At 40.2% G+C, this 63,477-nt stretch overlaps 2 protein-coding genes and 1 pseudogene across 2 annotated transcripts; 1 reads left to right on the forward strand and 2 right to left on the reverse strand.

The window, feature by feature from the left end:
* The first annotated feature begins 10,787 nt into the window (after positions 1-10,787).
* LOC133973896 (adhesion G protein-coupled receptor F5-like) lies at positions 10,788-36,896 on the forward strand (annotated as a pseudogene).
* Positions 36,897-44,051: 7,155 nt separating this feature from the next.
* Positions 44,052-44,759, reverse strand: LOC133973898 (trace amine-associated receptor 3-like). The gene is given in 1 exon segment (XM_062411976.1): positions 44,052-44,759. A coding segment is annotated over 1 exon segment (708 nt).
* A 9,769-nt stretch (positions 44,760-54,528) lies between these two features.
* Positions 54,529-55,521, reverse strand: LOC133973804 (trace amine-associated receptor 4-like). The gene has a single exon (XM_062411858.1). The coding sequence runs from the start codon at positions 55,519-55,521 to the stop codon at positions 54,529-54,531; it is 993 nt and encodes a 330-aa protein (XP_062267842.1).
* Between the last annotated feature and the right edge of the window lie 7,956 nt (positions 55,522-63,477).

Here is a 63,477-nt window from a genome sequence, read left to right on the forward strand (position 1 = left end):
GTGCAGCTGTGGGAAGAGATTCTTTTCAGAACAATCAGAAAGAACCTGGGTAACGATAGAAGCTGTTGTTCCCTTTCCACGTGGAGCCTTGCCCTCATTGTTTTTCAGAAGCCACTGGAAGCATCTTTCCGTAGCTTTACAAACAGCAGTTACACCTGGTGAAGGTTTCTGTAAGCCCCCTCTGTTCTTCAAAGTCACAAATCGATGCACTGAATCCTCAGAGGTGAGTGCTTCTGAGCAAGGCATACATGTGACCCTCTGTTTCATCTTTTTCACAATGAAGCCTGTGAAATTGGCGATGGCTGCCTCCTTGTACTCAGACAGATTGTCAACGTCTGGAAGATGAGAGAACACATCATTCTCAAGTACAAGCACTTTCACAGGCTCCACATCCACCCTGCGTGCAATATTAACAGCTGCAGTTGTTGATTCAAGGATGGTGGTATTGTCAAGAAGGAGACAGTTACCTGTGCCCCTTTTCACCTGATGCCTCACAAGGAGGCGCTTAAATGCCCCCCGGAACTGTCTTACATTGGGGTTGTTGTTGTAACCTCCACGTGCTCTGATAGAAGAGAAGAACAGCTCCAAGTGGTCCTGACTGAGTTTGTAAGTCAGAAGGTAACGGCATGGGGCAGCTGGCTGCTCTACCAGGTCTTCGTAGATGCCCATGAAACTTCTGCAACAAGCAATGAACCCATAGATGGGTGTCTTCTTCTGAGTCGAATACAAGTAGACAAGTCTGTTGCATTTGTCTTTAACTTTAAGCCCTCGGAGAAGTGACTCGGTTTCATCAAGAATGGCTTTGGCACGGAGTTTAGTTGCTGGTTTGATGGGTGCTTTCTGTCCTTTTCCAAGTGGGTTACGGCTGTTAAGGACATCAAAGGCTGCATCAATTGTACGCAGAAACTGAGCGGTGGCAGCACATCCACTGAACTGTGAATATTTAAGCTCCTGCTCACAATAGTCAAGGGCATCAGCCAAACTGCGACTGAAGAGCTGGGCTGCAAGATGGACTTTCATTTTTTGATTGTGCCACTGAATGTGCGCAATTTTTAATTTGTTGCCGAGACGCAAGCCTTCCTTGTCCTGAAGTTTGTTGAGCTCCTCAATGTACTGCCACTTTAACTGCTGGCCATCTTCTCTAACCAGAACCTCAACTGTTGACAAAACATTTCGAAGAAGTTTGAGCATGTGACATGGATCTAAGAGCACAAAGATTTTTTGTGTGTGATCCTGAGGATGGATAAAGTAAGATCTCATGTCACTGATGTCTAGGTTGGCACCAAGCTCTCTGATCATTGTGAAGTTTTGAGAGGGACCATCACATGTCAAGGACACAAACCTAACTCCTATTTCATGGAGCCTAAAAAGGCTCTCTCGGATGAGGTTTGCTCGCTCTGCTCCTGTCATGCTGTTGATAAGGAAGTAAGCAATGGGAATCTTCCAGGACTCATTGATTGCAACAACCATAAGTATCAATGCTTGTGTAGCCACAACATTTTCCATCTCACCAGCACCGATGTCAACATAGCCATAAATGTTGTCACCACCGAACTCTGTTTGCTTATGAATATACATTTCATCCATCATTAATGCACAAACTGTGTCTTTTCCATCCTTATTTTTCTCAGCAACATGTTATTTTAAAGCTATGAATGAAGCAGCATGAATGAAGCATCCCTACTACTTCTGCCTTTCAATGCTGGTGTCCAGTAGCTGTTTGCAGCGTTGAGCCAGTTCACACTTAAAATGAACTAGTTCAAGATCAGAGGGTTAGTTAAGGTTATTTTTTATTGGGATGATTTTGCTGTCAGTAGTCCTGACTGTGAGCGTCACGTCTCGTGTTCTACTGAGCACAATGAGCGAGCCGAGAGGAGGAGGAGGAAACAGAAACTCCAGCTCGGTACAAACCACCTGCAGCTTCTTCTCTGATAATGAAGCAGCTGATCTCTCAGCAGATGTGACCAGAGAAACTCTGTGTTTCCACTGTTTCCACTGTTCCACAGAGTCACTAACTGGCTGTTTCACGGTGAAGAGCTCAGGTCTCAGTCAGTGCCCGTGTCTCTGAGCGAGTGTGTGACGGAGCGCAGGGGCTGTGTGTGTGTGTGTGTGGCTCAGTTGACCAATCCTGCTCGAGACTGAGGTTAGGCCCGCCTTTCTCATTAGCATAAGGACACTGAAATCGAAAAATAAAAGTTGGAATAAATGTGGAAATAAATAAATAAATATGGAAATAAATGCAGTATTAAATAAATCAATGTCTTAAACTTATTTCCATATTTATTTATTTATTTCCACTTTTATTGCAACTTTTATTTATTTCCACATTTATTTATTTCCACATTTCAGTGTCCTTATGCTAATGAGAAAGGCGGGCCTAACCTCAGTCTCGAGCAGGATTGGTCAACTGAGCTACACACACACACACACACAGCCCCTGCGCTCCGTCACACACTCGCTCAGAGACACGGGCAGTGACTGAGACCTGAGCACTTCACCGTGAAACAGCCAGTTAGTGACTCTGTGGAACAGTGGAAACAGTGGAAACACAGAGTTTCTCTGGTCACATCTGCTGAGAGATCAGCGGCTTCATGATCAGAGCAGAAGCTGCAGGTGGTTTGTACCGAGCTGGAGTTTCTGTTTCCTCCTCCTCCTCTCGGCTCGCTCATTGTGCTCATTACAACACGAGACGTGACGCTCACAGTCAGGACTACTGACAGCTAAATCATCCCAATAAAAAATAACCTTAACTAACCCTCTGAACTTGAACTAGTTCATTTTAAGTGTGAACTGGCTCAACGCTGCAAACAGCTACTGGACACCAGCATTGAGAGGCAGAAGTAGTAGGGCTGGATCATTACACTCCTGTGACCAATCCTGCATGAGACTGCGGTTAGGCCCGCCTTTCTCATTAGCATAAGGACACTGCAAATGCAAAGGAAATGTATCAGGGAAAAAATAAATGTTAAAATATATTTAAGACATTTCTTTTGACATTTCTTTTGGTATTAACATATTTATTTATTTATTTCTGTATTTATTTATTTATTTCCATTTTTATTTATTCATTTATTTATTTATTTCTGTATTTATTTATACATTTATTTATTTTTACTTATGTCATGTATGGTCCTCCATATTTGCAGTCTCTGAAAGATATCTCTGGGAACATCATCAAGGCCATTAAGAAGAGAGGCACACTCACTTGAAATTAGGAGTTTGTTTTGAAGATCAACTATAATATGTTTCAAGGAAGAAACTCTTGCCTTCAGTCTCCTAGTCATCTGCATGTTCATCCTCAGCTTCTTGCGAGCTGCAAACAGCTTTACCTCTGCAGCAGAAGCTTTCCATTTAAGGGTTCTTGGAGACTGAAAAATTGTGTAGCTGTGATCACTCGTAAAGCAGCCAGGAAGCTGTGTTGAGAGTGCTCTAAAGCTGAGTCTGTACATTTTCCAGTAGGATTTTCTGCCTGAATGCTGGTACCCACAACAACAGAGTCACATACATTTACTGTCAGAGAACTGTTGTCGTCCATTGCATCTTGAGGAAAAACAGCCTGTTCAGGTGTGTCTGGCATCATAACAACATTGCCCTGATCGTCATTAAGAATTTTGCCACTACTGCCTTTGTCTACATCTGCAAACTCCTTAGTGATTTTTCCAACAGGAATGTCACTTACCTCCATTTTACTTACCTCTCCCTCTTTTCCCTTGGAGTGTGAGAAAATGGTAGGCACAGCAGTGTTCTTCAGGCATGCCCATCCCTAAAGAATTTTGAGTGTTATTGATACAAAAGGCTTGTGTGTTCAAGTTCTGTAGATAACAAAATCTGTATGGCAATGTGGTTTAAAATTAATTGTTAATAGAGTAGAAATGTACAGTACACAGTTCATGCTAACATTTCAGTTGCTATGTAACAATCAAGTTGCTTGTTTTCTCAGAAGTTATTAAACATTTCTGTGTACCCTTGTGTCAATGCTCCAGTGTTGTCTCTCAAAATGTTGACTGCAGAGACGCGAGTTCTTCTTCGGAGTCCAGTTCTGTCTCTTCATGTTGTGCACCCACAGGTCTAGCCTATCAGGATCACCTACAGGAAAACTACACAAACAAAAAATATGTTTTAAAAAAAACACATCTGTCAGGTTACCATCATCATACTTACGTATATGCAAACAATAAAATGTCAATAACTTCAGTCTTTTTAGATATCCCAGTTCACATAATCCATCTGTTGCATTGCCTCTTTTTGTGTTATTATGGGCCCATTTGTTACTTATATTTGAAGTTATTTAATATTCATATAGTTTATATTTTATGCCATATTCACGTTAACACACAAGTGAGATAAGTTTAATAGAGTTTGAAAGTGGACAATTATTGAACACAAACTTAGTATTCACTGAAACCACACAATGACACACATATGTGTCAAATATATATATAATTATTATTATCATCATCTACCCAGATGTATATAGCATTAATATTAACAAATAGAGTTAGCCTCGATAAAAAAAAAATCATGCTAAAGAGATAATATAGCATCATTTAAGCTTTTATTCCTGTGACCACGCTTACAAATGTGCACAGTAGTTTTATATGACGCACCAACATAAACTGCTTTAACTAATAATCTCCATTTCTTCATTGAAACACTTCTCCACTATGTCTAGAATGCGCACCGGTTTACTGTGACTAGCATTCACGCTCCATAATGTAGTATCAGGACCGCATCGGGCTGTGCTTCTCAACGGCGAACCTACAGTCTATGCGGGGAGCACAAGCTTAACCAACATTAGCTTAATCTCGACATAAGCTAACAAGCCATACATCGTGTGCAACACTACCTGCTAAGTATTGCTACAGTTCTAATATATGAATTAAATAAAAATCGATTTTCACTCACCGGAAGAACTTGACAACAGAGCTGTGAGACGGTCTGTTAGTACAATGGACTGCACAGCAAGCCATGGTTTGTGTCGAGTGCATCGACGGGGATCCGCCGACATGAACCGATGAGTGGACCGAGCAGCTAGCAGGTGGCTTGAGGGGAGCTAAAGAGCGGGTAGTGACAAGCTGTGCCCGCAACGTAGCCTGTGCCCAGGTGTCAATCAATAGACCACGCCCCTAATTATGCGTAATTTTAAACCTCAATATCGCTTAAACGGTGGAGTTCGAAAAAAATTCACCCCCCTCAGAGTTGTCACGAAGGAAGAACCCTGCGATTGAGACTAAAACCAACGTTTGAACCATGCTGTAAACAGGTTTAATTCTGCTCTAAAGTTGGGCATTTTAACATGGGAGTCAATGAGACTTTCTGTTTCTTGGAGCCAGCCTCAAGTGGCCACCCAGTGAACTGCAGCTTTTTACACTTCCGTATCGGCCTCATCGCTCAGCCCAGGATGTTGCCCCTTGGTTGGCCCGCACAGGGGTCAATTCAGTTCAGTACAAAACGCATAATCTCGTATCGAGTACAAACAGCAACTCACCCCTCTCCATTCATCTCAGTCCATAGCTCCTCCCGATCTTTGCTCATTAATGACTTTCTCCGCGGCTTCGACAGTGTTGCAGCTCACGTTTTTTCCTCTCCATTTAAAGTGCAACGTTGCGGGGAAAGCCAGTGTGTATCTAATGTCGAGCTTGGGTAATTTGCGCTTCACCAGTGTGAACGCTCTCCTCTTCTGCGCCAGCTCTCTAGATATGTCCGGAAACATAGACAGGCGACATTTTTCCCAGACGAATCCTTGCTTTACTTTGGCTGCGTTGATCACGGCATCCCTCGCGGATTGCCTCAAGAAGCGGATCAGCACCGGCCTTGGAGTCTGATCTGTATTCAGCATCGGTGCCAGTTGCTTGTGCACCCTCTCTATCTCCATCTCCCCGTCAGTTTCAACACCGAGTCCCTCCGCCAGAATCTTTCGAACACAATCAAGCAGCGTCCCATTTGTACCAAGGGTCTCCCTTAGTCCCACCAACCTCACATTATTTCGTCTGCTGTGGTTTTCAAGGGCTTGTACTGGGTTCCATAGTTGTTCCGTCTGTTTATCCTTGCTCCCCTTGTCCTTCAGCAGCTGCTCCGACGTCTCCTCCAGGTGTGTGATCCGCACCTCGGCCACGCCCAGCCTCTCCTGCATGGCCGTCACCGTGTTATTCAGCTCCGCCGTTGTTTCTTTAATAGCGGAAACGTTGGTTGCAACGTTTCACAGTGTGTCGTTCATCTTCGAAATTTCTGCAATTAGCGTTTCCAACTTATCTGATGTGTTCATGGTTGTAAGGGGAGCGTCAGCGTCCTCGAGGTTGACTTCATGTGCCGGCCTTTTCCGGGTAGACGAGCGCGGAGGGTTTCTTAAAAATGTCGGTGTCGCCATGTCTTCTAATCCTTTCCCTGACCGAAAGTATTCTGTCTGAGCAATTAAAGTTCTCAGGGTGAGCGTTAGATTACTTAAATATATGCGTTTTACATTAATAACTCCAAAAATAGCATGGAGTTATTAATGCTGCACCCACATGACTCTCAACCCAAGTTTTTTGTGTGTCCACTGAAATCAGCCGGTATGCAGAGATCGCTTATCAACACACATATGTTGTACTTCATCCTCAAGTGTGAGACCTTTAAATGCAGCAGCTTATTGAGGTATAATACTAAGAAATAATGACTAATGTCAGTGCCAAGTTTCAGCAAGCTAGATATACGAGTACCCAGTGGCTCCATGACATGTTGTCAGATATGAGCCTGGTCATTAGGGTCTAGAAAGGAAGAAATGCTTCTCTTTTCTTGTGTGCACACTTGATTTGATTCATCATGGCTTCAGGCATGTTGTTCTTAATCTTCCTTACTTATATGAAATGGAACATACTTTCTCTTGATGGTCTGCTTGCTTGTTTGGGTATTTACCTTGTTACTGTTCTTAGTTTTACTTTTCATGTATCTGTAGATTACTTAAGTAGAATTATTTTTGAGGTACTTCTCACTTTTCTCCACTACATATGTCAGCCAATATTGTTTAAACATTCAGAAGTAATCAATAACAAGAGGGTTAGACCCCATCAGCATCAGGAGTGAAGTAAAACCTAAAATGATCTAGGAGGGTCAGCCGTTCATTAATATGAAAATGTGTTTTCAGTAGCATCATCTGCAGCATTATTTATTAGGGATGAGCGAGTACAGCATTATCTGTATCTGTATCTGTTAACCATATGAATTATCTGTATCCGTATCCGTACTCGGAGTGGGCGGGGCCTAACCCAGAAGTGGGTGTGATTTAACCCGGGAGTGTGTGTGTGTGTGTGTGTGTGTTTGAGTGAGTAAGAGAGAGACATAGAGAGAGAGGGGGAGTGTGTGTGTGTGTGTAGCTTAATTTGTAATATTTTTGATACCACTACTACCTAGAATGTGTCAGACACTCAGTGCGTGAAGTAAAATAAAACTGGTTAGAGCCAACTGACGGTTTAAAAAAAAAAAAAAAAACTCCAACGACTGGCAGAGAGAGGGAGAGAGAGAGAGAGAGAGAGAGAGTGAGAGAGCGTAGCCAGACGCCAGAGAGTAGTCAGACACTTAATGCGTGAAGTAAAAAAAAAAAAAACTGTTTTAAAAAAAAAAAATCTCCGACAGGCAGAGACGCTACGCGAGTCGCTTTCTACCAGCACCACGTCTGAACGAACCCACGTTTAACAGAACTCTACTGGTTAATAAGTAAGTACAAACTGAAATAAAAACAAACTTCAAGCTGAAGAAACCCTAAACGTTAACCGAAAAGACCCGCGAACCTGAGTGACTGAGAGACAGAGAGCTGTTCTGTGAGTGAGTGAGCAGAGCGGTGTGTGAAGGGGAGGAGCGCTGTGACGCTGTGTGAGGATTTTCATTCAGTCCAAGCACAGATAATGACTCGTATTACTCGTATAATACTCGTGCTCGGCAAAAGTGCTTTATCCGTACCGGATACTCGTTTCAGCCGAGTATCCGGCTCATCTCTATTATTTATTAATATGTGCGTAGCATTGTTGTATTAAAGTAAATATACAGTTGGCTCAGTTAATGGTGTAGATTGTGTGCATCTGAGGTTTGCTCCACAAACAGATGTTTTAAGTTATACCTGCAGTTTCAACAACTCGGGTTAGCCTCCGAGTGCATTGTTTTCTATTTATAGCCGTAATTCTACTGGGGCGACACACACAAGGTACAATTCCGAGAGCATTTTTCCTCCACTCCGGACCCGAAATGGGATCTCTCCCCCCACCTCCCAGTCTGATGCTTCCCGGCCGGGGTTCCACATGCATTACTGCTGTAAATAAGTTCACAAGCAGCCATTCCAGAAAGTGCTGCAACTTTAAACACAAACTAACATAAAGCTAGCGTTAGCTCGCTGCTGCTAACCGTAGCGGGACACACACAGGGGACATACAGGCTGGAGATTTGTCACAGATCGATAATGAGCAAGGATGAAAATGAGACATACCCTGCAGACGTGGGGAAGCCTTAGCCAGTGAGACGTGTCTGGCTGTCAGGTGTGTGAAGTCAGCAGGAGCATCGCCAGCCTCGCAGTGAGCCACCCGGGTACAGCCGGGATCCAACCCGCCACCGAGCAGCCGGCTGCCGCCAAAGCCAGCCGGCAAGCCGGGCACTGATTGCTATGAGGCTAACGCCACCTAGCTTACATGTCACCGTCAATTACCGTAACAAAACAACAGCTTTTCTAGTTGAAGACACTCACTGCGCCACGAGACACACACCGTCAACGCTCCCCTGTCCGTGGGGTGATTAGTCGGGCGGCTGCTGCTAACCGTAAACAAACACCGACAGGTCCACCGGAACAAGCCGCTGACATGGAGCCAGCAGCCCGACGACATCACCTAGCGAGCCCGAGTTGAGGAGGGGGCTTTGGCTTGTGATTTACCCCGACAGCAGGATCTGCTTCTCGGCCAGATCTCCGCTGCTTCCCGGGTGGGCTGCCACGTGCAATACTGCTGTAAAAACGTGCACAAGCAGCAATTCCAGACGGTGCTGCAATTTTAAACACAAACTAACAGCAAGCATAGGCTTAGCTCCCTGCTGCTAAACGTAAACAAACACCGACACGTCCCCCAGAAGTGAGCCGCTGACATGGAGCCAGCAGGCCGCGGACATCACCCAGCTAGCCCGAGCTGAGGAGGGGGCTGTGGCTCTAACTTACCCCGACCGCTGGCTCTGTTTCCTCCGCCTCTAACCCCGCTCCCTGGCTGGTTAGCGTCCCCCTCGGCTAGCTCCCCAGCTAACACCAGCCGCCTTGAGGGGAGGAGGATGCTGTGGCTCTTAATTTACCCTGGACTCCTCCTCCACCAGATCTCCGCCTCCAGGGTGAGGGGGGGCTATGCCATGTGCTACCGACTGTGACGTCGTTTTTTTCCAGAGTTTTTGGGACGGTAGACATGCCAGATACCCAAATTAGAAGCAGTGTAGAAGCACTACAAAAGTTGAATTTTCATAATATGTCTCCTTTATGAAAAATGGCACAATGATGTTCAGTTACAGGTACTATTAAAACTTAATAGGTTGTCTGAATATTGCAGATAATTCAAAGTTTAAGTTATATCCATCCAAGCATCTGCAGATGATCAGTAGACTGAATGAAAAAGCGAGACAAAAATGCATGAAAGAGGCAACAAATTCTTACAGCAGGTGATGAGAAACCTGCAGGGCAGGTCCTCCAGCTCCTGTTCCTTGTGATTACAATTGTGCACAGCAGTTATGGAATCATTTGCTGGGATTGAGCAAACACAGCAGGAGACCAGGTCGGTGTCAGATGTCAGCTGTATTTGGCCCCAGCTCACCCTGTGCCCATAGAAGGCAAAGCTGAATTGAAAATGGATATATGTATGGATGGATGGACTTCATACTCAGCGATGTTGGTGTTTTCACTTGTATGTACATGAAAGACAGAATTAAATAATAAATGTAAAACTAAAAAAGCATCAGGGTTTCTGTTTGCATCTAAATGCAACATGGTGAGGTTTTCTTCTATAGTTTAGAAAATTAACTGTTAGAATGTTAGCAAACCACGTACACGAGTTACACCAGATCCTGATAGTTGCGCTGATGCTTATTAGTTATGACAGTTAATATCCACGTCACTTTTTCCTTTCACCCTGACTGTGACCTTACAGACATCCATCCGATAGGGAACAAAGGCTGTAGGTTCCCCATCCCCCTCTCAGTGCCTTGCAAGTGCTAATGATTTTGTCTTGAATGCTTGAATGCCATTTCACAGTAAGTTCAACTGTATGTAACCTGCTTGCTAATGTTTTGAAAGAATAATGAAGTACATTGCTTTTTTTCCACTCATGCTGATGACCAATGAATGGAGTCACTTTTTGTGATTTCCTATCAATATCTAAATACCCTAATTAGACAAATAATAAAAAAGTGTGCTTATTTAGGTCTACAGCTCTACATACAGAGTGTATCTGCTACCCCCACAGAGGATTTATCTGGATTTAAATTTAGTTTCCACTGAGTTGAACACTGGATCACTGTCCTGTAACCTGTAAAGAAAAAACCTAAGTACATTTATCTTTGATCATGCATTTACAGGTCTAGCAGTTTTCCTGCATATTTATTATTCTTGGTTCACACACACATATACAGGTAAACACAGGACAAAGAAAAGAAATGCTTACATAATCCAACAAGGAAACTCAAAGAATGATTAAACCTGTTGAGCCACTGCAGCCCAGTCGGTCCCTTACTATATTTCAGGAAGTTTTTTTAGGCACTCTGTAGTTGCTCTCGTACAACATACGGGTTGTGCAGCTCCTACGGTCTCCGTGTTTTTCAACACATTAGGGAGAACGGGTGAAGTGGAAAGAGTGAGGAAACGTAATATATGGTAAGAGATTTATACCTTTGCTTGTTTTGTTTGGTGTTTCTCTGGAATTGTTTCCCTGAGGGCGCAAGTTATATAGAGGTTGACCTATTTTCTGAACAGATAGAAGTATTTTTTTTCTGCAGTGTTTTTTTTGGGCACAGCAAAGCTGGGTTAATGTTTGTTGTTGAGTGTGTGAGATAACAGAAGCAACACTCAAAAGAATCTCAAGCTAATAGAAAATCTGTTTGCTGTACTGATCTTGGTTAACTTTGGCTGCACTGTTTTTGCTGATCAAAGTCAAATATTCAGTGACATTCACATAAATAAACAATTTATTTGTCAATAAGAATCATCTTGTACAATATTTCTAGTAGTTGGGTTATAGTGCACTCACTATATTATTGTTTATCTGGCAGTGCAATGTTACATTTTTCTATTATTAAAAAAATCACAATCCTTTGAAGTAAATTTCTGCCAGAGAATGATTAAGTAAACCAATTGGTTCATTGACATTAAAATCTGTCAATACTGAAACCGTTTCAACAGATATTTGGATAAACCTATTATCCACAATGACAGTTAAAAAAGAAATAAGCTAGGTTTAAAATTCAGTAACACACCTTAAGTGATTCAAGAACAGACCATAGAAGAAGGTAGGGGGAAGGGAGAGATCACAGATTAGGACTAAATGAGGAAGATATTATCGTATATTTGATGCAGCCGAGAGGTCAATGATGTTGTAGAAGTTGTTGATGATGAAGGAAGGATTCCGAGGACCCAGTAGTTTCAGTGTAACAAGGTTTATTACAAGAAATTACAGGTCGGGACGGGCATCTAGATACCCGGAGACACACAGCCAATAGTGAAAGTCTGACGTGCTGGGGTCTTACACACATTTATATAGGGAGTTTGGTTCAACCCATGACTTCAGGTAAAACACATCCCACATGGGATTTCTGACTAAATAAGGGCCTGTTTCTGTGAAGGAACATGAAGACACACAGGTCAGGAACATTTCTTCTTAACCCATCCATTAGCTGGTCAGAGATAATTCCCTAATTCAAAAGTAATCCCAAAAAGTCAGAGTGCAAATAACATGAACACCTGGAGGACTCTCCGAGAATGTCTGAGAGTCCAGAAGTATATAAGCCTGTCTTTGTGTTTAAGACATGTCCCAACATGGTCTACTCTAAAGAATATACACAACAATATAAACAAGGAAGACATAAATAATAAAGAAAGAAAGAAAGAATATATACATGTATATATGAATGCCAGGCGAACAGTGTTTGAGATTAAAAACATAGTAGATCATGTTTACATTAGAAATTGTATTTATGTACATAAATTTAAAGATATATTTGATGTCAAAATAATATTCACACTCCTTGAAAATTCATAACAATTACATTGCCTGCCTGTTTTTGAGTATGTGTAGTGTTTATAAATAATGGACTGCATTAGAGATGTTAGGGTTCGCTTTTTTCTGAATTGGGAAAAGGGAATCGGCTCAAAAGCAACCAAAGAGACAGTTGTGCAACAATCATACAGAACAATTGACAGTCTGTTAGTAACTGAGTGATTTACAGGGGGATTACAGACGCAACTTGTCTAGTTATAGCTCATCAGGGAACAAATTCAGATTTTCAGTTCTTTAAGATGACTAGTTAAATCTAACATGTACCATAAAACTATAGCAGGCTAGCAGCCAGTGAACTCTATATATCCCTCATTATACTGTACATGACTGCTGTAGGGGTGGACTGGGACAACATATCGGCCCCGGCAGAATAACAGAAATAATAATGAAAGTGTTGCTTATAAGTCCAGTAGAATGTATATGCCCATAAGTAGGGAAGCAACACCCATATAGCAAATAATATATATTACAGTAATATCACCATGGCAGCCATTTTTCATCTAGTTAAAACCCACTTATTTTAGTGAAATTAATCCAATATTACATACAAGTTATCATCTACAAATGATCACTTATCTTTGTATGAAAGGTTTCATTTTTAATACGTCCAAGCATTGTGACACACATACACCTTTGATATTTGTAACAAACCAAACAGCTTGAAAATGGGTTGATAATTAATGAGTTTTAATTGTGGACAGACCTCCTGCCTTGCCAAAAGGTACGTTGGCCCAGCAGGAAAGTGCGAGATTAGGTAGCATCACTAGAAACCTCTCATAAATAGCTAAATCAATTGGAAGGTTATTGTGACAAAATTGGCTAAAGATAATCAAATCATTTTAGTTTTTGATTAATCAAACAGTGTGTGAAAGGAGACATTAAATAACACATTTACACAATGTCCGTGACAAGATAAAGTCCTTACTTCCTCTGTTTCTATAAAAACAATAAACCACGTCCCTTTGTAAAATGATGAAAGTGAGGCCAGAGGTGTTAAGGTTGAGTGAGTGACGTCCAGGACGTCTTGAAGACGTTATGTCTGGACCTCAACAGACAGATTCTCCTGTTCTCCAGACAAATCCGGCTTTTAGAAAAAGATTTATTGTGCTCGTGTGACAGTCGTTTCTTTGTTAAGTTGTGCACCTGTGAACCGACTGGTGTTCCCTCACACTAAGAACTTATAATATGTCACCGGTGTCTGTGGTCAGCGGAGCCACACATTATGTCTTTGTACCTCGCTGAAGTACCTCATTGTGGGTTGTATTTGAACACAAAATAGAGAAAGGGTTTGTGCCACTAGAAGCACACACGACACAAGTAGATGTATTCTCTTTAGAAGACCTGTGCTAAGTATCTTGGTGCATTTGTCCGTTTGTGAACATATGTGTCTTTTACATGATCAATCTTAGGCTGATGAGCCATTGCACTGATACTGATAATGCACACTGCCAGCACTATGGGAGCTATTGTGTTTAATGATTCTAAAGTTACACTGTGACATGTGCTTATTAGTGCTAAATTAAAAAGTTTATGCACAACCTACTGGATGAATAACCTTAAAACTCGGTGGTGGGAGGATGTTATACGGGTAAAAAACAAGCCTACAATATTTTGGTGTGGAGCCAAATCAGGGGTTGGATACAGAGTTTTTTCTTATGTTACTTTCTTTAACATCAAGAGATGTTTTTCAAAAAGTCCCTTGATTTCTCAGGGAATAATTCATGGACCTATGGATCACGTTGCTCAGAGGTATGGGGTCTAGCTTGTGTCAGCTGTCCGTCTCTTACTGGTCCCTTTGTTATGAGGAAGCATTAGCCGTCTCCCAGCAGCAGCTAGTGTGGTTAACCTCAGCACTCTGTATGTTAAACTCCACTACACAGTGTGAATTAAATGTGATGTTACGGATGCAACAAATCAACACAGTTGGAATAATTGCCATTCATTTAAGTGACACAACAAATTAATTTCAGTGATTACAAGCACAAAAGTTGCACAATTCAACTTACAGTAGAAACACTGTAAGTTGGGCTGGCACCGAACCATATCTTAGTTAATGAACTTACATGTCCATCTATGTATTGTATTTCCATGTGTTTCAAAGTCCATGGTTTCAATCTGGCCCCGACCATGCCCACATGTTAAATGACAAGGCTTAAGGAGAGACAAGTGGCAATGTAATAAGATCATTATTCAGTAGAAGTGTCTCAAGGCATTTATATTTGACCTACCCTTTCTTTGTTCAGTGGTTAATTTATAGGGCAGTTATGACCATATGAATGTTCCCTGTCTACTCTCTGTAACAACAGGCTGTAAAACAATGAAGCAAGTAATGTGGATGGAAACCCTGTGTAACCTCTTGATTTGTCTCTGCCTTTCTCGAAGGAATGGCAATATCTAAGAACGGCTTGACCATCTGTGCCCTTCTCGTGACACTTGCTGTTTTTGAAACATGGGACTTCATTGAATTTCCATGTCTGGTTACACCGGTAGGTCGGGGGTGTTTAGCAACTCAGAACACAAAGCTGTAATTTGAACCTGATGTCTTATTTTTTTTTCTTCAGGAACTTAACAAAGAAGAGCAACTCCTACCTCACACTGGACAGAGAAGAGCTGGTGAGTCCAATGATTTGATGTTATGTTTCCTCAGATTTAGATCAAATTTCTATCGAACCCTACCTGTCACACATTACTACATGACACATGCCACCCAACCCATCACACATAATTATCCAAGTATGCTAACCAGAAAGTCACTCACTGGGTAGTAGCTTCCTCGTTCTGGGAATTGTCGCCACACCTTTTCTCCTGCACCTGTCAATGTGTTAACTCTGAAAATGTCCCTTATATTTCATAAGTCGGGGTCTGATTACAGGCTTTATACTAATCTTAGCTAAACGTCTTAGCAGTATCATTCTTCTCATTCAAATCTGTCCTCTTTCTTTTCAAACTTCAATCCTTGCAGTTCTAACAGGCCAGTGGAAATACAGCATTGATGTCGTAGTGAATGTCTCTGATGCACAAACCTTTGAGCTGATTCGCTCATCCTTGAATGCTACTGATCTTCCCATACGAATCGATAACCAAACGGAGATCTTGGACATCAGTATCACAACCGGTGAGTGGAAGTAACTTCATAACAAACATGAAGTCAAAGTTAATGGTATGTGATTCGAAAATCTTCTTCTCTTCTGACAGTGTGTTCGTCAACTGACTCTGGTTTCCAGTGCAGATGTGAGGAACAGTTTGCGTGGCCCTACAGCACCTGTGTCACATACGGTGCCTGTGAACCTACATGAAGAAGCATTTGTAAATGCATCAATGCTATTCTGCCCGGCAACCAGTCCTGTCAGCCGATATCAGGTAATCAAACCTGATTTCTTTGTTAAATTCAGTCACAATGATGTCAGCATCATATTGACATGATAGTACTAATTACATAGAAATGCAGTTATTCCAGATTCCGGGACTTTGTAGAGCAGAACACAGACACAGCACAACAGCAAACACAACACACAAAAGTGTTATCTGTGTTACATGGCATATAAATATATGTGACCAGTGGAATTTCTGGGACCTTTTTTTTAGGCTGCCATACTCTATGAACATGACTATAGATTTAACAATATTCACATTTATATTTCCTTTTGAATATACAACTGTGGTTGTGTATGGTACCGCCTCCAAGCCAACACCCAGGCACAAAATGTGTGAAATGCAATGTGAATGATTTGACCAAAAAGCTGGTAGCTCCACTTTAAGATAATAATAACAGTAATGTTTTTACAAAGGAAACCTTCTGTGATGTATTTCTTCCACAGCGCTGCTAACTCAGGTCGAGTACGACGTGGAGGTGGAGCTGAACGTGACAGATGTTGCGACAGTGGACTACCTCAGGAGCCTATTGATCAACAACAGCTTCTCCTTCGTCCTGGGTCCCATTGTGAATGTCACAAACATCGACATCAACACAGGTAAGAACGGAGCTCCCGCTGGTCTGAACTCCAATGGGAGCTCAATCAAGGCGCGAACGGCAGGGTGTTCCATGATTTTAAATTCCTTTTTTAGTCAGATGTGTCTTGTTATAAGATTGTTATGTATCTTTATTCTAAAGTGTGGGCAATTTGATTCATTAGCACCACACCTGACATTCTATTAGTTGGGGAATTTTGAAAGACTTAAAAAAAAGAGCATGCATTTCACATGTGCACAGAAAAAGCTTGAATGTGAGGAGAAGAGCTGAAGCTGGAAGTCTAAGTACAAGCTGTGTATATCAGAGTAAAAATGCAGGGTTTTGAGTAAAAGTATTACAAAATCTGAAAGTAAATTCAATAAAGCTGCTCTCAGATATGCACTGAACTCTGGAGGTTCAAATGTGAACGCAAATGTCATAGTGAGAGATTATCTGTGGACTTTCTCTGTCTGGCCTTATAATATAAAGTCTGTAGAAAGTCGTGAAAATCCGATGTGAGAGCACAGCAAGGAAGCCTCCGCTGGATTTACAGAGAGCGAGTGGGGGGTGGGGGTTGATGACGCGACAGAAGCAAAGGGAAAAAATGGAAAACGGAAACAAATATCTCCCTGTGTATCATACACGTAGAAGACACCGACGAAGTTGTTGTGAGAGTGTGTTGTGATAAGAGCCGACACGTGTGTCTGTGTATTGTCAAGAAAATCATGTGATCTCCGCAGCGGAATTAATACGTCACTTCCTGCCCCCATCTCAATAATGCAGAGAATTTGATAATGTTGTGCACATTGTGCAGGTGTGAAAAGAAAACTGCACGTTAAGTTCCCGCCCCGGTTCTTCAGACTTTATCCACAGATTTTGTCTGAGGTCATGTCTTAACAATGCTTAAGTTTTGCTTAGGAAAATCTACGTTTGAATTTTCCAGATAAAAGGTGATATTACAGTTTTTTTGAAGAATGTCTCTATCCAGTCATCTCCATTGCCTTAATGACATTATGTTTATTGTGTAATGCTTCACCTATTAACTTTAGATATCTGGAGGAAAGAGTTCAAATCTGCCGTCAGCTCTGCTGACCTCTGCCACCAGGAAACTGGTCAACATCGTCTTTAAAAGATCAGTGAAGGATTTAATGAGCCGATTTAACTTCCACCCCGCCTCACTCCTAAGTGGTCTGCGGGTTACATAAATAGTGAAAGGTTCTCTTTAGAGCCAGTCTTTTGTTTGTCTAATCTGACCTACTGTAGAGACATGGCGGACTCCGTGGAAGAGGATACGCTCTTGATGTAGATATAAAGTCATTCTAAAGTCATAGAAACAATTTTTTAAAATGATTTTATGTGATTTAACACTAGTAAAAACTAAATTCTGAATATTCCACTGTTGCCTTTAAATCAGGGGTTGGGAACCTCTAGCCTGGCCGTATACGGACCATGAACCAACTTAATACAACTGGTGGGCCAAAAAATACAATAAAACGATTCATGACACTTAACTTCTTCTGGGGAAAAACAGACAAGCTCAGAGTTGCCCGTGCAGGCTGTGTGCCTGTCCGGTCACACTCTGGGTGAAGGAAAAACTTGTAGTTGTATCATCATTGACAAGCATTGTGGCGACTATAGAACTGAATTTTGGCTTTTCCATGAGAAATTGGAAATTGGTAAAATTCTCACTGCTTTAGGGTGAAGCAGTGATGAAAAAAGCTGACCTTGCCGGTTATTACAGCTGGAAACGTTCAGCTAAAAAGGAATCAGTTGAAGGAAATTTTCTTTGATAATAACACTGGCAAGGTTGGTGGTGACTTAGAGATGATGGCTGTGAAGCTGACACCTAATTCACCACAAACACTGCCCAAATATGCATGTTTGCATGTGTCTCTGCAAGCCAAGCATGAGAAGATGAGGATTTGTTTGAGCTGGTTGTTTTGGCTAAAAACAGCCATGTAGTATAATAATCTCTACCATCTGACATCAGACACCCAGCCAAAGAGAAGCAGGTCCATCTGAGTAAGTTTGTGTGATGTAGTACCCACCCCCCCCCCCCTTGCCCCTTGCTGATGCAGCTCTTGGTCCAGTCTGGTTTATTGTACCTGTGCATTTAAACAGGCTCCACCAACTGCTTCCTTTTTTGGTCAAACCAGGAGGAAGAGAGGACAGCATATATGGTAACTGAGAAAGAGAAAAATGTGTGGACAATGTGTGTCCGTCCTCTGCAGGGAAACTTCTGTTGGTGAAATTTAATCCTTGTTTTCAATTTGTATGTTGAGTGGAATGAGACAGGATGTGGATTCATCCATGGCAACATGTTGTGCAGAATATTACAGTCACTTCCTTATAAGCTGGGAATTTCCCTTCCTCTCACGGTATGCTGTACTTTAACTTTTACTTTAACAAAATAAGGAACTGTCAATAGATCACGTAGGGCCTAATCTCTGAACACCATATCTAGTCTACATTTACTTGAATAAAAATACACTAAGGAAGTTGCATGACAACTATTTTGTGAGTTACGTTTGAATCAATGGAATGATTTCAGAGTTAACTGCAGCAAAGAGCTGATCTCAAACTACCCAAAGCCCTGAATAGCAATTGAGTTTCAGTGTTTCAGTTTGACCTTACAGATGCCTTCAAACTGTTTTAATGCTGTTTTTCAAATTTTCTTTGCCCATCAGGTTCAGTGTGTGGTTAAATTTGAGTCTTAAATCATTAAATCTCCTTCCAACTCAGCACAGAATCATATGAAAAAATTCTAAAATAATACTTCTACAACTATGTGTAGGTGTCACTTTACTTTGGTTGCAGATTAAGATGTAGCGACAGTCTACCCACTTTACATACAGTCAGATAGCTTTGTCTCCTCTAAAGCTCAGACTCCTCAAGAATATCCACAGATGGATCTGAGGGCTGTGAGAAGATCAACTTTAGACAAAAGAATATAAAACTAAGTTCTGAATCACAAATCAGATTTTATTTCTCGGAACCTTTTACTTATCTTTGTGTTTTGTAAAGTATTGAACTATTAAACCTCCATCCAAACCATCCAAGAAGTTAAGAGGGTAAATTATCTTTGAGGGAACTTTTTAAGTAAACAAGTCTTAGATCTGAGTCTGACAGAAGCTAAATGGTGTGGAACTACCGGTTTAATCTAAGAAAAAGTTAGTATATCTGTCAAATGGGCAGTGAAGTAAAAAGTGCAGTATTTTACTATGAAAAATGGAAAAGTACAAGAATGAAGTGGCACTCTCTGTTCAGACCTGATATAACTTCTGTCTTGGGTGTTACAATCATAAGTGAACCCCAAAATAAAGGTGCAATCTGTAACCACATAGACATTCACACCTTTATTTGTTCAGGCTCTGTGGTCCTGCACAAACCATTTCCAAAATGGTCCAGACATTGCAGCCAGATCGTTGCTCTGTAACAGCTAAAAACCTTATTCAATAAGCTTTAAAGCCTCAATGTCAATACTTGAACCTCAGTGAATGTCCTTATCGCCACTGTGTGTCAACAGAAAAGCCCTGTTGGGTTTCACAGGTGAGTGAAGATAAACACACAAGCATTAGTTCAACAATGAATGCTTTTGTTTTTGTGTGTTTAGTTTGTTACCTAAATGGAAGCAGCTTCCAGTGCAGATGTGAGGACCAGAACGTCTGGTCTTCTACGGACTGTGCTACATACGGAGCCTGTGATGAGATCACTAATGACACGTGCAGCTGTATCAACAGTATTCCATCCAGTGGACAGTACTGCCAGCCAAAGACAGGTGAACTTTAAATGCTTATTCTGTGCACTTTTACATTTTAACATCATCTTGATATTTTTATTCTATATCAAAAACATATTTTCGTTTTTGTTTCTTGGCAGAGTAGACGCTACTCGATGAAATCAGATCAATTGATCAAGAATCATTTTTACTTATGACCCATTTTATTAGAGCTTACATGTTTTTTCTTTTAACATGAAGAAGCTAACTTAAGTTTCCCATGTTGCTCTGTGATTAATAAATCCACTGAGGACCATTCTGAGCAACATCAGTTACCCAATCAGCATCAACCACATGCCAATCTCTGAAGTCATCATTTCTACAGGTAGGAAAAACATCTGTACACACACTCTTGTTGCAGTTGTTTCTAAAATGTCATGTTTTGACTATAACTTTATTTGTTATGTACTTGTATAGCACTCATTTAAACAAGGTAACAAAGTGCTTCACAAAAATTGATGGCAAAAAAATGAATGAACTTAAATAAAGTTATTTAATTCAGTTCAATTTTAAGCACCATATCATAACCTCAAGACAGTAAAATGTAAAGATTTAACCAGACGTTTAACACATGGTCACAAAATGCTAAGCCCCTAATCCCAAAACTTTGTTCTTTAAGAAGTCAGATCTATGTTTGTTTGTGCAGTTTGCTCTCCGAGCAGCAGTGGTTACCAGTGCAGATGTGAGGATCAGTATCGTTGGTCTCGTGACCAGTGTTTCATGTATGGATCCTGTGACAACATCACCTCCGACACTTGTGGATGCATCAATGCCATCCCTGCTGATGGACAGCATTGTCAGCCTGTTGACCAATACTGTAAGCAGCTCTATGAAATAGTTTTATTAGAGTAATTATCAAATAAACTCTTATTTTGGCTAAAACCTTTTTTATGAGAAATTATTATTTGTTTCACTTTTTTTAACATTTACAGTAAAATTCAAAAGAACTTAATATTTTCCCATGTATTTCAAGATGAACACAGATGCTTATGGCTACATTTGAACATATTCTATTCTTGCTTTTCTTTCTCTTTTTCCATAGACTTTACATTTTGTCCAGTTACGACGACCACTCTATCACCAACAAGTAAGACTGAGGAAGCAACACAAATCAGAAAATTTATATGAAAACCAAAGCACAGATCACAAGTGATTCACGTTTCTTTTTTCTGTCTCTGCAGCTTCTCCAGTTGTCTATGAATATATTATTACAATTGAGCTGAACACCACAGACGTTACAGTGATAGACCGACTGACTAACATCAGTTACCCAGTCAGCATCAGCAACAACACACAAGTCTCTCACATGAACATCTCCACAGGTGACAATTACACCTTAGTAACTGTTTTTTTGTGTAGAATGTATCTAGTGGTGAAGTTGCATGCTGCAGCTGAATACACCTCACCTCATCTTTCCCTTCCATACATGACAGATATCCTGTGGTAGCCTTCAGTTCAATAGCGGCTGATGAAAAATAATCTCGCTGGGGCTTTGCTTTGCCATACTCAGTTTTTAGAAACCATCCCCCACTACGATTTAACAAAAATTGCATGATACCAGTTCATTATGAAATAGTATGGAATTATTTAAGTCCAGTACATGATTACATGATTTTCAATATATTTTCTGTCTCCAGTTTGCTCTCGGAGCAGCAGTGGTTACCAGTGCAGATGTGAGGATCAGTATTGTTGGTCATGTGACCAGTGTTTTGTGTATGGATCCTGTGACAACATCACCTCCAACACATGTGGATGCATCAATGCCATCCCTGCTGATGGACAGCATTGTCAGCCACTGACAGGTAAGAAGCTGGAAGTCTGGTTTAAAACTCTTCATGCCTTACTTACCTTTGACAGACTTGAATTTAATGTTTTCTATTTTCATACAGATGTCTTGATTTGTCCATCAACAACTCCGCCAGTTGGTATGAACGACTTAATCGTATTCCCGACTTTTGTTTATGCCACACCATATTCGTAAAGGCCACAGAGTCACCTTTTTTTCCTCTCTCAGTCATGTTCACTCCGATGCAGTCTGTGTGACAGAGTTTTTCAATAATGTTTTTCAACAACTACAACTATTGCAACGACTAGGAATACTACAGCATTCTTAACACCAACCACCACAGCCGTAACAGGAATGTATTATTATCAAGTGTGTGTGTGTGAACACGATAATCATTGCCATTTGATGTTGCATAAGCTTTGCGACAGCACCTACCCCCTCGAGGTACTCAGCAAGGTGCTGTCTGTGGCCCCTTAACACACTACTAGGAGCAGCACTGAATAAAGTTACTGCAGGTCATCCAACAAAGGAGCAATTCATCAAGTTGCTGTGCAGACTGGTAAAATGAATTTGTCAGTGTCTCTGGGAGAGAATCCTACACTGAAAGCTGAAGTACTTTTGTCTTTTACTCTTAATAAAACACAGATTTATACTTTTCAGACACACCAAATGTTAATGTGACAGTCCTGAACACGACTTAACCCACAACTACCCCAGTAACTGTAGCAACCAAAGATGTAAATAATAATCATTAGTAAGGCTCTTTTCAACATACATATGCTTAAAAAAATGGGAAAAAAAATAATTCAGTTTTACGTGGTAATTTTAGACTATATGGTAAACCTGCTGAAATGCTGTAAGTGGTCTAGACTTAAATAACAGTTTCTGTTGTATGATTGGAAAATGGTCACTATGACAGATGTGACACTAAAACAGTTTCAACAGCTGTAACAATTAAGTGTCCCACTATGCTATAACAAGGGGTCAGTGTTTGACTTCATGAAGTCGTCCACTAACTGGACGGTTGCTGTTCAATCCCTGGCTCCTTCAGTATGCATTTAATCGTGTCCTTGAGCAAGAAAATGAGCGCCAATTTCCCCCATTGTGTAAATGTAGTGTGAAAGAAAGAAATGCAACATATAGAAGCGCTCTTTTAATGCACGTGTGAATGGTTGAATGCAGCATTTGAATGGTTGATGAATTGAGCAAATAAACTGATTATGAATTATACCCACAGTTCATCAAAGGGGACATATTATGCCCATTCACCACAGTTGATATGGCTCCTTGGGGTCTTCATGAAATTTCTGTAAAATGTTTTGGTCAAAATACCACAAGGATCATTTAAAACAGCACCCTTTTTACCCTGTCTAAAACAGCCTTCCTTAGATTGACCTGTTTTGAGTGTTAGCCCCGCCCACAACATTTTAGGTCGGGAAGTTCGGTCTGGAGTCGCTCCGTTGAGGAGAAATTATGCCCGACCGGGGCAATCAGATTGTCAGGGCGGGCTAATCCCTATGGCGCCGGCGCTTGGCTGTTCACACCGGACACTGAAGCGACGCTGAACCGCCGGGCAGCGCTAATAATATCACCCGTTGATCCAGTAGATTAAAAGCATATACTTACTTGTTGCTCCAACATTAAGCAACAGCATCCCAACATGTGTCCTCCTTGGTGTTGTCTTTATACAACATGTTCCGAGGATCATACAACTCACTGTACTTCTCCACTTCAATTATTAACTTAATGTCATCCATCTTGAAGAACTTCTCCGCTGTTTGCTCCGTTAAATGTCGGGTGTCGAGGGTAAATTACGTATTCTCCACTCAAGCCTATGTGGAGAATACGTAGTCCCCCCTCTTTCTCTCTTTTTATCTGCATCACTGTTAGTGTGGCTGTAGTGGATGGGCAGAGGGGGACATTTAATAATGTCATTGGTCAAATTAAAACTCCAGGACAACAGAAGGGGTCTTCAAAGTATGGGATGCATATTTGATCATTTATATCATATAAAATATGTCATCAATATCATTTAAAATCGTTTTTCAGTGTGTTTCCTGGTGCGATACACTCGCGTCAAGCGCAAAAAATAGACTCGACGCCGAAACGATCGCTGCACGGCTTTGTGCCGGTCACACCGGAGGCTGAAGCACCGAGCTGCGGCAAGGCTGCCTAGCGGTGCTTCAGCCTCCGGTGTGACCGGCACAAAGTTTTAACATGGGAGTGGATGGGAGCCAGCTGTAATTTAAGGCTTGGCGCTGCGCTTCAGCGTCCGGTGTGAACCCGGCATTAGTAAATAACTCACAATGCGTTGCTTAGTATACGTCACATACTACGTTGCTCTGATTGGTTGTAGGTCTATCCAATTGAGCGAAGATACATTTTATTTCCTGGTCAGTTGAAACACGCCCCATAATCCCAGCCCAATGGAGCGGTCTCAGACTCACATTCTGACTAGAATTGTGAGTCTGACAACGTCCGGCTAGTTTTAAGTTATACCTGCTGTTTCAACCGGGCGACACACACAGAAGCAACGACTCAGGTCAGCCTCCGAGTGCATTGTTTTCTATTAATAGGTGCAGCGTCTACCGGGCCAAAACACAGACACACAAGCTACAACTCCGAGAGCATTATTCCTCCCCTCCGGACCCGAAATGGGATCTCTCCCCCCACCTCTCAGTCCGATGCTTCCCGGCCGGGGTTCCACATGCAATACTGCTGTAAATACATTCACAAGCAGCCATTACAGAAAGTGCTGCAACTTTAAACACAAACTATCAGCAAACAAGCATTAGCCCACTACTGCTAACCTGACGGGACACACACAGGAGACACACAGGCTGGAGATTTGTCACAGATTGATAATGATCAATGATGAAAATGAGACATACCCTGCAGCCGTGGGGAACCCTGAGCTGTTGAGATGTGTCCGGCTCTCAGGTGTGTGAAGTCAGCGGGAGCCTCGCCAGCATCTCAGTGAGCCGCCCGGGTACAGCCGGGATCCAACCCGCCACCGAGCCTGATGCTGAGCCGTAAACAAACAGCTCCATTCGTGCAGCGTCAGTGGTCAAAGATAAGAGGAATCTTTATGGCTTGCAAAGGTTACGTCTCTCTCCCTCTCAGAATTGGGACATTTCCTAAACCATGTAAACATTGAGGTACTGCGAATGTTCATCTTTCGCCAAAGGAGACGATGTTGTCATAACTCCACTGTGCATTGTCCTAACACCACCAAACTTCTGTCTCATGATCAGAGTCCAAGCCTGAACACCTCTGTTTGTCATTATTTTTTTTTGTAAGGCAAAATGCTTGCAATGCTTCAAATTGCATGTGCTCCAGCCCGCTCAATGCTGCTTTGCAGTCCTTGAAATTTAAGTTATTATTTAATTATTATTATTATTCATTTTTAAACAACCTCTTGTTTCTTTTTGCTTTCTCCCAGCTCCTGCCAATGCAGAGGACTTTAAATCAGTGGGACAAAATGAAACCAGCATCAACCTTCAGTGGGAAACAGTGGAAAACATCCTCACATATGTCCAGTGAAGGACTGGACACAAATGTCACTGCAGAAATAGGAAATTAACCAGTTACACACGTAACCTCAGGACTCACAAATGGGACAAAATACAACTTCACTCTATTCACCGTGTCTGCAAAAGTCAGAAGCAGTGGAGTGAGCATCTCTGCATTCACTGGTAAGAGACATTTTCTGTTATAAAGCCGTAAACAAAAACCAGGACACAACTATGTGCAATATCAAATTTGGTAAGTTATTTAGTGTGCATTTTAGATAAGGCATTTTTCCTTGAAGATTAAAATTGCATGTTTTTAAAGGCACAATGGTTCCTATTAATCAGAAGACTAAAATACAACCTATCGACAATAGAGACACATGCACTATAAATTTGCATGGACTAATTTTTCTTTGCTTTCTTACAGCTCCTCCTAATGCAGAGGACTTTAAATCAGTGGGACAAAATGAGACCAGTGTCACCCTGCAGTGGAAAAAAGTGGAAAACATCCTCACATATGTACTTGTGTCCAGTGACGGACTAGACACAAATGTCACTGCAGAAATAGGAAATGAACCAGTTACACACGTAACATCAAGACTCACAAATGGGACGAAATACAACTTCACCCTCTTCACTGTGTCTGAAAACGTCAGAAGCAGTGGAGTGAGCATCTCTGCATTCACTGGTAAGAGACATTTTCTGTTATAAAGCCGGCAAACAAAAACCAGGACACAACTCTGTACAAAATCTAATTTTTTAGGTTATTTAGTGTGCATTTTTGATCAGGGATTTTTCAATACTGACACATGTACTAGAAATTTACAAGGACTAATTTCTCTTTGCTTTCTTCCAGCTCCTCCTAATGCAGAGGACTTTAAATCAGTGGGACAAAATGAGACCAGTGTCACCCTGCAGTGGAAAAAAGTGGAAAACATCCTCACATATGTTCTTGTGTCCAGTGACGGACTAGAAACAAACGTCACTGCAGAAATAGCAAATGAACCAGTTACACACGTAACATCAGGACTCACAAATGGGACAAGATACAACTTCACTCTATTCACCGTGTCTGCGAACGTCAGAAGGAGTGGAGTGAGCATCTCTGCATTCACTGGTAAGAGACATTTTCTGTTATAAAGCCACGGAAAAAAACAGGGGTACAACTCTGTACAAAATAAAAAATTTTAGGTTTTTTAATGTGAATTTTAGAGCAGGCATTTTTCCTTGAAAATAAAAATTGCATGTATTTAAAGGCACAATGGTTCCTATTAATCAGATTACTAAAATACAACCAATAGCTAATAGAGACACATGCACGATAAATTTGCAAGGACTAATTTCTCTTTGCTTTCTTCCAGCTCCTCCTAATGCAGAGGACTTTAAATCAGTGGGACAAAATGAGACCAGTGTCACCCTGCAGCGGGAAAAAGTGGAAAACATCCTCACATCTGTACTTGTATCCAGTGACGGACTGGACACAAACGTCACTGCAGAAATCGGAAATGAACCAGTTACACACGTAACCTCAGGACTCACAAATGGGACAAAATACAACTTCAATCTCTTCACCGTGTCTGAAAACATCAGAAGCAGTGGAGTGAGCATCTCTGCATTCACTGGTAAGAGACATTTTCTGTTATAAAGCCGGTAAACAAAAACCAGGACACAACTCTGTACAATATCAAATTTGGTAAGTTATTTAGTGTGCATTTGAGATAAGGCATTTTTCCTTGAAGATTAAAATTGCATGTAATTAAAGGCACAATGGTTCCTATTAATCATAAGACTAAAATACAACCTATCGACAATAGAGACACATGCACTATAAATTTACAAGGACTAATTTCTCTTTGCTTTCTTCCAGCTCCTCCTAATGCAGAGGACTTTAAATCAGTGGGACAAAATGAGACCAGTGTCACCCTGCAGTGGAAAAAAGTGGAAAACATCCTCACATATGGTCTTGTGTCCAGTGACGGAGAAATAAAGGTCAATGCTGAATTGGGAAACGAACCAGTTATACACGTAAAATCAGGACTCACAAATGGGACGAAATACAACTTCACCCTCTTCACTTTGTCTGAAAAAGTCAGAAGCAGTGGAGTGAGCATCTCTGCATTCACTGGTAAGAGACATTTTCTGTTATAAAGCCGGTAAACAAAAACCAGGACACAACTCTGTACAATATCAAATTAAGTAAGTTATTTAGTGTGCATTTTAGATCAGGGATTTTTCAATAGAGACACATGCACTATAAATTTACAAGGACTAATTTCTCTTTGCTTTCTTCCAGCTCCTCCTAATGCAGAGGACTTTAAATCAGTGGGACAAAATGAGACCAGTGTCACCCTTCAGTGGGAAAAAGTGGAAAACATCCTCACATATGTACTTGTGTCCAGTGACACGTCAATGCGAAATAAACGTCAATGCTGAAATGGGAAACGAACCAGTTACACATGTAGCCTCAGGACTCACAAATGGGAAAAAATACAACTTCACTCTTTTCACCGTGTCTGAAAACGTCAGAAGCAGTGGAGTGAGCATCTCTGCATTCACTGGTAAGAGACAGTTTCTGTTATAAAGCCGGGAAATTAAAGCCAGGACACAACACTGTGTTAAATCTAACTTTTTAAGTTATTTAGAGCGCATTTTTGATCAGGCATTTTTCCTTGAAGATAAAAATTGTATTTGAATATTGTTTCTTGTCGTGCTGTCTTTTCGTTTTTCATCACTTCCTTGTTTTAGTAACAACTACAACTGTTGCAACGACTAGGAATACTACAGCATTCTTAACACCAACCACCAAAGCCATAACAGGTAGGTATTATAATGAAGTGTGTGTGTGAACACAATAATCACTGCCATTTGATGTTGCATACGCTTTGCGACCGCACCTACCCCCTCCTTCCCCGGGGTACTCAGCAAGGTGCTGTCTGTGGCCCCTTAACACACAACTAGGAGAAGCACTGAATAAAGTTTCTGTGCACATGACATCCAACAAAAGAGCAATTCACCAAGTTCAACATACATATATGCTTGAAAATGAAAAAACAAATAATTTATGTTGTAATTTTAGACTATTGTAAACATGCTGTGAAATGCTGTAAGTGATCTAGACTTACATGGGACATATTACGACAATTCCACTTTTGTAGTGCTTCTACACGTTACTTTGTGTATTCGGCATGTCTACCGACGCAGGTAGGCTTCAGCCCGCCTGACTCTGGCTCAAAACGATATGGTTGCAAGATTGTATCTTCGTCTCCAGTAGCCATATTTCTACGGAGGAAATTAATAGCCCAAAATCCGGGCGTTCTTCAAATCTCGTGGAGGGGGGGGGGAGCTGGCTCATTAGCTTTTAAAGTAACAGGCACTCAAAACAGGTCAATCTGAGGAGTGCTGTTTTAAATGATCCTTGTGATATTTTGACCAAAATATGTCACAGACATTTCATTAAGACCCCAAGGAACCATATCAACTTGTGGTAAAAAGGGCATGATATCTCCCATTTAAATATTGGTTTCTATAGTATTTTGGGAAAATGACAGATATGTAAAACAGCTGTAACAAGTAAGTGTCCCACTATGCTATAACAAGGGGGGCGGTGTTTGACTTCATGAAGTCGTCCAATAACTGGACAGTTGCTGTTCAATCCCTGGCTTCTTCAGTATGCATTTAATCGTGTCCTTCAAGACAATGAACCCCCATTTGCCCCAGTGTGTGAATGTAGTGTGTAAGAAAAAATGCATCATATAGTAGAGCTTCTTTAATGCATGTGTGAATGGATGAATGCAGCATTTGAATGGTTGATAAATTGAACAGATAATCTGAGCATGAATTATTCCCATGTTTCATAAAACATTTATATGTTTGTAAAATGATCTTTGCCGATTCAACACTTACAACACATGAACATCACAACAGCTGCAACAACACCTGTAACCAGTCATTGCTTTCAAATAAGTTCACAGCACTTTTCCAAAATGTCCTTAATATTTGTCTGTAAATTATCCTCATTCTATAGATTGTACCGTCACCAAAATCAAGAGGTGTTTATTTTTTTGATGTAAGGGAAAACAGTGATTAAAATCATACAGTAATCTTTATGGATTTAACTTAACTTGACATTTGTCTTAACCACAGTGAAATATAATTAATTGTACATTTCCACCCAGATCAACATCGGCTACAACACATGTTAACTCCACAACAGTCAAATCAACAACGGTAGTAACAAGTAAGTATTCAACAACTACCTGTTCCAGCAACAATGGCTCAACTCAGTAATAGTGCAGTGTTCTTAATAAAGACAAGCTCGGTGAATGTATGGATGAACAATCATGGTAATAGTGGTCTCTCTTAATACATTGTGGTTAGTGTTCAATTTATAGTTGGCATTTATTATATGGCTATATCCTAACTTGGCGAAAACCTTACACTTAATAATCTGAGGATGAATAATTTATGTGTTTGTAAAATTATCTTTGCAGATTCCACACCTTTTGCTACAACAAATATGACCACGACAACAGCTCCAACACCAACTGTAACAAGTCAGTGATTTTTAATAATAAAAATGCCCTAAATTTTCAGCTGTAGTATATCCTCTTATATCGGATTTACTTTTACCAACACCGACAACTGGTATTAGTTGTTGGTTTTCAAATGTCCTTTTAATTCAACATCTGCTCCAACCGATTTTAACACCACAACAGTACCAACAACACCAGTTGTAACAACTAACTGTTAAAAAATACATTTAGTCACCTGAGTTTGAACAACATACTCATTAAAATAAAATGTAATTTTTTTTACACTGAAACTGCTCTAACAAATGTCCAAAAGTTCCTATAAATGAGTTGTTTTTTGCAGATTCATCACCTGTTGCTACAACAGTTATGAACACTTCTACAGCTACAACACCTGTGCAAAGTGAGTGTTTGAGAAAAGATGACTCTTCTTTGTTTGTTACAACACATTTGAATGCAACACATATAACTTCACCCTCCACTGTCAACTGAGTACATTTTTAAAAGAATGGAGAGGATAATTCTTGAACAGCTGTTTAAAACATGTCAAATTGTCCGATTTTGTTTTCCAGTTTAACACATAATTGTACAGATAATTATAAAATTATCAGTCTCCACAGTTGCATCAAATTGAAGTGGGCACCATAGTTATAACAACACCAACAACATTTAAATTATCGCTTTAATATACAAATTATGTAAAATAATGAGTCAGTCATTGTTAAAATTCAAAACAGTCAAAATGAAAAGTAGTGTGGAATATGTGCATAGTAACAACACTCACTGCTGTGTATTTTTTTTCTGTGAATGTCAGTTCAGTACATTTAAGACCGTTTTAGCCATGTTCACTCCGATTCAGTCTGTGACAGATTTTTTTAATAATGTTTCTTGTCGTGCTGTCTTTTTAACTTCCTTGTTATAGTAACAATAACAACTGTTGCAACAACTAGGAATACTACACTTCAACTTCGATCATCATTCCAGAGCTCACTTACACTGGTGCCAGCCTGTCCCTGAAGTGTGAGCCTTCAGAAAGCTTTAGCGTGGGACTAATTTCCAGTTCCAGATGGACATTTAATGGACGGGAAATTAAAGATAGTGGAAGGTTTAAAATAACTACTTCCAACTCTATGTCAATGCTTGAAGTTAACAACATCATTCTTGCTGATATTGGTAAGTCAGAACTGGCCTAATTTGTTAACTAATAAGGAGTCAATAAACAAGAACTCTTCATGACTTAATAAAACAAGACGTTCTCAGACTTGAACTACAAGCCACACAAAGGTGTATGGATTTCCTCCAGAGTTTGCCCTTCAAGTCAGGATGTAATGTATTATTTAGAGATCAACTTGTTGTTGATATAATATTAGCAATTATACAAATTGTATTCGCTACTACTGCATCATTGATCAAATTGGTTGGTAAAGTTAGTCCAGTCCGACCCGGCATGCTCTCATCCTGAATGACATGCGGCATTCCCATTTAGAATGTTTTTTATTTGATTGTTTTACTAATGCATTCAGTGATATCTACTTCTCTTGATCAAAGGACCTTACAAATGCACTCTGAGCAAAACCAACCTGGAATTCCAGCAAAAAGGAATTGTAACGGAAGGCAAATTCAAAGAAGCACCTGTTGTGCCTCTCAAGAGTGAATTTCATGTAAAATGCGAAACTGGACTGATACAACCACTCGAGTGTTGTGTGCAGCGTCTATACAGAATCAAGTGGTTTCGAGGCAAAGTCCAGTTGACCTCAGGTAAGGACTGATGTTGGAAACTCCTCATTCCAACCATGCTATAAATCTTTAGATTGATATTAAAAGTTTATCACAACACTTCAATTTTCAGATTCTGTTCCCGGTAAAGACGGCAACTGCATCCAGCATGATTACAAATTAGAAAGCTGCAGCGGATCAAAAGAAGATCAAATAATTTTTACATGCAGGGTGGAAAACCCATCAAGTTATGAAATGACATCGACATTGACGATCTTCAAAGAGAGTAAGAGCAACTTCTAAAGTGTAACTACACAATTTGTTTGCTGTTTTTCCTCTCTTTATCACTAATCGCTTATTGAACTCTATCAGATTTCACATGCAATGACGCTCAGTATGGGACCGGCCGTGTAGGAGACCGAACAATTGAGTGTGATATAGGTCAAGTAGGAAGAAGGCTGGCGGAATGCCAGGAAACGGACAAGTGGAAACTGGTCGAAGACACCTGCATTGTAATAGAAATCAATGAATTACTGTTTGAGTTACAAGTAGGTGAGCTACTGATCCATCAAACTGCTTCCTATTTGCTGATGATACTGATGTTTTGTGTAGGGGTTGCAGAGCTCATTTTGATTCACAGGATGCAGGTTGTTTTTAAACTTAGAAAAGTTCCAACATCTTACTTAAATGATCAACAGCCCTCTCAACACACATGTGTCATATTACCGTTTCCTTAAGACAGTCTTTGAACACCCAAATTTGTGTCTTGATATTTAGAAAATGTTATGATGGATTAAACCTGTATATATAGACTAATTGTACGATATATAAACATGATGTAGATCATTTTGCTGACCTTGATAAGTTGATTGAGTTTACCTGTGAGTTCTTTTAATAATGTCACCAACGTTTAGCTAGTTGCAGCTTCTCTCATCTGTGTGTATGTCAGTGTCTGGGAGTGAAGTGGAGTTAAAACTCTTTAACATTTCCACTAAATTAATTATTACTGCCGCTGTTTCAGGATTATACCAACACTAATCCCAAATTACTAAAACCTGACTGATCTTTGTGTTTGGTTTGATTCGTCACACACTAATACACCCACACACACACAATTTTTGTTCTATTTATTTGGATATAGAAAATATTTATCCCTTCCAATTCACAAAAATGTTTGTGTCAAAAGCTTTAGCAGTTTTTCTTTCTTTCAGACTTTGGACAAGGAGGGAGTGCCAGATTTTGTAGGGAGGATAAGTAAAGCTGTCCAGAAAGAAAAACAGAACATTGAAAAATCAACTGCCACCATATCAGCTATTGTTGACATCCTAAACACTGTTGCAAATGTTTCAACTGCTGTCGATGAAACCGTCATGCAGGTAAGTTTAACCTTACACTTTGTATTTTTTTAGTAAATGTGTATTATTTAAGCTAATGCAATGTTTGACATTTTGATGAGGGTGGACTTTCACAGAGACCTGTCTTCTGATCTACAGAATATCCTAGAGACTGTTGATGTCATCATAGGTGAAGATTCAAAAGAGTCTTGGGTAATTTTGAATGCAAATGAGACCAGCAATTCCAGCTCGAAATTGTTGGGTTCATTGGAGAGTCTCTCCAGGGATTTGCAAGGAGAGTTTTCCGTAAGGACTCCACGGATCCTGCTAAACAGAACGACGTTTGATGACTCCTTCATGGCAGATCTGAACTCCAGCATCGTCTTAGACATTACAACAAACAGCATGAGCAATGTTTATATTACCACCATCCTCCTCTCAACCCTTAATATTGTTATGCCGACACGAAACTCCACCTTTGACGTCAGCCCCTTCAATACCACCAGTAATGAAACTGCCAGTGATAATGCCATCAATGCAGCCGTGTTGCTTGTCAAAATAAATGCCACAGTTCAGAATGTCCTTCTGAAATACAAAAAGCTGAACAGCTCCTTGACAATGCACTCGCAGTGCGTCTTCTGGAACTTCACACTCTTTGACAATATTGGTGCTTGGGATGATTAGGGATGTAAGTTTGTGTCCGACAAACACAACATAGTAACCTGCAGCTGTAACCACCTCACCTCCTTCTCAATTCTGATGGCAACAGACATCCCTCCATCTATAAGAGAAGCCTTGGATATAATCACTTATGTTGGAGTTGGAATATCAATGGCAAGCTTGGTTATATGTCTAGTTATTGAAGGGTATGTTTGGAAAGCAATTACCAGGAATAGCACTGCCTTCATGCGTCACGTTTCCATCGTAAATACCGCCCTGTCTCTGTTGATCGCTGATATCTGTTTCATCATTGGTGCCTCTATAGCAAACAATCCCCTTGAAAACCCAGGGGGGGACTACGAACTTCCTCTCGGACCATGTAGCACGGCAACATTTTTTATGCACTTTTTCTACCTTGCTCTATTCTTTTGGATGCTCGTGTCAGGCCTTTTGCTCTTTTACAGGACGGTCATGGTCTTCTCGTTAATGTCCAAGTCAATCATGTTGGCCATTGGTTTCTGTTTAGGATACGGCTGTCCTCTAATTATAGCTGTTATTACTGTTGCTGTCACAGCACCGGGTGATGGATACTCAGGAAATCCGAGGCTTGTTGGCTGAACTGGTTTGAGACAAAAGCCCTCCTTGCCATGGTGATACCGGCCTTGACCATAGTTTTCATCAATATTTTAATTGTAATTGTGGTCTTATACAAAATGCTGAAAAGAGGTGTGGGAGACGCTGCACAATCAGATGAGAAAAACACGCTGGTGGTCATAACGAGATGTCTGGTCATTTTGACGCCTTTATTTTGATTGACTAGGGGTTTGGGTGTGGGAACCATGGTATCATCAACAAATAAAGCAATCCATATTGCCTTTGCATTCTTCAATTCACTACAGGTATTTACACCCAACACATTTCAATGCATTGCTTTTGTGTAACAGAACATTCCATGTTCCTTCATTCTGATGATTATGAAATGTGAATGTCTGATTTTTCTCAGGGTTTCTTCATTTTATTGTTTGGGGTACTACTCGATTCAAAGGTATGTAGATTTTGCCACTAATAGATCCTAGCATGTGTACATAGGAGGTAGCATTAGCAGCATGCTAGCAGAGGAGAAACGCCTTTTGGTAATTTGTGAGTCGCCACACACACACATTTTGGCAGTTTTCAGAGGACACAACATTTTTATGAATTTGAATCCTACAACAAGCCTCTATGTTGCATTTGTGCATGTATAACTAGTTAATCACAACAAGGGCATTGTGCCGCAGGTTGTAAAGCTGTTCAGTTACAAAAGGCTAAAGCACTTCCTGTGAACACATACCATCATTCACAGAATATCTATACCACTCTATCTTCAATTCTATACTTTGAACACGGTGTCGTTGTCTTTTTGTTACTTAAGCATGCGCACATTCGTCTACATCAGCCATGATTTACCTCCAAATGTCTACAGTAGCCGAGAAAAGACACACCAATCCCTGTCATGTTTAATATTGCTTGAAGATACCGTAGGTTCTCCTAAATATTTCGAACGGGATTTGTTGCAATTGGCATCTTCAATGTTAAATGTCACTAAATTATACACACCAATTTAAGCCTTTAAGACCATAGCTTGTACTCAGGTAATTTCTAAACCTCCTACTCAAAGTATGGCGTTACAGGCAGGGGGCATTTAGATTAGCTTTGGGAATATGGTAGGCTTCACCATTGAAATTCAACAATCTATTTATCAGCACCTCGATACAGCATCAACAACAATGACAGGTTGTAATTAGTAATCGTTTCATGCACTCGCAATTTTGTTGTGCACATAGATGGGAGTATTATGCATCCTTTCATTATACTGTTGGCAAGTTAAATCTCAAACTGCTTTTAAAGGGAAAGTTCACCCAAAATAGAAATTCAATCCTTATCTACTCACCACTATGACAATGGAGGGGTGTCAGGGCTACATCCTTGTACCCAAATCGAATAGACTTGAAGTAACTGGTGACCATTTCCACAACTGAAAGAAACATAATATGCCTCCATACTGCTCCTGTGGTGTCATCCAAATGTCTGTAAAACCCAACATTCAAATTTGACCCAAATTAGCATAATTTACACCATGTTGTTAGCCTTAATACCTTCTGTTATCCTCCTCTGTAGCCACGTTCATGCATGGATCAAAAGAACATTAAGGCCCACAGTGTAAATGCCGTTGTTTGGGTGAACTATCCCTTTAAGTATAAGCATAACTGATAACTAGATACTGTTCATTTTGACAATGCCATCGTTTTGATTTTGCCTGCAGACTCGTTCTCTCCTCGGAAGGAAATCACCTCAAACAAGCACTGGCTCTAAGTCTACGAGGGTAAGTGTAGATTTTTAGTTTTTAGATTTTATAAGTGCTTGGAATATTTTCAGGTTTTCTGGTTTTCAATGCATCCCAAATGTTGTTGAATCTACAGACTTGATATGCTACAGAATTCGTTACATTTTACCTTCAATGACTTTACACATTTGTTTCTATGTTAGAGTACAGGTGCTGGCATTTCCTCCTTGAGTGGAAATAATTTCATGGGCAGACTTCTTGGAAGAAGATGTAAGGTTTTTTTCACATTAAGCAGCTTTCCTGTTTATTTGAATGTGTTGTCTTATCAACAATGACTTTTTCTTTCAGATGTCTACCACGTTTCACAAGCTGCAAACACAAACAGCAGTGATGCAACGGAGTCATTTAGTAGTATATGAATCAATGCTACAAGCTGTATAGGTAACATTTGTCTGATCATTCAAACATATCTGTAAGATATCATGAATTTCCTGTAAAGTCAGAAACAGAAGATATGAAATCAGGAAGAAAATTTTGAGGTTTTAAAAGATAACATTTTTTTTAAGGAATGTTCAGTGTGATGCATATATATATATTATTTACAATTGAATAGCATCTGAATTAAAGCTCCAGTGTGAGATCCATCAAACTGAACCTTAGCTGTCGTGACCAATGTCAGTTCAATTAAGAATCCCTCTACCTGATATAATATATAATATATGTTTAAAACTGAAATGTATAACACACTGTAGTGTTTTTAGTGTAGCCAAAAATACATTGAGACAAATCATGAGAGCTAATGCTGGTATTGTTCAAACGGAAGGATCTGGATGTTGTGACAGAGGATATCTCAAGTACAACTCTAGAGCCTTGGCCGTCTTTGTTTTATTAAAACTATTTAACAGATATGCCTCTTACACAGTGGGCCCTGATGTTCATAAGCAGTGCATAAATGTGTTTATTTTTTTTGTTAACTGTGTTCAATGTTTTTATTGAATTGTTATAATGTACAGTAGTTTTTGTCACTTTATTTAAAAAAAAAGACAATATCCTATTGCAGTGTATTTTTTTTTTCCCAAGGTACCATATGAACTATTGTGTTTACTGAATTATTTGTCTATCACAATTGTTAAACATCCAGGGCTGAGCCATTGTTCCATTGTTAAGATAAGAACATATTTACATCCCAATATATAAATGATAACGCCCCTTCTGCAGTCTGGACAGTTAAATCTACACAATAAACAAATACTGTTAATCTTAAATATATTTCAAATATAACAGGTTGGCACTTGTACTTAAGTATTTCCACTTTATGCTACTTCATACTCTGATACATTTTACAGAGAATTATTACATTTTATACTGCATTACATTTATTTGACAGCTTTAGTTCCTTTTAAAGATGAAGAGGAGAAACAATAAATAATACAACAAGCAGCACCACAAATAAAAAGAGAGAAACAAGCTCTCAACATTTACAAAACTGTTTATAATGTGTTTTACTGTAGCTTCACTTGTTGCTTCAGTATTGCTGATCTAATGGTGTCATAAAGCTTAAAACATTTCAGCCCAAAGACTGCAGCAAAATGAGACAAGAGCTTATAACCATGAACAATATCAGTTAATGAAATCATTCGTATAAATATGAACTCCCTTTTTATTAAGAACGTATCAAGGTAACATATTATGTCAAGAGGTTGCAGATCATTTAACATATGGCATACTCTTAATCTTTATTGCCAGACCACATTATTGACCTGTCAGTACTGTGACTGTCATAGTCTTAGTTTTTGTGATGATCATTCTAAAAGATATTTATTAGCATATTGAATACAAGGTGAGGTGTTTTTAATGTGAAGAGTAATCACATCACTACTTATGGAGCGTGAAAGGTTTCTTATTATCTTATTATCAAGTCTCGGGTGGGGGTGGAATCCCTGTTACATGCATTGTGGATTGATCAAACCGTTGCGGTTAAGGTGGAATAACTAAGAAACAAAATATCCTTTAGGCCTCATTCTAATCAGAGTAATGTAGACAACCAGCTACAGCTTTATTTGTATCAAAACAAGCCTAAATCGGATTGGGGGGGCAAACCATTGGTCTCTATGTACAGTAGGCAGTGAGGGGAGAGTGCGGGGACTGTCTACAAAGTGCAATGCTGCAAATACGTACTCCAAAAATATTCAATAGGTTAATTTATGTGCAGTGTAGGTGGACAAAATGAAAACACACACAAATGGTCTCTTCCCTGTATAGACTACAATCCTCACTTTGGAAAAATATGCTTTAGCATATTTTTGTTATTATAAATAATGTTCAATAACTCCACCCCTGTAGAGTGAAATCACTGGGCAAATAAATGCTTCACATTTTTTATTTTTCACATTATAAAAAACAACTTTAAAAATGATACAGATCTTTTATTATTTTTCTGGTGTTACAAAACATAGTACATCTGTACATTTTCATGTAAATCAAGTATGAGCATTTTAATCAGTAAGCAGATAAATAAAATAAATAAAATTAGCTTTGAACAACAGTCCTGTAATAAAACCAGGACTGTGCTAGCGGGGTGTTGATTTTACCCTGTAATTTTGTAGGCCTGAGAAATATATTTGTACCACACATTTTACACAGTTAGTGTTTATAATATATCATTCACTACTGCTAACTTAAGAAAGAATATATGAAACCTCTCTGCATGCTCTGATGCTGAAAGAAAAAAGTCATAATTGAGCGTCTTTCATCATATTCTGATCAACAAAATGAACATTATTGGCAACTATAAATTAAATTCATTTCCGACTGTATTTTTCTAGGTCTGGTGATGAATTTACTCAGGAGCAGCTAAATTGACATTGGCCTCCAGTACCTCCACATTCTCAGCATTTTAATTCACCACAAAATGAAATGAAGCTAGTGTAAGTTCAGTCAGGAAGACTTAACCTGCAGACGATCAGCTGATCAGGGGTGTTCCTATACATAGGAATGCCCAATGGAGGACTTAACCTGGTGTGCCTTATCATCCAATCAGGTCGGGCGCGGGCTCTGTCAGCCAGTCATCTAGCAGCTGCCTAACTTTAAAAGTCCCTTTCCTCTCTTCCTCAGCCTGCCATCATTCAGCGTCTCACGAAACGGTCAGCGGCTCTCAGAGGCACGCGTAGTTGAGCATCTAGTTTATTCACATCGTTCATCTCGACGTTGGATCCTGACACAGTTTACTCCCGAAGAGGTTCGGATCCATCAGCCAAAAGATCGTTCAACTCTACTGATCGCCGGTGCAGGAGCTCGCGCCGCGCGAACCCAACGTGTTCGCACGGGGAGGCTGACTTCCTCCTCGCTAAGTTTCACACATCGCGTCATCATGCCAGCTTCAGACCTCCTCTTTGGCTCCGTGACCCAGCAGTTCAAATAAACCATCCGAGATTCTACCAGATCGCAGGTTGGAGCACGATCCAGCGGGTCTCCCTCCCCCCCGCGTCGGTCGCGGTCGGGAAAAGTTTCAACAAGCGACCTCTTCTAAAGCCCCTACCGAAGATAAGTATAACATCATATAAACACTCATGCTACTACTTTAGCTTTAGATAATATTCCGAAGACCACTTTGCAGTCCCCGGTCCCCACCGAGCAGCACATCGTCACTCGTCTTAAAAACACTTAAACGTCGCAGTGGCGCTAATACTGCGGACAAGTTGCGCTCGGCGAGCGCCGCGCTCCGGCGAGTGTGTCCCGTGTTCAAACAGAGACGTCAGCTGTTCCTCGTGCTTCAGCATTAACGAGAACACAGTCCGCTTCGTCGGTAGAGTCAATAACTCTACGTATCTGTGCATTCAGCCCCCTGAGACGGGAAGCAATGCATCCTTCAATGCATCCTTCAGAATCATAAACCGCGCCATGCATAAAGCATGCTATGCACACCTGAACTGGCCTAATTACATATCTTCTAATTGAGTACAGGTGCGCGTGCACCTGATGGTGTCTCGCACATCCTGAGTCCATTGGAACGTCAGTCGTGCACGTCCTCAGAAATTTACGCTATGTGGACGCCAGACGCAATATGCACTTATATATATACTATAAATAAATATAAAATAAATGAATACTGGTAGTGAATTTCATCAAATTCTCGCATCAGTGAACATGGAAACATCCGGCGTCACACCGTACTCGATGGATGGGCACATTGAGAATCTACAGGCCGCGCTGTCTCTTCTGCGTAAATCTTAAAAATTAATAAAACGGTAACATCCTCCAGCGCGTCGCACAATATTTAGGTCATGCAATTCCAGGAGTCCTACACAGTCTGAATTATCAGATGGGCCGTACAGTGGTATCCTCTGGAATCGCATGTAATACGCTGGCAAGGATGCACACAACAATTTAAGCATCAAATTGTTCCCCTCATGTCCCCTGCGCACCAACAGGCCCAGTCGCATAATTAAAAAGTCTCCAAATTGAAATCAATGAACTTTGGAGTTCGTATATTCAAATAGCTACTTCCTAACAGCCACAAGACTCTAATCCCAGTCAGTCGTCGGGCGCTCTATCCCATGACGGATTTTACATGCGCAGGAGACAAGCGTTGATCTCCAACAATTCTGCGGTCTCGTATCTCCAACATGAGGAATAATGAGACCTAGGCGGTCGACAAAGCAAATAAATGAATAAACTCGCAGGTCAAGGCGCTTAGCCTCCTTAAGCAGACATAAATCAGTTCATAAATGTATCCTTGGCGGCACTGGGAATTACGCACCCGACTTCAGGTGCAGACCACCAATAAGTTGCCATATTCTCAGCAATTTCCTTATTGTTGCTAGGGTTTCCTGTCTAATGGGTAAATACATGAATTCATGTCACTCTGCTCATCTTCACACTGACCGGGAGAGTCACGTGTCGTATCGAGTGCAAATTATCAAGTACATTCCATGACGTTCAAAGGCTGACTCCGCTTAAACTCTTGAACGAGTTCAAACAACATAAGTTACTTCACGTTTTGATCAGGTCCCGGTAACTAGTGATGAGTGGTTATTAGTTCAAGGGAGAGTAGAGTGGAGGAGGACATATAAACTCCTTCTTGGCACGAACCAAGCGCAGTTTCTGCTCTGAGCCGAGCAGCCGTGACTAGAGAAACCCAACAACAGACAACACATTTGCGTACCTCGTATTTCACTTTATGGTCTGCTAACAAAATTCCTCCCTTGCAGCTAAAGACGTCATGCAGCAGCAGCAGCAGCAGCTCCTTCAACAACACTCCGCGATGCCAATCATCCCTCCTGAAGCCCATTTAAAATAATAAAAAAAAAAAAAAAAAAAATCTTAGATGGGACTCGGAATTTCACGAAAAAAAAAAATATATATATATATGTAATCAAATAAATAATAAAAATGTATATAGATTCAACACAATTTAATTAAATATAATTAACTTAAAAAATATATATATATATAATAATAATAAAGTATAAATAAAATACAGATTAAATAAAATATGAGTCAAATATAAATAAAATATAAAAAAAAATAAACGGATAAAAAAAATAAAAAATTACTTCATCTGCAGTCATTCACAAATGCACTCCATTCGTGAGTCTTTTTGGGGGATTTTCAAAGTAAGCGGTGGCCCCCTCCCATGTTGCAACTGGCTTCTACAAAACAAGCCTTTTATTAGCATTTGTCCTGCTGACCTCATCCTGGTAACTTGATCTATCGAAGGCCTTAATAAAGCAACTATCGCCGCACTCTACTCAGCTCACGCATTCAGGATATGAGTACTACTCTCCAGCCAGCCAAGATGTTCTTTCGTTCCGTCACAGCAATTCGGAAGATTGTTTTCTGCCGTCACTCCCTAAATCCGTCTTCAAACAAAACGCACACTCCTTTTCGACTCAAATTTTCAAACCCTGATATCGGTAAGTCATGCATATATATAACTGGTGGTGGTTTGTATGCTCTGCTCACTCCGCGTGAGTTATGCTAGCTTTACAGATAACTATTCACGTAACACACCTGGGCAATCTCTATGCTCATTGCTACGCGGTCTTGCTGACCCTGCTAGGTCGGAAGGACCCCATACATGCAGCAATGTATGCATGCACTCTATTTACTTTCGGTCCAGCGGACCCTGCACTCACCATGGCTTAACTGGTCCGGCGACCTTTAGTAAGTTGGCCATGCAATTTAATTTATTTGTGGTTGCTACACCAATTTTAATTTCTGTTGGTCCTGCGACTTAAATTTCTGTTATCGTTCTCATTTCCGTTCCGTTGTCTTTTTATATTATTTGGTTCTCGGACCTTAATTTCCTTTCGGTCAATAGACCTTTCATTTAAGTTCGGTCCCCGCGACCTTTTACTAAGTTCCACATCTAGGCCCTGCTCTCACCATGGCTTAACTTGGTCCGGCGACCTTTAGTTTAGTTGGCCATGCAATTTAATTTACATTGTGGTTGCTACACCATTTTAATTTCTGTTGGTCCTGCGACTTAAATTTCTGTTATCGTTCTCATTTCTGTCGTCATTTTTAATTTTATTTGTTCCTCGGACCTAATTTCCTTTCGGTCAATGGACCTTCTACTTAAGTTCGGTCTCCACTGACCTTGTGCTTAATTCTACATATAGGCCCTGCTCTCACCATGACTTAACGGGTCCGGCGACCTTTACATAAGTCTGCCATGCAATATAAATTCCTTGCGGTTGCTACACCTATGTTAATTTCGTTGCACTCCATTATCCATTCTGGCACTTTAACTTCTTTAAGTGCGTCTACATTTTAGATCCCGGGTCATCTCTATATTCTATCTGATAAATGTTATAATGATGGTCTGTTTTCCAAACACGTTTATTTGCTTAGGATGCCACTTACGAGGTAAAACTCATCATTAACTCACTCTCCTGTTCCCTTCTTCGTCTTACTTCTTTTTGGGAGTATTCCTGTTCGATGTTCTGCTACACCCCCTTCTAAATCCTGATGACATCTCACAGGGGTCTAAAATGCCAAAGACTGTTTAACATTCACATTTCTGTGCGTGTAAAAAGTAAATAAATAAAATCTGTTAATTGGAAATCAAGTCTCTCCTGATTGAAATTAAGCTAGCGTAAGTTCAGTCAGGAAGACTTAACCTGCAGACGATCAGCTGATCAGGGGTGTTCCTATACATAGGAACGCCCAATGGAGGACTTAGCCTGCCTAGTGATCAGCTGATCGGGGGTGTGCCTTATCATCCAATCAGGTCGGGCGCGGGCTCTGTCAGCCAGTCATCTAGCAGCTGCCTAACTTTAAAAGTCCCTTTCCTCTCTTCCTCAGCCTGCCATCATTCAGCGTCTCACGAAACCCCTCCTCCACCCCATTCTCCTCCCGGCTCGAAGGACATTCACCTCATCCGGACCCCGACCTCAACGGATTACGCCAACGGATCAAGGATCATAGCAGCGCCCAATCATGGTGGCAGCTGATCACGGACAAAGAATATTCAAAACTGCCTATCAATATACGATTACTAGTGGCATTCATTGCACTTCTGTCTATCCTGGAAGAGGGATCCCTTGCATGCGTCTCTTCCTGAGGTTTCTACTTTTTTCCTGTCAAGGTTTTTGTAGTTTTTCCTTACCCTTGTGAGGGTTGAGGGCAGAGGATGCCACACTAGCAAGTTCAATAGGACTACGAGCATAAGATTTGCCTTCCAAACTTACATTAGACGTTAAACCACCACCAGTGTCTAGACCCCGGGGGGTATTCCTGTTCGATGTTCTGCTACACCCCCTTCTAAATCCTGATGACATCTCACAGGGGTCTAAAATGCCAAAGACTGTTTAACATTCACATTTCTGTGCGTGTAAAAAGTAAATAAATAAAATCTATTAATTGGAAATCAAGTCTCTCCTGATTGAACTGTGGGTTGCTGATGCCATTAGATCCTGACGCTACAGCAGCTCTGAGAGCTCAGCAGACTGCAATTTAATCTTGTCTTCTCACATGCCCTGCAAATACTCCCAACCTACAGAAACACACTGCAAATAACACAAGTTAAAAAGGGGGTTACACACAGTTGAAATATTGTTTTCAAAATCTGATTTCTGTCATTTTATTAAAGCCATAACCTGAATAATGAGTATGTGTCAGCTGCGCTCGTCTTTCTTGTTATGTGTCCCATGAAAATACTTTTCAACTGTGCTATCAAGCTCACATTTTGAGCCCCTCACTCAGAACAGTTTTGAGTTTCTAAAATTGCCGCTGAATATTTTTCCAGAAATTATGATTCTGAGAGCTGCTCGGAACCATCTGTAAAAGAAAGCGTAAACAAATGGATTGAGCATGGAATTGGACCATCCAAGCCAGGTAACAGCTTCAACTAGATAGCGAGGGATTGAATAGTTAGTCACAGGATTTAAGTTTAAGTTTAAATAAAGAAAGAAGGGCGTTCAGCAGACAAGAAAAACTCCCATAACCGTGACCAGGGTTTTAGTGGCCTTCTTCTCCATCTTACTGACGGCTGCTCCAGACGTGTTGTGGATGCTGCGCGCCTGTCTCTGTGCCACAATGAAAATCTTTAGGTAGATACACAGCATTATGAATACTGGGAGGTAAAACACGACAACAGAGCCAAATATATTTGAATTTGGCACACTGAATATGAAACATCGACCTTCACAGACCTTGTTTTTAAGTTCTACAAATATGGTTCCAAAGGACTGAACAGAGATAGCCAAGTTGAACTGCAGAACTAAAGCCCCGACAAGCAGGTCGGCCCCGGCCAGAGAGAGGATCAGGTAGTTTGTCGCAGTGTGGAGCTGTCTAAAGTAAAAGATGGAGGTGATTACCAGAAGGTTCCCGCTGATTGTGAGAACAGACAATGTACTGCCAATAAACACATATAAAAATGTACGTATTGTTGAAGGGGTAATTGCCATTATGCAAGAGGAAGGTCCTGGTTCATAGCACAGATGCACCAACTTGCCATTACCAGTCTTTTTTATGATAAATTCAGGTTCCATGCTTCCTAGATCCCGAAATGGATGTTTTCAGTAAATTCATTTAAATACAACTAAGGCACATTTTTAAAAGAACAATTTCCGTATAGTTTTCAAAGACAAGTCACTTTATATTTCTGTATCAGCATAATGTTTTATACAAACCTGTTAACCCTGTAGAAATAAGTATGGCATGAGCAGCACTGTTAGTGTCATTGTCTTCAACTAAACTGTTTCTCCAAGCTCCTCACTTAAATATCTGCAGGCTGTCGCAGTAATCGTCTGTTTACTCAAATCCCTCCCCTGAACAGTTATTATCCATTCACAGCATAGTAACTATGAGGCACGTCAGTATGTTGAAGAGTGTGAGAGCCTCAAACATTAGCATACATGGAAAAATGTTAACATATTACATCTAATCAGGATTAACTACTCAGATTAATCACAGAAGACAAAACACGGCCAGATTGCATTTTTTTAAGACATTGGATCCTTGCTACATTCTGTGGGCTACATGATTCAAATGTTTGAATAGTTCTTTACAATACAGCAATAATCAAATTATTAACTTTTATGACGAGCGATGCCATTTACCACGGAAGAGTAGTAAATAGCATTTGTCTTAAGGCGGTGTTGAATTTTATTGCAGGAGCGGGACGGATTCATACTGTAGAGTCCAGACATTTAGTTGTGCACATAGCTGTACTTTTATCCAAAGAACTATGTGGTCATACCAGAAACCTCAGATTGCATCTCTTCTGCGTGCAGACAGGAGAAACACTGCCTGTGTGAACAACAGACAGCCGTCACACTCAGCAGATCTACGGTGCAGCCGTCGGGTGCCACTCCTGCAGTCAGTGTAGCCTGGGAGCTACAGGGTTTCTGTACTTTGTGGTGGCTGGAAACAATTTAACACTGTTGAATCATGAAGAAGGTTTCAAGCAGCAGCATTTTCCTAAATAAACGTAATCACTGGCAACATCCCTCGCTTCCACTTCAAAATTGGTTTCCAGGTACAATAGTAGAGAGGGTCTGTGTGATAAGGTTATAAGCTGTTTTTAACAAGTACAGTGGGTGTGTAGTGAATGTGACTTACATAATTCCCCCTTGTTCTTAGTGCGGCTCTATACATTGTTTTTTCATGCAGTTATTTAATTAATGTATTAGGCATATGACTGTGCCAGGATCGTGGTCCCTTTAAATATCCTATGTGCGTGATGACGTTAAGCCCAATGCTTGCTGGGTAACATGAAGACGTTGAGCCCAAGGCTTGCTGGGTAACGGGACAGCGCCATTTTGTTTTTATGTTTTTGATATGTAAAATAAACGGGACACAGACTTGTGCACCCAACTTGAGGAATAGCCCGTTGTGTTTAAATGTGATTTCCACAGGTGCATGCTTTTGTATCTTGATTATGTCTGACTGTGCTCTTTGCTTGGTGTGTTCCCCATTCTCTCTCCCAAGTGCATTTTCTATTTAAACAATGTGGGCACTTGACCAAAAAATTACAGCTGTCACAGTCTGAAACTAGCAATGACACTGTGCTGTACTTCTGCCTGCGAGTCAGGACCTAATAGATAGATAGATAGATAGATAGATAGATTACTTTATTCATCCCGGAGGGGAAATTAAGTCGTCATAGCAGCCGGTACATTTGAATACAATAAAATACAATACAATAGAATAAAATAAAATATAAAATATTGCGGTAGAAAAAATAAAAACAGAAACACAAGATAAATAGGTAGATAAGGTGCAGTGGCAGATGATGGTAATAGTACTGATGATATGATGGTAATGTTATTGTTAGACAGTATATAAAAAATAGTACAGTATATATAGTATATAATATATATTTATATATGATAGTAATTGTACCAAATATAAATAAATACAATATGCTATTATTATATAGTAATAATAGCAGCCCTCTTTTTCTCATTGAGAAGGGCCTTCAGGTCGCTTGTAACCCACGGCTTGTTATTTGGGTAACAGCGGACCTCTTTAGTGGGGATGGTGTTATCGATGCAGAACCCAATGTACTCAGAGACACAGTCAGTCAGGCCGTCAATGTCCTCACCAATGGGCTTATACAGAGCATCCCAGTCTGTGGCCTCTAGCGCCCCACGCAGTGTTTCCATGGCCTCATGAGACCATTTCCTCACTGTCCTCACTGTGACTGGGTGCTGCTGAATCACAGGCTTGTATGATGGTTGAGAGCAGGACTAGGTTGTGGTCTGACCTGCCCAGTGGTGGCAGGGCAGTGGAGCTGTATGCATCCTTAACATTTGCATACAGCAGGTCCAAAGTCTTATTTTCCCGGGTGGCACATTTTACAAACTGGAAGAAGGTTGGGAGTGTGGATGAGAGGGAAGCATGATTAAAGTCACCTGTGATGATGACGAAGGCCCCCGGGTGTTGTGTCTGTAATCCTGCAGTCACAGTGTGGATGACGTCACACGCTGCTTCTGCGTTCCCAGATGGAGGAATGTAAACATTGATGGCGAAAACACTGGTAAACTCCCTCGGCAAATAATATGGACGAAGTCTGACGGCGACGAGCTCGATGTCCAGGCTGCAGACACGCTGTTTAACGGTGACGTGCCCGGGGTGACACCACCTGTTGTTCACGAGCACGGCGAGTCCCCCTCCTTTCTTCTTGCCGTTGTTCCAGTTTAACTGGCGGGCATCAGGCGACATTCCAGATGTTGAGGCTGTTTTTCAGAGCCGGTGGCAGATTCGTCATTTTCACAAAGCGCCTGTGTGTGACGTGCGGTGATCTACTGAAGGTCTTGCTGAAATAAAAATCCTACAAAAACCCTTCACGAGTTCATGTGTCTGTGTCAGCATCACGTTGAGACCGCAATATACATTTAAATGGTAAAAAAAAAAAAAAACAGTACAAAAACCATGAACGGGATTTGAAACAACAAGCTGAAACACTATAAGCTTCTAGCCTGATGACAATCTCACTACGCCACCGAGTCGCTGAAATTTACATTGCGAGTTAGATAAATGTCTGGTTCTTTGCTTTGTCAGCTGTATATCACCAGATGTGCTTTAAGGTAATGCCCATGTCATCTGGTGATAGTCCGAACACAGAATAAACGCTTTAAACGTAATACCAGGCTTTACAAATCTGATGCTCCTCTTCATAGGAGACACAGGGAGCATTAAAGAACACACACGCGTCACCAGCTCCACTCAAAGTGCTTTTTTGTTTGTCGCTGGTGATCATTACAACGCGCACACACCAAACAACAGGTACATGTAAACATCCCTCACGTCAACAAGGCGGAAGCTCGAGCGGTGTTTTCATGAGTTAAGTTGGTGAACGTGCTTCTAATGGACGTGTGGAGCCTCACGTGTCCTCCTGTCGCTGCTGGTTAAAGTCAGCGGACGGGATTTTAAAAGATGTGCTCGTTGTTGTCGATGATAAGGTTCTGCCATCGGAGAATGAAAACAACCCAACCGCTCATCACAGAACGGGTGTGTTGGTTTTTCGTAGTTTCTGTAATGCAAGTGTTGTTTATCTGTGTGAAATCAACTGATGATCTGTCCGAAGTGTGTCCAGTGTGTTGTCAACATGACACATGTGTGACGAGGCAAATCTGGAAAACTAACTTAACGCACACGAAACGCAGACTAATAGTAAGCACGCAAACTCTTTTGTGGCTTCTGCTTTGTATGAGCACAGGATACAGCCGTTTTCATGATGTCGTGCGTGTGGTTAGCACACGGGCGCAGCGGTGTCCAAATGTGTGACGTGTGACCGATAACTCTGAGTTTACGGTTACATTTTGACTGTCACAAGTTAACCTGGGCGTGTTCCCTGAAACAATAACTCATATTAAGATGTGCACAGGCTTCACAGTCAATTAAATATACAGGTGGATCTGTTTACAACTCTGATCAGTGATGCAGTGCGTAGTGCCGTTGTCCCTTCGTTATTTTTAATGTGGACCACAGTAGATCGATTCCCGTGGTGGGATTTTTTCACATTTATTTTTCCAGATTTGCCTCGTCACACATGTGTCATGTTGACAACACACTCGACACACTTTGGACAGATCATCTGTTGATTTCACATAGATAAACAACACTTGCATTACAGAAACTACGAAAAAACCAACACACTCGTTCTGTGATCCGCTGTCTTTAACCAGCAGCCACAGGAGGACATGTGAAGCTCCACACGTCTATTAGAAGCACGTTCACCAACTTAACTCATGAAAACACAGCTCGAGCTTCCGCCTTGTTGATGTGAGGGTTGTTTACATGTACCTGTTGTTTGGTGTGTGCGAGTTGTAATGATCACCAGCGACAAACAAAAGCACTTCGAGTGGAGCTGGTGACGCGTGTGTGTTCTTCAATGCTCCCTGTGTCTCCTATGAAGAGGAGCGTCAGATTTGTAAAGCCTGGTATTACGTTTAAAGCGTTTATTCTGTGTTCGGACTATCACCAGATGACATGGGCATTACCATAAAGCACATCTGGTGATATACAGCTGACAAAGCAAAGAACGAGACATTTATCTAACGCGCGATTCAAATTTCAGCGACTCTGTGGCGTAGTGAGATTGTCATCAGGCTAGAAGCTTATAGTGTTTCAGCTTGTTGTTTCGAATCCCGTTCATAGTTTTTGTACAATTTTTTTTTTTTTTACCATTTAAATGTATATTGCGGTCTCAACATGATGCTGACACGGACACATGAACTCGTGAAGGGTTTTTGAAGGATTTTTATTTCAGCAAGACCTTCAGTAGATCACTGCACGTCACACACAGGCGCTTTGTGAAAATGCTGAATCTGCCACCGGCTCTGAAAAACAGCCTCAACATCTGGAATGTCGCCAGAAGCCATGCCCGCCAGTTAAACTGGAACACCGGTCGCGATGGTGTCTCTGTCGGCTCGAACCGTCTGGAAGCCGGGAATGGTGACGTTGGAGTCCGGTATCTGCTCGTGCAGCCACGTTTCCGTGAGACACACAATACTGGACTCCCTGTACTCCCTCTGTGTCCTGATGAGCGCTTCCAGTTCGTCCACTTTATTTGCCAGCGACCTCACGTTTCCAGTGATGACTGCAGGGATGAAGGGCTTAAAATTCCTCTTCTCCATCCTCCGTTTAAGCCCCGTTCTGCAGCCCCGCCGTCTCCTCTTTAGTTCCTCCGGGATGGTGGGTCTCTCTCCGGCCAAGAGGGTAGTGTGCCTCAGGGCGATCAGCTGGTCGCGGGTGTAAACAATGCCGGCGTGTGTTGCAGGCATTCTCCCAGTGATCCGAAGAGACTGAAGTGCGGTTAAAAGTTATAAAAAGTGTCCAATAAATTTCAAAAGCATCTCGTCATTGTGCGGGACGAGGATGCACAGAGCAGTGCAAAAATAAATATAAAAAACAAATCGCAAAAGTTATAAAAACACAAAAAAACGACAGTAGTACCAGGAGCAGCTTCGACAGGCACCGTTAGTACGGCGCCATTTTGTAAAATATGTAATATTTTGTGTAAGGACAATAGTGATTGTCACACAATGGAAACACAATCACAAAACAATGGGTTTAGATTGTGACGCCAAAACCAGCATTTTAAAAGGTGCTACAGTGCAGGTGCTTGGAGCAGCAATTAAAGATTCAAGTAGAAACGTTTGTGCTCGTCCATATTTGGGTGCTCCAAGCACCTCAAATAGACAAGCATCACATTGTTTTCCCAAACAACAGTTAGTAAGTTACTCTGCTGGTTTCATCGTCACTTCTGCTGCAGTTGTGTGGCTGTTGAAGTTGTGTTGTGGCTTTTGCATTCGTGTTAGTCGTTAATATGCTTGTGTGAGTCGTCTTATGTAAGACACCGTCTAGTATCTTAAATGTGGCATACTTCAGCTCAGATAACGAAAGGAATTCTGTGGAACAGGAAAAACAAACTGCCACCGGTGCATGAAGAAACTGTCTGCTGTGTATGTGGGTTGGTAGTGAGTGCTGTCAGAACACGACATGGCAGAAGAAATAGAAAATAAAGGGTGTGTGCTGATATGTCACTGGACACAAAAATGTACAAATTGGGGAAGCTAATTTATCCTAGAAGAGCAGAATAAATTCCTCACTGCTAGTTTGCTCTGCTGTTTGAAACTCATTCAATTCAAATTCTTCATGCTGTATTCTGCCACTTGATTCCAGTTCATCTAATGGGCAAATATCACAACAACAGCACTCAGGTCAGACAGATCTGTCAAAACTTATCTAATTAAGTTTTTCTAATTAAATTAAAAAGGCTGACCAGTTTTATTCAGAAATGAAATGTTTAAATATATATATTTTATTTATATTACTTTCAAGCATTATCAAGTAGTGAGGCTTCACAGTTTGATAATCGTCTGATGCAATGATATGATGCAACTTGACACCTCCTCCATTAGAGGTGAGAAGTTTCTGGTCCCTCGGCTGCTCTTTTGGTACACATGAGCTCTACTTGTTCCTAACGCAAACAAACCTTCCCACTTAGCACGAGGCAATTATGTAATGTTTATATCTGCAAAGTTTCCACAAAGTTACACACTTACACAATAAGAAAAATACAGATTCGCTCACAGCAATGTTGACGACAGAAACAGTTGTGAAGGACAGGCTTCTAACAGACCGCACTTTTGACAGGAAGTATTTATATTTGTAAACATCAGCTACACAGAATATGTGATTACTATAATGACAATGTCCAATACTATTGATGGGACCGAACACTCATCATTTAAACTTGTATCTGTGTAGTTAGTTAATCCTGTTTTGGCCTCTCTCCATTATCTCATGAGAAAGCAGCCATAGATTATAATACCTTTTTTTATAAGGTAGTAAAAACTCTGAGAAACACAAATATTATACCAGAATGAAAAATCAGGATATGACAAAACTCAAAAATCATCATTGGAAAAACTTGTTGTATATTGTAAAAGTGATATTGCATTTTATTCAGAGTTTTTTTTTTTTCGTGAGGTGAGAAAACCTTAGAATTGAACAACTTTAATCAATACATGTATTTAATTCATCCTAGTAAGTTCCTTATTTTTTCTGAATGTCAGGTAACATGCAGGAAAGAAATGCTCATCTAAAAAAAAATCATAGCTGTAAACAGAAGATTTTCCCAAAACATCTTAAGGACGATAATGGTTTGAAAGCACTTAAGTATAATAAGTAATGATGTCTAAAAGAGACTTCAGATGAGAGGACTAGGGTGTATAATACAATAATGAAGATATATTAAATATCTATTTTTTTCAATACCTTACTGATTGAATTTACCTGTATTGAACCTTGCTTTAATTTAAAACATGCATCTTACAATTACAGATTTCATCAACAACACATTTTATAATATATTTTAGCGTCTGTTTTTCCTGACTGTCATTCCCAAAGAAATCCATGAAATTAATTAGAATAATTTACTGTTGGCAAAGTCACCTCTGAATATTTTTCAGTAAATAATGATTTTGAAAGCTGACCTGAACCAGCTATAAAAAAAAGCATAAATGAAGGGATTTAGCATTGAATAGGACAGCGTTAACCAATTCAGTGTCTCGATCACAGGGACGGTAGGGGGATAATAAGCCAAAGTCTTAAAGTGATTCTTTTAACAATTCTCAATCATTCATCCTGTATGCACCTGGATGTCAGTGAATAAATACTACAACTCCTGAGAGGCAAGGCACACTCTGTGCTGTGATGTGCGCTGGCTGCAGACATGTTCTCATATACTTTCGTCCACCATCAACTGCTGTCAAATATGACGAATAACAGGATGATCAATTTCTGCATAATTCACTAATTTATTGGTTTGGCATAGGATTACACCTCCAGGTTTCACATTTATTACACTTAAACAATTCCCCATGAATTGCTAAGACCAAGACGTGAACACGGGTGTGTGTGGATGGGTCTTTTATGATTTTACTTTAAGACATATGGACTTAGATTAAAGACTTGAGACGATGGGGCTCATGCAAATATGGTTCATGTTCATCTATGTTCTTAAGTTTGGCATATGAACGATTTGGTAGAATTTGCTTTATTTACAAATTTTTTGATATTTTGAGTGTTCTTTCAGGTACGAACAGATTTAATTTGTGGTCCGGTATGTATATTTCCTTAGTTTTGAGTGATTATGATTAACTACACCTCCTCACGTTATAATTCTGTTTTATTTGAATCTTTAAATCTATCAATGTGCCTGCTAAAATATCTAGATATCCACAGGAGGGCTGATCATATTTTCTGATATTTAACCAAAAAGTATTTTTCTTCAAGTGATGAGGTTTGGGTTTAAATCTCTGACTCATGACACATCCAGCCCGCTGACATTTTTTGAATTCTAATAAGTCTCATATGCCAACCATCTTGTATGTGGTGCCAGGTGCTTGATTGACAACCTGTATGGTTTGCCACAAAATAATTAAAGTGAGATATTTTCTCAACATGCTGGTGCTGTCTGAGTTATTTAGCACACTCTCAGTCGAATACGCAAAGTTCACAGCGTTCATCATGTTTACGCATGTGGAAGGAATGTAGGAAATACAATATGAACCTCTTCCTGAAAAAAAATGAAATGCTTTTGTAAAACATGTTTTCAGTTTAGAAAAAATAAGTCTACTCTTTTTTTCCCGAAAGAGCAAGTGTACTCTCAGAAAAGTGTGTGAATGGAAAAAAAAGAAGAATATTCTTCTAAATTAATGATATCAACTTTTGTTTAAGATACCAGTGCATATACAATAGCTATGGCTCAGACAGTGAACGGTACGTGTGTAGCTGAAAAATTGTCATTAGACTGTGCTGATTGTTCTGATTGTGTTTACAGCTGATCGAAGCGGGGAAGGTTACATAGATCCATCCTTCCACAGCCAGGAGCCTATGTGCCACACTTCAAATAAGACAAGAAGCTACACTGGATCTCGCAGCTACACATCACAGACGTCTCGGACAGAGGCCCACAAAGAACTTGTGACCCAGAGGCGGCAGAGACATTTCAAGCTTCACCTGATTAGTTTTTCAGTGGCTAGGCCAGCTGTCTTTTTACAATATTTGTGCTGTATGTACATAAAACTTTGACGCGACATATACCTTGTTCATGTTTTTTTACCCACTACAATATGTTCAACATTAAAATCAAGCATCACATGAATTAATGTATAGTCTTCAGTAACTGCAGTGCTTTTGGTACTTACTACTACTACTTACTAATAATTTATATTAATAAATGACAATTAATTCGCTTAGGAATTAGGGGCGTTTGCAGGCGCATGCTGTGTGTGTGTGGAGTCCTGTGTATGATGGAGAGAAATTAATCAGCATTGAGAAAGAAATATTAACATTCAATTGAGCACACTTTCAGGCATCAGATGTACAAACATTTATTTAGTTTAGTTTTTTAACAGTGTTTGATATGTCAGTATTTCAACACAGCAGTTATGAATTACAGTAATCATCTTGAATTATCTGTCAAGTGATGATCACTCACTCATGTACATTCTCAGAAAAAACAGCGGTGACTGTGCTCTGTATTCAAGAGGAATTTCAACAACATTGATAAGCTTTACTGGGTTAAAACAAATCTACATTCAGGTACATATTGTTTTCAGGGGATTTTATTATGCAGTTTTTACTATGTGTAGTATTGTATGTGTATCCTTTGCAAACATATATTTTACACACTCTAGTATGTTTGAGTTCACTGAATCAGTGCAGTTTTGAGTTTGTAAAATCACCTTGAATCACTTTTCCTGAAATGATCATTTTGAAAGCCGATCGGAACCAGCTGTAGAAGAATGCATAGATAAATGGATTTATCATGGAATTAGACAGAGCCAGCCAGTTTAGTAGTTCAATCAGAGGAAGTGGCACATAAACTTGACTGAAGGAAAGAACAGTTGTACAGAGGAAAAAAGGAAGCCAGCACAACAGAAACACTCCCATGACAATAGCCAGAGTTTTAGTAGCCTTCCTCTCCATCTTACTGACGGCTGCTCCGGACTTTGTGCTCTGACACGTTATGTTGTGGATGCTGCGCGCCTGTCTCTGTGCAACACTGAAAATCTTCATGTAGATGCAGAGCAGTACAACAACTGGGAGGTAAAATGAAAAAATAAGTCCCATAATGTTCGCCAACACAGCATTAGTAATACACATTTTAGTACAATTTTCCTGGTTTATTCCTGCAATGATGAAGCTAAGCCCAATTAGGACAGACAGAACCCAGCTCACCAGGATCATGGTCACAACAACATTGTCATTTATCTTAGTTTTGTAGCGCAGAGGCTGACAAACTGCATAGTACCTGTCAATAGAAATACAACACAAGTTCAGAATAGAGGATGTGCACAGCGACACATCGAAAGTGCCACGGACTTTGCAAAACAAGTCATCGTAGAAAAGACAAAAGGTTATAGAAAATTCAATGGTGAGAGGAAATACTACAACACCGACAAGCAGGTCGGCCACAGCCAGAGAAAGGATGAGAGAGTTAGTAGGCGTGTGGAGCTGTTTGAAGTAAATTATGGCGAATATAACAAGGAGGTTTCCACAAACAGTAACAACAGATAATGAGCCCAGAAAAACTTTAAACAATACACATAATGCAGAAGGATTGCTTCTCAGCACATGAAACAGATCTATCTTATAGCAGGGATGAATCTCAGTAAAAACATTAGACCGGTTAAAGCTGATATCCATATCGATGCTGGTGCATTCCTGCTTTCCAACATGAAATATTATGATGATAAATGTTCAGTTCCAGGTCTATTATTGACAAAATATTAGTTCAGAATTAATAGAATGCACAAGTCATACATTACTAATGAAGGGCATCCCACCAGTCCTAATATGGCACTCTGCAGCACTGAGAGTTAATATTTATAATTTCCTATGTCATTGCTGTGTTTGGTACAGAACTCATCCAATCAGCTTTAAGATAGGCCTACACCTTTTGAAATGACATAACAATAAAGATTAGCAGCAACAAACTGTGCATGTGTGTGTGTGTGTGTGTGCGTGAGGAAAGACGAAATGTTTTTGTTTTTTTTCACATGGAAAAAGTATCATGACAACTGGTGGGTAATATGTAAACAGAAATGTTTGGAGGTAGGACATCAATGTAAAATGTTTCAATATTTCATCGTTGTATAGTAGTAGTTATAAAGTGGGTGGTTTTTGTACACGTGTTGGTACTATCTTGGATGAATTGCATTTACAGGAGACCTATTAGGGTTTTTAAGTCTTTCCCAGTCCTCTAGTGTGCTGTGTATGTTTTTGTGAATGTATACGGTGTGCATGGCTCTCCCACAGTAAACACTTTATTGGAGGCTGATGGAGGGTGGGGGGGGGGGGGGCATGTGTTAGTTCAGTACAGCCCTAGAAACTGAGATTTTTCTCACCCACACTTCAAACCGAGGGCTAAAAAGATTAAAAAGTTTAGATTATTATTGTAATAACTTAGTTTATTATAATTTTAAGGTTTTATGGTATATTTTTTCACAACAACCTTATTTGCATGATAATCCTGTATTTTGGGATAATCTCATGTCGCCCTACCAATGCACTTGGCTCATCACCCGCTGTCCAATCAGAGTACACTGGGCTTTCTAGCAAGGGGGAGCAGGAGCTGAATCCGGCTGTGAGTGTCTCCTGCAGCAAAGTGTAGTATAAAAAAAATAAAGCGAAAGCTGAACTGAACATTGCAGCCTATAAACCTTTTCAAGTAGAGCCCCACAATAAAGTTATGAACCCCAAAAACAAGCATAAGAGGTCTCCTTTCAAATGAAATTGTAGCAGCAATTTCTACTTTGCTACTACTGGTGGCTGAGCTCGGTTTAGGTTCTGACGCGTGTAAAAAAGATGAGGAGTAGAGGTGAGTCCAGTTGGCCCCTTTGACCGTTTATTGCAGGAAGGTGGATTACAAATTGGTTGAAACAAACTAAAAGACATTTAACTAAAGAATCTCTTGTAGATCACAGTTCCTTGTTGAACGTCACGGCACACGGTCAAAAAACTGTTGCCTTCCTCAGCCACTCCAGGTACTCTGGCTGCTGGCTCTTATGCCTTTCCCCCTTGGGCCCCACCTTCAGCCTCTCAGGTCTCCTCCCAGGTCCTGTCCAGGTGTCCTCTAGGTGGAGGTAAAAACACCTATGGAACTAGTGTCACACATTCATTCCTTCATACACACACATGCACGTACTAATAAAGAAAGATAACATAAGAGTCAACATAAAGGTTAATTTGGCTCCTACAGAAATAATAGCAGGTTTTTGTTAGTCACTCATTTTCCACTGACTCAGAATAGAAATGCACCTGTAAACAGGCTGACTACATCTTCTGAGAGCAAATGCCCATGGACACTTAAAGGGAAAATGCATTTGCAATTATAACAACGTTGGTGCTAATTAGGAAGAATAAGGATACAGCCTATCTGAAACTAAAAAAGCCACTTGTGTCTTGCTTGGTGTGGCTTTATGCTGGATGGAAGAAGAGGCCCTAAAATAACAGAGCTGTTAAAGTTTGGCTATTGATCTGTTACACCTTGACTAATAGGCTTAGTATCGGGGAAGCCCAGTCGGATACTTTGTCTGGCCAGCAGGTCATTCCAGCTCTTCCTCTGATGCCATTGTTCTAGTTTCATGTATCATAGCAGCTGTCACTTGGAAGTTTATAGACATGGTTCAAAACTACACAGTAAAAGTAACCATCCACTACCAGTCTGACATTCCTCCATAGATCATTGTGGTTGCTGTCAATGGAGGACAACAACAAATCCTAGGTTCTGTCCTAAGTTCAGAAAAAGTCTTTCTCTCAACCAAGTTCACTGCTGTGCCCTCTGCCTGTTTCTGTTTACTCTGATTCCATGCAAATTTATAGAGGTGTTAAAACATGAGGTGTCTTGTGACAGGTCTATATCAACAAATACAAAGATTACGAGATAAATGTATTAAAACAGTATGTATCAGAGTTTCATAATTGGGTGCCACTGGTATATGAATATATGGTACATCTAATCCTACAATTCACACTGATCTAAATTACAGCATATTTTAATGAGCAACATGATCATTGACATGTAGTGAATTAAAGTCAAATTAGGGAACTAACAATGAACATCCACTTTAAGGGGAACGATGCAGTGGTGAATACATGTTGCAAGAAGAGTCCGTGTTCAAATCCAGGTTCTGCATGGGCTATTTCCATGTGGAGTTTGCATGAGTCTGTGTGGGTTTTCTCACACACTATAAAGTTGGTTGAGCCAAAGTTATGTTTTTTTTGCCATATGACCCTCTGTCTACGAGTCAGGAAGGGAGGACGGCGCGTGCTAGCAACTAGCTGGCATCTTCTTGACTATAGCTTACTTTTTTGTGCACATAAAACAATACGTAAAACCATGATGTAAATAACTTTTTATAGACTTAATCATCAGTTTTACACTGAAGAAAAGCTCCAGCTTGAAGTTCAGTGTAAAAAACAAACAGAACTTATTCTCTATGGAGAGTTTCTCACTTTTCTTGTTTGTTCCTTGTTGCTCATTAAATTGGACTCCCTGGATGTGTTGTGTCCTTATTCAGATCATTAGGTTGCGCATAATTTGTTTTTGTTTGGTTAAGGATTAAAAACAGTAAGGCCCCAGGTTGAAGAGGTGAAGCGATGCAGGCAGGAATATAATGTGTGTGTGTGTGTGTGTGTGTGTTTGTGTGTAGCTCAGGGACTGACAACCACACCAAACATTCGCACCTCTAATTGAAGACTGTCATCAGTTAACTGGAGACATAATAATGAAGACACAGGTGAGTACTTGGACGAATCTCCTTTTTTTATATTCTCATCAAACCATGATACTTCTACTGATATTGTATAAAACATTACAGTGATAAAGCAGAAGTTTGATTCACTTTGTGGACCATTTGTAAGGTCAATATCCTAGCAACAGTTATGCATATATTTCTCTCGATAAGTTTTCAATAAATAACAGTAACATACATTTTCTGATGCAGGGAAGCTCTTAGTGACACATAAATGTATAGTGCAGCAGTAATTATAAGAATAACAATAAATGCTATTTTTGCAGTTACAAGGTCTTTTACACGTTTAAAATGAAGAATTGTAACACCGTGAAACTATTTAAAGCAATCAGGTGGACGTTAAATTATTCTACAGGATAAATAAAAACCTTGCAAACATCGCCTGTGTATAAAATGCCATGCAAATCCTTACCAGTCATTAAGATACTGTATTTGCCTCTGAACCAAAGCGGTGGACTGAAAAACAGATGGAGGTTACTTTGTAAATAATTAAACAATTAAAGTGGGACTCACTCATAACACTTCCCACTACAGCATTTTAGGTTTCAGAAGTGGCACAGGCCACGGACTTAGGGCGGATTTTAAGTTGAGTTTATTATCTATGGTCTTTACGTAAGTCATTCCGTAAATATTCATAAGGGAAAACATGGAGGTACTTTCAAACAAGAATTTGCAAAACTCTTCATAAACAGAATAAAATCTAGTTTTTGACTTCAGGGCTCTATCTCTCATCACTGCCCTCTAGAGGTTAGAACCTTATATATTACTGTTAACATTCAAACAGCCCACATCTCTGTGCAAAGGCTATAGATTTAAAGTCGACAGTAAAATACCATCAGGAAAAACAAACAACAGTGTCACAAAGAGAATATCCAGGTATTCGTTGAGTTGTCAATTATAGTGGAGGTCGATTATAGTGGAATCTTTTTTTTTTATCACTTTCCCTAGCTTTGGGAGATTTTCCAGCAATTTTAGTCAACCTCTCAGGAAATAATGTGTGGATCTTGATGTAATAAATCGTATGGCCTTGGCAGAGGAATGCGCTCCACTGAGCTGCAGATGGTTGACTGATGCTCTATGCCTCGGTGCTACAGTGTAATGATTATCCTGATTATCCACTTTCAAGCCGATGCATATATAAGACAATCTTTGGCCTGTGGGGGATTTTCATAACTCAGCCCATGTGCCAATATTAATGTTATCTTTCCACTTATTCTCCAACTAAAACAGTTATTGGTGAGAGTGTTTTAAACCTGCCACGCCTCAGATAGAAATTGCACCTGTGCCTTGAACTTACCATGAACAGGGAGGAACTGGAAAAACCAGAATAGGACAGGGCAGCATCTAGCAAATCCCATTCTCTCTGTTATACTTAGTCACAGCCTCTCCTCAATCAATTGCAAAGGAGAGTTGTGTACTTGATATCTTGTTGACAATTACCTGTTCGACAACATGAATGTAAAGTGAAGAATACGCCCCCTTCTCACTCAGAAGACTATTGTAACTCCCTCCTGGCAGGTCTACCTGCTAGTGCCATCCGACCTCTGCAGCTCATTCAGAATGCAGCAGCTCGACTGGTTTTTAACCAACCTAAATTCACTCAAACTACTCCGCTCCTCCGCTCCCTTCACTGGTTACCAGTGGCTGCCCGCATCCGTTTCAAAACATTGGCACTTGTGTACCAATCGGCTTGTTGCTCCCTCACTGCGTGCCAAACACTCACCAAAATCACGACTGTTTGCTGTCCTGGCTCCTAAATGGTGGAATGAGCTCCCCATCGACATCTGGACATCAGAAAGTTGACACATATTCCACCGCAAACTAGAAACACACCTCATCCGACTATACCTTGAATACAAATTTGAAACGAACAATTAAGTAGCACTTAAATGGCACTTACCTATAGCAATATTGAAGAAATTTTACTTTCTTGACTCTTTTTGTTCTGGGTTTTTACCCTCATGATTGAATGCACTTATTGTAAGTCGCTTTGTATAAAAGTGTCAGCTATATGATATGTTATGTAATGTAATGTAAAGTACAGGAACCTGGAAACAAAAATATCGCTCACACGTGCATTGGTAGTGCACCTCAGTTTCTCTTTTTTATCTCCTTCAAAGCAACAACATTCATAGTCATTCCCTCTTTCAACAATTCTCTACAAAGGTAAAGCACGTTCTAGCTTTTTTTTTTCTGCAATGCTGACCTGTTGAAAAGCTGTGAACTTGAAGACAGTGTGGATTAAAAAAATCTAAACTGTAAAAAAAAAGAACACACTGGGGAAACCACTAGGAACTCAGAAGAGATGGAGATGACGCAGAGGACTGACAAGCACAAGAGACGAGGCATTAAAGACAACAAACTGACAAGGTGACGCACAGAGACTTATATACACAGAGAAGGCAGGGGCAATTGAACACAAGTGGAACACAAGAGGACTGGTGCAGACAATGAGAGGCGGTGGTCTAGTGGTAGAAACTTGGACTATGGGCAGAGAAAGTCTTTGGTTCGTCTCTGGTTCAACTCCACGGAGAGACAACAAAAAGACGAACCTGGATTGATCTGTCCAAAAATCCAAGAGTCTCCCTACCCTGTCTAGTGCCCCTGAGCAAGGCACCTTACTCCCCCAACATCTGCTCCCCGAGCGCCGTACATGGTCGCTCACTGCTCTGTGTGTCCTGCACCAGATGGGTCAAAAGCAGAGATTAAATTTCCCTACCTGCATGAGTGTGCCTTTGAATGTCTGTGCATGTGTTTGGGACTAATAAATGCATCTTAATCTTAATCACAAGAACGGAAAAAGGACAAAGACACCAAGTGAAGTCGGAAAACACACAAGGAGCAGAAACTACAAAATAAAACAGGAAACAGAACACAGGGAACAACATCAATCTAAAAACAGAAAGAAACACAAAAAGAAACACAGAGTGGGAAATCATGAAACACAGGAACAGGTCAAATACAATCATAAACACTGGGATGGACCTGAAACACAAGGAATAAATTGAAAACGAGTCCTAACCATGACAGTGATGGGTAATAAGTATTTGCTCATCACTCCCATCATATCTATGTAATCATATATGGGGGAGTGATTAAGTCAGAGCATAGACCCCAAACACTAACATGTTCTACTGTTGCAATAAACGGTTCAACGTGAGTCGGCTGACTGAAATAAATAAATTTCAGTCTCATTTTATGAAAAACCAAAAAAGAGTCCAGTTTTGAAGCTGCAAACAGCATCATCACAGGCCAAATTCAAGACCCAGTCCAAACAGACAGGCACTGCACTAGTTTTTAAAAAGTCCTGATCAACACAATGTGAAGATGAGAAAGAAAGAAGGGGATACCGAACACCCTCCCATCGACCTCTCCAAACTCCAGTCTGACCAGCTGTCGTCTATCAAGCGAACAAAAAAAGATACATCTCTGAATCTATGATCACAATCACGACAATTAAACAGCGAGCTACTGCATCATCAACCGGCACATCAACATGGCACCTAACTTGTTTGACAGGTGTGTGACTCACAGTAATCCAGTAAGCCCAAGCCTTTTCTTGTATGTTTATTATTGGTCTGCATACAGACACGTCCAGTAAAAGGATCATACCCTCCTGACAAGAGCCAGAAGCCAGAAGACATTGAGAGGTAAATGAATAATTTAGCACTTTCAAACTATACTCTTGTTTCACATTACTTGTTGTACCTTCCGGAAAACAGTAGTCCTCTAATGCCCTCTTGATGCTTCATATTACAGAAGCAAAATATCTGCCCGCTCAGATACCTGCATCGAAACTATTTCAAATTTAATTAATTCGAATTAAGTATAAAGTATTAAATAATATTTCCTTTATTATTACTAGGGGTAAGATAAGTTTATATTAATTTATAAATGATTAATTTTTATAAAATCTTGTCATACTGTCTGGAGAATAGATATAAGAAAATATCTGACGAGCTGTAGCTGCTAAATTAAAGGGTCATGGTGATGACATTCTATTGTATTGTAAAGTTATGTTAAATGTCCAAAATGCATAATGTATAATTTTTTAAGGTTTTAAGGAAGGTTGATGAAAAAATATGTTGTGTAGCCCAGGCTGGTGAAACAGTAGCTTCAGCTCACAAGGTTTTGTAATTAGAAAATTGCCTTTTCAAGATTAAGTTGATGTCATCGCTCTTCACAATATTCCTTACATCAAGAGTTTATATCATTAGATATATCTTCAGTGTCTGGGGACTTCCTTACTTTCACTTCAGTGGCATTGGTTTGAATAGTTGATGTTAATCTTAAACATGGCTTTTTCAAAAACATACTTTTTTTGGGGATCAATGACGTCTTGACCATGTTCCCTTAAAACAAAGAATTCTTTAAATTAACTTTAAAAATCATGGAAATTATTTCCACATGATTAAATGGGTTTCTTTCAGTATTAAGCAATTATGTTGATATGACAGAGGGGTAGGCAGCCTTTACTAACAAAAGAGCCATTTTGGCTCCTCTTTCCCCAATAAAATGTGTATAGAGCCTCAAAATATATTTGATAACACAGCTTATAAATTTATATAGTTATACTTTATATATGAAAACTGTAGTTCGTAGCTTTTTTGAAATTATAGAACGACAATAAAGAAAACTGTTGACATTTTATTGTTATTTTTACCTGTTACAACAAAGGAAAAATACCAAACTTCATTATCAGAACCAGAGTTTCAATGAGCCTACTCAGTGGCAAGACTTGAAATTTATTAACAAAACACTGCTTTGCCCTAACCCTAACCCTGTTTGGTTAGTAACGGGAAAGCAATGTTTAGAGAGCTTGCACCTTTGCAGAAAGTTTGTTTCC

This window comes from Platichthys flesus, chromosome 18 (genome assembly GCF_949316205.1).
Source record: "Platichthys flesus chromosome 18, fPlaFle2.1, whole genome shotgun sequence".
Classification (NCBI taxonomy): domain Eukaryota; kingdom Metazoa; phylum Chordata; class Actinopteri; order Pleuronectiformes; family Pleuronectidae; genus Platichthys; species Platichthys flesus.

What these genes read in the sequence shown, in the direction of transcription:
- LOC133973804 (XM_062411858.1), bottom strand. Translation starts at nt 55,521, where the DNA reads ATGGATATCAGCTTTAACCGGTCTAATGTTTTTACTGAGATTCATCCC.